This window comes from Sorex araneus, chromosome 3 (assembly GCF_027595985.1).
Source record: "Sorex araneus isolate mSorAra2 chromosome 3, mSorAra2.pri, whole genome shotgun sequence".
Taxonomy (NCBI): Eukaryota; Metazoa; Chordata; class Mammalia; order Eulipotyphla; family Soricidae; genus Sorex; species Sorex araneus.
The window spans coordinates 7,507,914-7,579,645 of NC_073304.1; the positions used below are offsets into that span (position 1 = coordinate 7,507,914).

At 47.0% G+C, this 71,732-nt stretch overlaps 2 protein-coding genes across 2 annotated transcripts in view; both read left to right on the forward strand.

Annotated features, from left to right (window-relative positions):
- Positions 1-28,270: 28,270 nt before the first annotated feature.
- SERPINA11 (serpin family A member 11) lies at positions 28,271-38,135 on the forward strand. Its single transcript, XM_012935771.2, has 4 exons — positions 28,271-28,913; positions 32,742-33,015; positions 36,574-36,721; positions 37,932-38,135. Exons 1-4 carry the CDS (start codon positions 28,271-28,273, stop codon positions 38,133-38,135), a joined length of 1,269 nt encoding a protein of 422 aa, XP_012791225.2.
- A 33,521-nt stretch (positions 38,136-71,656) lies between these two features.
- The window catches only part of SERPINA1 (serpin family A member 1), a 10,951-nt gene continuing 10,875 nt past the window's right edge, over positions 71,657-71,732 (forward strand). Inside the window, exon 1 of the mRNA XM_055131806.1 lies at positions 71,657-71,732. This exon is cut by the window's right edge and continues 14 nt beyond it. The gene's annotated coding sequence lies outside the window, so the exon portion shown is untranslated.

Genomic DNA, 71,732 nt, shown 5'->3' on the forward strand with positions numbered 1-71,732 from the left:
TCAACTCTTCAACTTTTTTCTTTTTTTTCTCCTTGTTTATTTTGTTTGTTTGTTTTGTTTGTTTTTCCCATTCTGTCGGGAATCAAAATCACATACACAAAACAAGTGCTCAATTCCTAATTGAAGAGATTCACTGGTGTGAAGACCCTGCTGGGCTCTCACCCTCCAGATGCCTCCAAGCCCATCCTGGATGGAGAGGGGCCCCTCTAGGCTGGGCTGGTGCTTCTTTTTTTATTTTTGTGCTATACCCAATGATGATCAGGGCTTACTTCTGGCTCTGCACTCAGGAATTGTTCTTGCCAGTGCCCGGGCGACCATATGGGGTGCAAGGGACTGAACCTGGATCAACTGGGTACAAGGCAAACAAACCCTCTTCCCGCTATACTATCTCTTGGGCTGGTACTTCCAATGCAGCCAACCTCTTGGCTTGCTTTTGCCTCTGTGGGAAGCTAACAAAGCCATCACAGATTCTGGGACTGGGCTGGGGAATGGGGTATTTTGGGAGAAGTGAGAGGGGCTATCCCTTCTGGAGCAAATTGAAATGACGTCCCCTTAGCAAAACTGGATCTCAAAGACCACTGGGGAGTCCTCAGGGCTAGGGGCCAGGGTGGGTCTGGATGCACCCTCTTCCATGCCCATCTGCAGCTTGACTCTGATGCCCAGGTCAGTGACCCGTTCCGGCAACCATGCGGTGAGCGACACTGTGGGCAGAGAGTGTGGGGCATTATGGGGAGCACTCACCCCTATGGTGCACACTTCTTCAGGTGTCCTGTTGGGGGTGCTGGGGGTGCTGGAGTTCTGGTTCTGGTTAAGAGGACCTTAATGTTGCTTCCCTGAGGCCCCACACAGACAGCAGGTTGGGTGAAATGAAAAGTCCAGATGCCCAGGGGAAAAGAGAAAGATGCAGCCCGACTGGTCTGCAGGGCCCAGAAGTGGGATGGAAGTGAAGACAAGCAGGCAGGCGAGAGAGCCTAGAGGGGGGAACAGAGGCATCTGGAGATGTCATGGGGGGAGTGACTGGGGAGCCTGGAGCTGGTGGGAACATCTTGCAACACGGCTTGGGGGTCCCTGGGATCTGGTAAATGTGGGGGGGGACACAGGCCTTGGCTTCTCAGGGGTCCCGGAGCTTCAGGAGCAAAGGAGCTCGGAGCTGGAGGTGGCCTCAGAGGGCTCTGACTGGGGGTGCCACTGGGTCCCTGTGGGGTGAGTGCAGGCCTTGGGGGAAGGAGGTCCAGTCTCACCACACACTGCAGGCTCAATGGTTCCTCAGGGGCAGGGAAGCTGCACTGACTAGTCAGGTGGAACCTACTTACATTGCTGAAGTTTGCTGTGTAGGCAGCATGTAACTGGGTTGTGTACTTCTAAATTCATGCTACCAACTTCTCTCTCTCTCTCTCTCTCTCTCTCTCTCTTTCTTTCTTTCTTTCTTTCTTTCTTTCTTTCTTTCTTTCTTTCTTTCTTTCTTTCTTTCTTTCTTTCTTTCTTTCTTTCTTTCTTTCTCTTCTCCCTTTCTCTCTTTCTCTCTCTCTCTTTCTTTCTTTCTCCCTTTCTCTCTTTCTCTCTCTCTCTTTCTCTCTCTCTTTCTTTCTTTCTTTCTTTCTTTCTTTCTTTCTTTCTTTCTTTCTTTCTTTCTTTCTTTCTTTCTTTCTTTCTCCCTTTCTCTTTCTTTCTTTCTTTCTTTCTTTCTTTCTTTCTTTCTTTCTTTCTTTCTTTCTTTCTTTCTTTCTTTCTTTCTTTCTTTCTTTCTTTCTTTCTTTCTTTCTTTCTTTCTCCCTTTCTCTCTTTCTCTTTATCTATCTATCTTTCTTTCTTTCTTTCTTTCTTTCTTTCTTTCTTTCTTTCTTTCTTTCTTTCTTTCTTTCTTTCTTTCTTTCTCCCTTTCTCTCTTTTATCTTTCTTTCTTTCTTTCTCCCTTTTTCTTTCTTTCTTTCTTTCTTTCTTTCTTTCTTTCTATCTTTCTTTCTTTCTTTCTTTCTCCCATTCTCTCTTTCTCTCTCTTTCTTTCTTTCTTTCTTTCTTTCTTTCTTTCTTTCTTTCTTTCTTTCTATCTTTCTTTCTTTCTTTCTTTCTTTCTTTCTTTCTTTCTCCCTTTCTCTCTTTCTCTCTCTTTCTCTCTTCTTTCTTTCTTTCTTTCTTTCTTTCTTTCTTTCTTTCTTTCTTTCTTTCTTTCTTTCTTTCTTTCTCCCTTTCTCTCTTTCTCTCTCTCTTTCTTTCTTTCTTTCTTTCTTTCTTTCTTTCTTTCTTTCTTTCTTTCTTTCTTTCTTTCTTTCTTTCTTTCTTTCTCCCTTTCTCTCTTTCTCTTTATCTATCTTTCTTTCTTTCTTTCCTTCTTTCTTTCTTTCTTTCCTTCTTTCTTTCTTTCTTTCTTTCCTTCTTTCTCTCTCTTTCTTTCTTTCTTTCTTTCTTTCTTTCTTTCTTTCTTTCTTTCTTTCTTTCTTTCTTTCTTTCTTTCTTTCTTTCTTTCTTTCTTTCTTTCTTCCTTCCTTCCTTCCTTCCTTCCTTCCTTCCTTCCTTCCTTCCTTCCTGGTTTGTGGGCACATCCAGCAGTGCTCAGGACTTATTCCTGATTCTGTGCTCAGGGAACACTCCTGGTGGGGCTTGGGGGACTATATGTGATACTGGGGATCAAACCTGAGTCAGCCACATGCAAGGCAATTGCCCGCCCCACTCTACTATCTCTCCAGCCTCATCAATATTTCCTTTTAATTAGAGTTTAATCTATTTACATGAGAGGTATAATTTATGTCTACCATTTTGTTATTTGTTTTCTCTGTGTCTTTTTTCTTCCTGAGTTCCTCCACCATGTGGGTCCTTTGCATTAAAAGAATATTTTTTTCTCATGTGTCATTTCAATTTCCCTGTCATTCTTTTCTACAATTTCCAAATTATTTCCTGAGTGGCTGATACCGGGGCTGTGACAAACTTCTGTACATATAACACTCTAGATTCACTGTAACACAATGCCACTAGTTTACAGAAATTTGGTGCTACTATACAGCTGTTATTTGTATCCTAGTTATGATACTCTTGCCACAAATTGTACCATTATCTGTTGTCTAGTTATCAGCACAAACCCATCATTATTGTCCTATGCCAGGAGTAGGGGGGACCTATTTGCTTAATGCGAAGACCCATTAGGATATTTATAGCGTTGGCGTTGTTCGCGAGTCTTACCATGGAGGCACATGAGCTGTGAGCCACCAGTGAGACCCAGATGTGGGGAGGCCAGGGTGCCAAAGGAGCTCATGTGTCCCGTGTTAATCACTGAGGGTGAGGGGGACTTTCCAAGGGCAGAGGAAAGTCCCCTCAACTTACACCTCTACTCAGTGTCTAGGTAGGAAAGGGAAGCGGTGGGTAGGGAAGCAAACCCTTCCCGGGGCACGACCTTGGAAAGTCCCTGAGCACAGTCGTCCCAACTAGGGTCCCCACGCGTGCCCTGCCTTGCAGAAACGTGGGATATGTGGGTGCCAGGATACCCACACTGGCCCTTCTGAAGACACGGTACGGGCATCCTTGCACAGGGCTCAGGGAGAGGCCCAGGGGCTACAACAGGCAGTGCTCGGAAATCCTGCTGCCCCATCCTGAAACCCGGCCAGGAGCTTCTGGGCTGGGCGCGCCTCCAAACCTCCCAGCTCCTGCGTCACTGGCTGCTGGGCAGGAACGTGTACACACAGCTCCCAGGGCGATGCCCTGCAAGTTGTGGGCGCTGGGTCCCAGCACTGTTATGAATCTACCAGAGGCTGGAAAACAAAGGCTGTTCCTTCTAGCTCATTTCCCAGCTGTGGGCTAAGGCAGGCAGCCATTCAAGGCGGATCTGCTCATCCTCAGTCCCCATGCCTCCTGCCTCCCCCAAAGTACAGCTCCATTCTCTGGAGGGGCTTCCCTGCTCCAACCCACCTGGAGGCGGCCCACCTCTGGCACCCGTGGCTCCTCCTGGCCAACTTACCCGATTCCCCATACACACACACACACACACAAAAAAAAAAAACATTGCAATGCATCTTGGTTCATTGAAATAAAAACTCACCAGGATAGAGAATGCAGAACGTAAAAGTTAAGAATGAAGGATTCAAGGGCTGGAGTGATAGCACAGTGGGTAGGGCGTTTGCCTTGCACGCAGCTGACCTGGGTTCGAATCCCAGCATCCCATATGGTCCCCTGAGCACCGCCAGGTGTAATTCCTGAGTGTAGAACCAGGAATAACCCCTGTGCATTGCCGGGTGTGACCCAAAAAGCTAAAAAAAAAAAAGAAGGATTCAAGATAAGAGGAGGCATTTAAAGATTTTCTATTTGTATAGCTTTGCATGCAGCTGACCCAGGCTCAATCCCAGCACCACTAATGGTCCCCCGGGTGGTTCTGCTTTGATGCCAGGAGTGATCCCCAAGCACAAAGCCAGAAGTAAGCCGTGAGCACACAGCAGGATAAAAAATGGAAAATTTTCTATCTTATTTATTTGGGGGACTGAATGCTCAGGTGGCCCTGGGGACCACTGCAGGGAATAATTGACCACCCGACTGGTTGGACTCCAGGGAGGGGGCGCTCAGGTTCAGCCTTGCTAGGGCCTTCAGGACTATGCCTGGTGGTGTGCAGGGGGCCAGACAGTGCCAGGGATGAAGCCACAGGGCCTGTGCATGCAACACACAAGCCCTGAGCTACTCCTGGCCCACAGCAGAACTTTTAGAGATGTCTTGATCCGTGAAAACATGCTCTTCTGGTTCAGGACCAGATCACCGAAGCTCTGGGTTAGGGGCTTAGTGTGGCATCAGGTCCATGGGGTAATCCCAGTTCTGCCCTCAGCCCACTGTGTGGCTGTGCACAATTTGCTGGCCCTCTCTGATGCTGGACTCACACAGCTGCAACTGAGACAGCCTTGAGACTCCCTACCACGTGTGGCTGTAGTGGGGGTGCAGAGGGGAGCAGAGGGGCATGCGCACACAGTGCCAGCATACAGGCACTCAGCATAGGGGCCACACATGCTGGCCAAGCGCATGAGGGGTTCAGGCAGACGGGGACAGTATTGTCCCCTTCTTCCCTCCTCTACTTGACCCTGGACCCCCACGCAAAGAAGAAATGCCCTAGAGGATGAGCTGGCCCAGTGGAAAGAGCCCCCAGAGGGAGGACATGTGGAGAAAGGGGTGGGTCCCTGTAAGGACCCCAGGTGCTTGTTTGTCGGTTTCTGGAATGCTTGAACTCCCAATGAGTGCCACCAGGGAGATCATCATGGGTGGGCATAGATGGTGCCCATGAAGGGGCACATGTGTGCTGGAGAGACTCTGATAACAGAGCAGTGGAGGACAGGGTGGTGGACGTGACAGACACTCATCACGGAGGCTGGGAAAGGGACTTTGAAGAGGCAAAGTGTCAGCTCTGCACCACCCTGACAGCCATTCTTGTGGATGCACAGCATCACCTCAGTTTCGGCACGACCCTGATGGCTGATGTGGCTAAGCACAATTCCGTGTATCTATCAGCTACACACGTCTTTTCTTTTCGGGGATGGAGGTCTTATCCTGAACAGTGTCCAGGGGTCCAAGTACCTGTCAACAAGCCAAGTTGGACAGCCAATACTCAGTCCCAGAGAGGTGATGCTGTTTGGGTGCTGTGGAGCTGAGGACCACCAAGGTCGGCCCAGCAGTGCTCAAGGCAGGTGATGCAGTGCAAGGGATTGACCTCCACACCCTGCAGCCCTGTGAGCTATCTTCCTGGTTTTGGTGACATGTCTACTAGAATCTTCTCTATGGTGCTGAAGATTGAACCCAGGGCCTAATACAGGCAAGGTATGAGTTCTTTCACAAGCCACATCGCCAGCAAAGTTGTTTTGTGTGTGTGTGTGTGTGTGTGTGTGTGTGTGTGTGTGTGGTAGGGGGTCTCCCTTGAGCAGTTCTCAGGGACTCAAGATTATGGGACCATGTGATGTTGAGGACTAAAGCCGCCATCTCAGGCATGGGGTCAAATGCTCCAGCCCTCTGAACTATCTCTCTAGTTCCTCTTTTTCCAATGATCAAATTCTCTTTTTTTTATTATTATTTATTTTATTGAATCACCATGTGGAAAGTTACAAAGTTCTCAGGCTTATGTCTCAGTTATACAATGCTTGAACACCCGTCCCTTCACCAGTGCCCATATTCCACCACCAAAAACCCCAGTATGCCTCCCACCCCCCCACCTCCCCACCCCCGCCTGCGTAGCTGATAAATTTCACTTCATTTTTCTCTTTACCTTGATTACACTCCATATTTCAACACAAAACTCACTATTGTTGTTGGAGTTCCCCCCCCCCAAGAAATAGCCCTAGTGACAAGGAAGCATTTGATAATTAGTTTTCCATTGCTGAGAATGATGAGATATGAAGTCAGGTGGCTGCGATTGTGGCCGCTCAGTTTAGGATTTCTGTATTTTAGTATTTTAGTAATTAAGTCCAGGGAGGTTTGTGTTAGAAATTGCATCATTTCCTGTCCTGGGGCAGCATGGGGCAATGGCTTAGTTCACAGTCTAGAGACATGGCTGTAAGCAGTTGCTGGGACCAAAAGTAGTCTAGCTGGCCTCCGGATTGTGGTCGATCAGCAGCAAAGCGGCTGCACAAAAGTGTGGCCACTCGGGTCGAATCTCGGTGGAGCGCCTCCAATTATTAAATTCTGTTGTTTGCCTTTGTATTATTGGATTATGAGTTATTGCTATATTCCGGTCATAAATGACTTCCCAGATACATGCTTTTTTATTTGAATGTAAGTACTTTCTCTTAGTTTGTGGTTTGGTGTTATATTTTCTTAATTATATTTTAGACCACTAAAGTTTTCATTTGGAGTGGGTTTGAGCCACATCCTGTAGTGCTCAGGAAGGCTTACTCCTGGCTCTGTTATGGGGTGACAGGGATTGAACCCAAGTCATCACATGCAAGGCAAAATACCTACCCACTGTACTAGTACTCTGGTCCCTAATATTTTAAATTTTAATAAAATCCAGTTTATCTCTTTTTTTTTTCCATATGATTCATGCTTTTGATGTCAGGTCTAAGAAGACCGCTGAAACCAAGGCCATGAGGATTTTTCCTCTTTGAAAGTGCTTTCATTTTCATACTTAACTTTCCATGGACAGTCCTTGAATTGAACTTGGTATCTATAGAGAGGTAAGGATATAACAGATTTGATTTTAGTTTTGCATAGTGGTATTCAATGCTCTCAGCATCATTTGTTTTGGCATTTTTAAACATTTTTATTTTTAAAAAGACTTTCCTCTTTTTACTTTACTTAAATACCATGGCTTACAAAATTTTTCACAATACCGTTGCGATGGTCTTTTGATGTTTTAGCCCCAATCCCACCACCTGAGTGACCTCCCCTCCACCGTTGTCCCCATTTTCCCAGCCACCCCCCACGCCTGTCCCCTTAGCAGGCACGTAGTAATTTGTTTTCATATTTCTCGTTGCAACCAAATGGCTGAAGAAATTATCAAAAATACTTCAGTAAAAGAAAATTTGTGAAAATTGTCATAGCTCACCTCGGGGTTTTAAGTCTTTGTCCGAGGATTTAATAAACTGTTCATAGCTGGCCGAGCCATCTGTGTTATTGTGTTTGTTTGCGTGTAGTTGGTTTCTGTGTTCCTTTCTAACCTAGTTTGGTGCGCTCTTACTGGAGTTTCAGTGCTCGGGATTTGGAGGTATGGGGTGGCTGCATATGTGGCCCCGCAGCCCACCTGTACAACTGGATGAGTCTGCAGAGATTCTTAGTGAAGCCAAGGAATTAGACTACTGGCATAGTGGCAGCTGTGGGCTGTGGACGCAGCTGCTGGGGCTTTGGCAAGGCGGGGACTCAGCCACCCACCTCCCTAGGGGGGTCCAGAGTTTTCAACTGGGAGACCCACATGTCCATGAATTTCAATAGCTTGACTTGCATCCTCTCGGAGATTTAGTTGGCGAATCTGAAGATCAGGCCCGGTGGGTGAGACGATATGGTAGCAGCTGTGGGAGGCGGGTGTGGCTGCCTCAGCACCATTTGTTAAGAAGACGAATCCTTAGACAAGTATCTTGTACCTTCCTTCTGACAGAGGTATGTACATCTTCAACAATTTCTTTAGCTGCTGCTTTAGATGGCTGCCCCGAGTTTTAATAGGCTGAATTTTATTTCTGTGTTTGCCCTGTGAGGTTCTGTGGAACTATTGAGAATACAATAACTCTGGATTATTCTAGCAACAGATGTCTCTTACAGATATCTTTCTGTACAGTAACTCTGGGTTATTGCAATGACAGCTGTGTCTCTTATAGTTGTCTTTCAGTTGCAGAAGTACAGTGAGACAACATGATTCTGATCATTCACATCTTCAAAGATTTATTTTAGGCTTGTTATGTGGAGCAGCATATGATCTACTCTGAATACTATTTTGCATGTGCTTCTGAAAAACACGTGTGCTCTGCCTAAAAGATGGGAGTCTTCTGCAAATGTCAGGACTGCATGGTGGAAGATGATGCTCAAGTCTTCTGTATCCCTGTGGATTTTATGATTTGTTCTATCAGCTGGTAAGAGGGAAGCATTGGTACCTCCACCTTCATTCCTCCCAACATACACAAAAATTATTTAAACACTGTGGTTTACAAAGTTGTTCATGATTATTTGTTAGAGGCGTTCAATATTCCAACACTAATCCCATCACCACTGTCACCTCCCAAGATAGGTTTCTTTACATCCTACAGTCCACCATCTGGTAAAAACTATCATAGACAAATCACTTCTGCTTTCCCAAAGGAGACACGGAGCAGCTTATTCATGAGAGTCTCTTTCACCATATCTCATCTTCATCCTGATGTCTAAGACATGGACATTGAAGCCGGGTCCAGGAGAGGTTCTCAGGTGCCATTCCTTAAGTTTAGCTCCTAAAACTGAGATCTTGTGCCCTGTGAAACGAAGAAGGGAGTGATTTTTCTATTGTCCCCTAAAAGTACAATAGTGCACAGGCAAAGGAGGGAAGGAACCAGGGGATACCAAGGATGCAGAATCCACAGTGAGTCTCAAATTCAATCAGCCAAGGCTGGCCTAGGGCATGAGGAAAATTCTCTGTGATTTGTTCTGTCACCTCCACATCCTGAATATATCCTTTCCATACCCCTTTCCTTTACACAAGAGGTAAAATGCATTTACGATTTCCCTAACTCAACTTCATTAAGATGGCCTCTATGTGTTTTTATTTGTTCGGGGAGGTGGGGAGAACATCCGCACATCCAGCTGTGCCCAGAGCTTATTCCTGGTTGTGTTCAAGGTCACTCCTGGTGATGATCAGGGTTCCGCATGTAATCCTGGAGATTGAATTAGAATCATGGCCAAGTAGCCACATGCAAAGCAAGAACCTGACGATAAAAAAATAATAGTTTTTTATCTCCCACTTTATTTATTTATCTATTTTTTGATTGACGCCTCTTTTACTCCTTTCAGTCCTGTGCCCTTTTGCTTCATGTATTGTGGGCGTCTGAGATTGACATTTACGCATCCCCTCTTCCTGACATGGTGATCTTGTTATTATCATGATACGCCCCTCTGTCTCTGTTAAGGGTCATGCTTAAAGTCTATTATGTTTTGTCTGCGTTCAGTGGAGCAGTGCCTGCTGTGGTGGTATGAACGTGTTTTCCCATCACTTTAGTTTTCACCTGATGTTGACTTGAACATAAGCCATGTGTTTTGAAGCCGCCTCTCAGGCAGCCCTTGCTGTTGTACGCAGCCTGACGACTCTTTCCTGTAAGTGCTACATGTTGTCTGTTCACTGTGGTTGTTTGGGAATCTGGAGTCACATCTCTCATTTCGCAAGCTGTGTGCCTTTTAAATGCCCTTTCTTCGTTTTATTTTTAATCTAGAGGTGGCCCGTGTCCTCACTATTCAATCACATATTGTTTTGAAATTGTTCTGAGTAGCAAAGCTTTCCTTTTCTGCTGATGTTCCCAATGAAACCCCTCAGGTGCTCCCCACGTTTTATTCCTCACTTTCCTCTTATGTCTCTGCCAGCCAGTTGGGCTGCAGGCTCAGACCCTCTCTGGTCTCGGCCTTCATTGAACTTGGAATGAGCAAAGACCCAATCACACCGGTTAGCAACCACACCTCCTGTTTAATCCCCTGCGTGCCCTCTGGTCCTTTACTTCCGTGCACACAGCTTCAGCTGAGCAGAATCCCTGCCCCCAGATACAAGCATGCACATGTGTGTTGGAATATAGCTCTAAATATGTTAGGCCTGACTTTGATTTGTCCTTTCTCCCCTTGCCACTAGGAGCTTAGGTATATCAGTCACGCCCATCAAAGTGCTCCCGAGTCACTCCCATTCCTTTGTTTATCTGTAACCATTTCTACCAGTTTATCTGCTCTTCCTTTAATCAGACTCTGTTAATTTGTAAGGTCAGACCTTGCTAAGACAGTGAACTTGTATTGTAAGTTAATATTGTCTTTCTCCTCTCTTATGTCTTTTGAATAGTGTACTTTAGAACGATATCCTTTTTGTATGGACAAAGAAAGACATTTATTAATATGCCTTTGCAATTGGGATTTAATTGGCTTTGAATATTATTAATTCCCGGGCATCTGCTTTCTTGACTGTAGTCTTGGTTGCCCTCAGTTCCTAGCCCTCTAAAAGGCAGGGTCCCGATGAGGGATGAGACGGACCCAGGGCAAGCAGTAAATTATGTGCTACCCTGGCATCGAGATGGGCCTGGCCAAAGTGCCTCATTCTTAACTATAAGTTAAGAGTTTGATCATGGACAAATGCTGTCATGATCTTAAAGTAATGACGAGACTAGGACCCTGCTAGGGATAGGAAAGACTAATCTGGCCTGAGCACTGTAGTCTGAGATTGAGATGGCCCCAGGAGAGCAATTCTAAAAGCTTAATGCATCTCTTATTGTGTCCATACAAAACGATTAATATTATGAATGCTTATATGTTTGTTGGACTAGGAGAGGAGAAACACAACCATGGGATTTCATCATTGGATGGGTCCTGCTGAAAGAGTATCTGTCCTAGAGAATAGGTGTTCTGCTATTGTTATTGAACTTTTTGTGCCTAGCATTTTATTTTAAGCTTGAATTGTTATGATGGTTAAAATCTGTCCTAAACAAAAAGGTGGGAGATGTTGGAGACACTGTACTGCAGACAGGAATATTTTCCCTTTTTCAGCTGCCTTCTGGAAATAATTTCAGAGGCAGTTTTCCTTTTCTCACAAGAAGCCTAGCTGGTCTTTGACACGCAGATCTTAGGTGCTAGCCAGGCCTGACTTGACATTGTAGATTCCAGGCTCTGGCCCAGCCTAGTCTTTGGGATATAGATTTCAGGTGCTGCCTAGTTTGTAATTGACATGTAGATTTCATGTGGCAGCCCAGCCCGGTCTTTGGGATGTAAATCCGAGTGCTTTCAGCCCAAGGAAGGCTTCGGTTTTGGTTTTGTATCTTCTTTCCGGAGGCCTAGATTACTGGCCTGCAGATACAAGAGAATAATGTTGCCTCAATGTTCTTCCTATAACATCTTTTGGTGCCTTTGGTGACGTCAATGTACTGCGCCCTTTGGAAGTGCCATGATGAATAAAAGGGGTTCCGAGAGAAGGAGAGGGGCTGGAGAGTGTATAGAGGGAAGATCGGAATAAACTGTGAGTGAGACCAACCATCTTGGCTCCGTTCCTTCCTTCACCTGCCTCGTCATCGCCATTCAACCTCCCTGGTGTGGCGCCCCTTTCCTTTTATTTTTGTGTTTTTTACACACATGTGCACATGCACACACACACTCTTCACTTCCTGTTACATCTTCATGCTCAACAGCAATGCTCCAAATTCAATGAATTGGCTCTGGTGGCCACAGCGCCCCGTGGGCAGAGCAGGAATGGGTGAGAGCAGTCCTGGCAAAGATGTCCTAGTCTCATTCCATGGTCAGCAAGTTCAAGACTTTTCAGGAATGAATGGCTCTGTCTTCATCTTAAGCCTCGGGTGTCGTCTGGAGGCTGAAATAGTTTATATTGTATACTTTTGTCTAGTACATCAGTTGGTATCGGGAGATCAATCAATTACTTTACACCATACGGCTGGAAGCAAATCCTTCTAGACCTGGAAAAACTCTGCACTCACATGGCCTTGGCCCTCCCCTAGAGCCCCTTACAGCACCCTGGTCACTCAAATCTCAGCCCAGACTTCCTTGGTGGGTGTGGACACCTTGGAGGAAAGGTGCTCACCTCCCCCAGTGGTCTGAGATTCCTAAGTCTTCACTTGCCCAGTCTGCTGGCCCTAATGGCACCCCCACACCCACCCCATCTTTTTGTAGCATAACTTTCCCTCTCAATGGAGAACCCTTTAGGTTCTGGGGCAACCTTAGAGTAGGGCACAGGCCTCACACATTCAATTTCCTTGAAACATGGCCCAGGCATGGCTCTTAGGAGGAACTGCGTGTGTGCTGAGATGAAGCTAGTGTGAGCCACCGGCCTCAGTTGGGGGTTGCTTGTTGTTTGGCTGGAGATGGAGGCGTAGGGGAAATAACGTAAGGAATGACTCGGCTGCTATTGGCTTGGGGCAATATTTGAGTGTGACTATTGGCCAAGTTAATATTAACCCATATTTGTCTGCCTCATGACTCTAGTGGGAGTATAAATAAGACCCCAGCAGAGGCACTGAACCAACGGCGGCAGCAGCTCCTTGGAAAGGTAAGTCACCTTTCTCCTCTGGAGGAGACCAGGGATCTTCTGAACTGCTGTATTCTTGCTTTTCTTGCAGTAGGGATTGCATCTGGAGATGCTCGGTGCTCAGGGGCTGCTATGGTCCCACCTGGCACTGCTAGGGAGTGGGGGCAGGTAGTGTCTGCTGGGCCAGGGACCCACCTCAGCCTTGCCTGCACGGTGCTCTGCAGAGCGGGCTGGCTTTCTAGCCCATACTTCACTGCTCTCTGACCTGCTTTCAGTCATATCTGTTGTAGGGAAGATGCTGGCCTCCCAGCCCCTACCCCTGACCCCCTCTCATACCTTGCCCCATTGCCCCTCCCACTGTCTACCCCATGCTCTTCCCATTCCACACCCAGTGCACTCCAATCCCTACTCCCTGCTCCCCTCCCATTTCCTGCCTCTCATGCCCATCCCATCAACCCCCCGTCCCTCCCATCAACTACCACATACCCCTCCCATCCACCACACTATGTTCCTCCCATCAACCCCCCCCCGTCCCTCCCATCAACTACCACATACCCCTCCCATCCACCACACTATGTTCCTCCCATCAACTACCACATACCCCTCCCATCCACCACCCATGGTTCTTCTTATTCCTATGGGCACCTTCCCTACCCTACCTCATTGGCTCACGTCCATCACTGACTCCTTAACCACAATGTCCTTCCACCCTCTTTCTGCCCATTTCTCCAGCTCAGGTGAGGTGGACAAATGTGGCAGTTATAGAATGAGGCTAGACGAACCTTTCAGAGAAGGAGAAGGAGGCAGGGGCCTGGGTGGAGGCGGTGGTCACCGTGAGGAAGGCCTGACTTCTCGGGACTAGGAGCCTAGTTGTCAGGAAGCAGGGATGATGGATTGTCCCAGCTCCCCCACACCTGGTATTCCCGGGATGCCAGGAAAGGTCATGTCTCCTTTCTGCTTAGGCACCCCTCCAACTGCCTCAGTACCACCATTCCCTATTGCTCACTTTCAAGAGCTGTACACAGGTGTTTCTGACCAGATCTCTGTAGGAATTTCCTCTTGGTTTTGTTTTGTGATCAAACCTGGTACTGCTCGGGGGCCACTCTTAGCTCTCTGCTCAAGGTGGTCCTCAGAAGAACATGCAGTGCTGTATATCAAACCCCAAACTCCCACCTGAGATTCACACGCTTCACTGAGCTATTGCGTCACCCCCGTGCTTCCTCTTGGTTCTTCCCTTTCCATACCGTCAGGACTTTTTCATAAGCCCCATATAAAAAGGGCGTGAAAGAAACAGAAGAGAAACCCCAGTGTAGAACTGAGGTTGAGGTCTGAGAAAGTCATGGGAGTAAGTACCCCATTTGCCCCACATGAATTGGTCCTCTCTCTTCCATCACATCCCAGATCCCTGTCTGAAGTTGATCTTGTGTTCATCAGGCTTGTTTGCACCCTCCAGCTCCCATGAAGGACCCATAGGTGTCCCTCTTGGCAGGTGATGGCACCCATACTCTAATGGTTTTATTTCAAGAGCTTCAGCTTCCAGAGCATGATTCCGTCATGTTCACGCATGCACCTCTCACCCAAATAATATGTCTCTGTGTTGCAGCAATGTCTTCCAGGAAAATGGCACCACTCTCTCTGGTCTTCATCCTCCTTGGCCTCTTCCATACCATGCCCTGTGAACAGCACCCAGGGCGGCCCAACTCCAGCAACTCCTCACTCTTGCCCATGAGTGCTGCCCTGACCCATTTCCATGAGGTATTTTCAAATGAAATGTTGAATATCCTGTTAGAAGAGAACCCGGAAAGTAATTTTGTCTTCTCCCCCATAAGCATCTCCACCGCTCTGATCTTGGTTGCCCAGGGGACCAGATCCAATACATTCTTCAACCTGCTGGATGCCCTTGGCTATGATATCAGAGTTGTAGATCCTGACATTGTAGAGAAGTTCCTCCTGAGTGTCCTCCAAAAGCTGAATGGGCTGCAGAAAAATAAATTTCTGAGGCACAGGAACTTCCTCTTTATCAATAGCCAAAGGACAATCGAACCAGTGTTTATGAAGGACATGCAAACCTATAATGCAAAGGTCCACAAAATTGACTTCCAAGACACAGGAAAGGCCACAACGGATATGAAGCAGGTTGTGCCTGAAAAAATCAAGGAGAGAATCCAAGACATAATCACCCCTGTGGAACCTAGAACATTCATGTTGCTTGTAAATTACATTTTCTTCAGAAACAAGGATATGTGCAATAGTTCCCATTTCGGATCTTCTTCGGAGTTTCAGGAAAAAGGTATGCATTTGTAATTACCTATAGATCAATGTATCCTAGATTTTGCTATTTTCTTTAGATCCATTGTGAGGTGTAGCTTGTTTTCTTCATTCCAGGAAAAAAAATTTTTCAAAGCATGTCTTTTTTATACATTTAAGATAATCTTTTAAACTTAAGTAAAATGAAGTGACTCACAGTTTGAAAAATATTAAGAAAAAGTAAATCCTTTGGCAGAGGTATGCACTTCAGCAAATCTGTTGATTTTCTAAGGTCAAGTCAGTGCTTTCAGCTTCAGAATGCTGGGATGTTGCTGATACTAGAGAAAAACTAGGTTTGGGATGAAAAAATGGAGGGCATCCAATCATGGTTTACCCAGTGTTCTGCAGGGATATAAAGGTTGGCTGTTCTTTGCAGGATACGTAGGAAAAGTTTCCAGAAAGCAATGCTCCCTACACTTTCTGAGGCTACAGGAGGTCTCTCTCCCATCGCTCTTTGGAACCATGGTTCCAAAACAGACATTACTGCATGATGCATATCAGAAGAACGGCTTCTCTGATGCTCCAGAGGAATCTGCCTTGAGTTTTGTTCACATCACTCCTTGGGTGGCTGTGGGAAAGAGCAGGGAACAGAGAAGCCTTGAGTTTAAGAAGCAACACCCGGGGCTGGAGCAATAGCACAGCGGGTAGGGCGTTTGCCTTGCACGCGGCCGACCCAGGTTCGATTCCCAGCATCCCATGTGGTCCCCTGAGCACCGCCAGGAGTGATTCCTGAGTGCAGAGCCAGGAGTAACCCCTGTGCATCGCCAGGTGTGACCCAAAAAAGCAAAAAAAAAGAAGCAACACCCTAAAACACTTACAGAAATTCTTACAGAAATCTATACCACACAGCTTTTACACTGGGTGATAGAGAAGATTTGAACTGCGATGTACTGCAAAACTACTTTTGTACCCATTTCTAGAGTACACTTTGTTCACTTAGGTTTAATGAAAATTTTGTAAGCCATGTTGCAAAAAGAAATTAGCAACATCAATTTTTGTGCTTCTTAAAATTTCGTTGGGCAGATTCTACAACTTTTTTTTTTTTTGCTATTTGGGTCACACCCGGCAATGCACAGGAGTTACTCTTGGCTCTGCGCTCAGGAATTATTCCTGGAAGTGCTCAGGGGACCATATGGGATGCTGGGAATGGAGCCCGGGTTGGCCGCATGCAAGGCAAATGCCCTACTGTGTTATCACTCTAGCCCCAGATTCTACAACTTTAAAAACTAGGTCAAAAGGAATATTTATGTAAAGTTTTGGTAGACATTGTCTAATTTGTGACTTTTTAAAAACGAACTAATTTACATTTCACTGGTGGGTTATCTGAAGTTTCACTCACTTAAAAAATTTGTTTTTGTGTTGGGACCATACCTGGAGATGTTCAGGGATTATAACTGGCTCTGTTCTCAGGAACCTCCCCTGAAGGTACTCAGGGCACCACATGTGGAACTGGGGATCAAATCTGAATTAGATGCTTGCAAGGCAAGCACCCTTGCCCATACACTGTCTATACAGCCCCACTTTTATTTTAATCTTACACTTCTGAGAGTAAACCAGGTATATCGTTTTCCTTAGGTAAGTTAAATACTATCCAGTGGATTTCCTGGCCTTGGAATTTTTTTGAACTCTCAAAACTAGGTACTTCAGGGAGATTTTTCAAACAAATATTATAATAATCTTCTCTTTCCCACACCCAAGTTTCCAAACTGTATGATACCAAAATATTTTCTTGACCTTGTAACTCTAAAGGCAAATATTTTGGTAAACATTTTGAGAAATAAAGATTTAAAAGAAGCAGATGTGAATGTCTTTGAAAAGTCTGAGCTTTTCTTGGCTTTCTTTTCGTGGATCTTGCATTTTTAGATACGCTAGACTGCAAGGTCAGGGTCTTATTGTATAGTAACTACTATAACTACTATAGCAGTTATAGTAACTACTTATAGGCATGGGCAGAACATTTTCCCAGATCCTACTTGCAATTTCTCCTTACTGATCCCCCCAGGCAATTGTAATGAAACTTTCTGCACTGGCGTCACAGTCACACAGAAGGAGACCTTCTTTGTGAATCAGTTCAAGAGTGTGCATGTGGAGATGATGACGAAGACAGATCGAATGATTTACAGCCGATGGGATGAGCTGTTGGCCACGATGGTTGAGTTGCCATATAATGAGCATCTTTCTATAGCTCTGGTGCTCCCAGATGAAGGGGAGTTCTTCTCTACTCAGAGTAGGATGGATTTTAAGCGAGATAGACTTTCCCACTACAGAGACACAAGGTATGTGATCTGGAGGGACAGTCACTGAAGTTTTGCGCAGATCTCACTGTTGTGTGTTTTATTTGTGGGGGACCTGAACATCTGGATATTTCCAATTATTTTTGTGGGAAGCAAATGGAATGGCGGGCATGGGTGGCCTACAATGGATCACCAACCAGAAGTCCCTTACCCTCTCCTAATGATGGTTCTTGGGTTAGAGGTATGGAATCAGAGAGCTATTGAGCGCAAACTCCAGAGAGTAAAGAGAGGAATGTACTGGAAATAGAGGGTGGTGCTTCATGAACCCCAGGGAAATAAAGCCAGTTGAGCCCTAGGAGAAATCAGAAAACGACCAACACCACCCCAGGGACTCATGCCACTCTCTCGCTGTCATTTGTCCTTCCTTCTAATCTATTAGAAAAAGATTCATCCTTCCTTCTATTTCTCCAGTGGAACAAATTAGATTTGGCCACCTTGACACGTGAACCACCCACCCCCTTGCACAAATATTTCCTGAGCACTTGCCCTAGGTCAGAAACTGCCTGGTTAGCCAAGCTCACCTCTTAGATTATAGAATTTTCACAACGGAGGGAGAAGCATAAGGCCAAATGACAAACATCTCATTCCAAATTACAACAAACGCTATGGAGAAAATAAGTAGGTGAGAAGATAGAGAATCCGGTGGTAGAGTAATAATTGTGGACCTCACTTCCAGCACCAGAAGAATTGATAGCAGGAAGAGGAGCTGTCCGTGCAGCCCCTCTTCTGGACTGGTGCTCCTCTCTCCATAGAGAGAAAGGACATTAACTCCTTCTACATCTCCTCAAGGCTGATGACCTCACATTTCAGTCTCCCTCACCACTTTTAGGGTCATTGCCCAGATAAACTTTCCTCTTGTAAAGGGTGGGTCAGTTGGAATCGGGGATGACTTCCCAGTTCTCATCCTTATCTTCCTTTGGGTAACAAGACCAAAACTAAAGAATAATGTGAGTATATAATGCATTGTGAGCCAGTGGTTTGTTTAGAAATTCAAAAATTGCAGCTCATACTGCACCACCTTTCCTTCCTTTCCGAGCAAGTTCTAAATATCAGCTTCTGTCCTTTGTCTTTCTCTTGGAGAAAGAACGTTAGTCCTGAGCAAGGTATCCTCGGCCCAAGAAGAAGGGCCTGTCTCACAGCTTCCTTGTGGTTTTCACTCTTCACAGACTGGTGAGCTTAACTATTCCCAAGTTCAAGATCTCCTACAAGATCAATCTTAGAAGTCTGCTTCCCAAGCTGGGCGTCAAAGAGATGTTTTCTACAACAGCAAACTTCTCCTACATCACAAAAGATGTTTTCCCAGTGTATTTTGAGGTGAGTGTTTAACCTACAGAAGTCCTGATTGAAAGTCACTATAAAAAAACAGCACTTATAATTCCCATGTGCCCTGGTCCATTGACTTTTGGGGGTTCTTTCGTCTTGCATTACTTTTAATGTAATTGCAACAAATTCCTTTGAAGGTGCTGGAAACATGGGTTGTTATTGTTGTTTTGGAGTTATATCCAGCCCTCCTCAGGGTTTACTCCTGGCTCTGTGCTCAGGGATCATTCCTGGTGCCCTCAAGGGACTATATGGGATGCTCTAGACCAAATCAGGCCCACTTGCAAGGCAAGCACCCTACCCGCTATATTATTGCCCCGCTAGGAAGATGTCTATGAGCAAGCTAAAGTCTCAGAAATTCCTTAAATTTGACAGGGGCAGGTAAAGAACATGACAACAAGGACAGTTCTTATCAACCTGGCTTAGGTTCTGGAAAGAAAGCAAAGCAGAGGAACATGAACAGTGACCAGGGTGGTGTGGGATATCTCAGGCCAGGCAAGGCCTTGGGGTGAACTGCCCTTATGCAGAGTCTGTGTGAAGAGAAAGGGCTGGGGAGCACATTTCTGGGGATACACACTCCAAGAGAGCATCTCTGGGGAAAGAATGGTCAGGCCAAGGGGAGCTATGAGTGCATCATGAGGTGGGAGAGAACATGACGTTTTGGAGGAAGCCTAAGAAGGTGCGAGACAGAAGGTGTCTGTGGGAGAGAGAAGGTGAGGGGAGAGAATACAGGCAGAGGAAGAGGGCCTGGGTGCACAGATCTTGCTCAGAGTTCCAGCATCCTGGAGTACAGATGAGGTTCCTCTCCTGAGGGTGCCTGGGGCTGCCTGCTAATTAATCCTCTCTCATCTCCTGGGGCTGTTCTGAAACCCGGAGCCCAGGACCTGCATAGCCATCGTTTACCACCTTTCTCACCCCTCACTTCTGAGTTTCTCCCCCAACTCAGCCATGGACCTGGGTAGAAGGGACCGAGAGGGGAGGGAGCTGGCTCAGGGGCAGGGGTGGGAGTTCCCAAGGATGGAGGGCTCCCAGCCTGCCACCACCCAGGTGAGGGGTTGTAAACCCTCTGTCCTTTAGGCTGAACAGAGGCCTCAGGCCAGGGCATGTGTATTGAGTGTGGGAGCTGCCTCCCTCCCCAGCTTGCTTCCTGCAGACCCAAGGGATGGACATACAGACTCAGGCAGGACCACGGTATTTAGAGGGAAAGTGGCCTGTGGGGAAGACTGAGCACCCCCTCCCCCCTTACCATTTTTTCACTACATCCATCCGAAAAAGTGTCTCAAAGGGCCTCCCCAGTAATTGCATGGCCTTCTATCCCTGAGCTGGCGGACCCTGCATTTCTGTGTGTGCTATGAACCTTTCCTCTCTTGCCAATGCCCAAACTCCTGCAGCTGCCAGCAGCCGGCCGAGCACCGGGAGAGTCTGATCCAACCATGAGTCACACCTTCCAGGAGAGTGACCTTTAGAGGCAGCCATTGAAGGGACTCTGATAGTTTTTTTTTTCTCCTTCTTTGGTGGGCCTGGGATTAAGGCCACACCCAGCAGTGCTCAGGGCTTACCCCTGGCTCTGCATTCAGGGATCACTTCTGGTGGGACTCAGGGGCCAGAGAGAGAGAATGCTGGGGATTAAATCCAGCTGGGCCACATGCCAGGCAGGTTCCCCACCCTCCGCACCCTTGCTCTGGGCCTGGAGGATTTTCTGAATTGGGAAGCAGCTTCCCCTCCCCCTACTCTCGGCCATGGAGGGGACTGCTTCTCCAGCCTTGGCCACGTGGGGTCAGCTGGGCCTAACACAAAGGCTTGCTGGGGAGTGTTTGGACAGAACTGAGAGATTCTTGCTTCTACCCCAGGGCACACATGCAGCTGCGATAGAAATGAGCCATCAGAACATGACAACCCCCAGGGACTCGGCCAGGGACAGGAAGAAGAGAGACATCCAGGAGAGAGACTCCACTGAAGCTACAGTTGTGAAATTCAACAGACCCTTCCTTCTGTTTGTGATGGATTGTAAGAACGAAACAGAGATCATGGTGGCCAGGGTCTTCAACCCAACTGATGAGTAGAGGCCTGGCCAGGTGACCTACCATTGGCCCTTAACATCCCCTGAATGAAGGAAATAAAATCCATGTAGTGAAGCATCAAATGAGGAGTATGAGAATTGTGTCTTGCATTTAGAAATGGAGGGGAGCGTGAACAAGAAGAGGGTTGGGGGTGCAATGGTAAGGACCTGGGTGGATAAGTTTTCTAACCTGGGACATGGTTGACAGTCACAACGAGCCAATTATGAGCATGTCTGTGCGATGGGGTACAGAGGGCCTTTCAGTCTGTGATGGTCCCAGGTCTTCTTCCTGCCCAGCCAGAAGCCAGTCCCCTTCCCTGGACATAGATCACAGGCTGGGATAGAGGCAAGGCCCCTTCCATAGAAAGGAGAATGGGAAATTGTGAAAAATACATACACACACACACACACACACACGGGAGAGGGTGATGTGTGTGTTGTGTTCACGGGCTCTCGGGGCGGCACTCTCCCTCTCTCACCGCTTGAGTTTGGTGCTCTCGAGCCGCTCTGTATGGACCGGATGGGGATGGCTCCTCTTTGTGCTCTGCTTCTGTGTGTGCTGCTGTGCTCTCTTCTGTCTGTCTCTCTATCTCTGTCTCTATCTCTGTAGTCTCTCCTCCGGCCTCTTTGGGCCTCTCTGTCTGTCGTCTCTCCTCTGGTCTCTTCCGATCTCTCTTCTTCCGATCTCTCTCTCAGAGGCCCTTCTGCTTCTCTCTCCGGAGCCCTTCTCACTCTCACTTCTGACTCTGACTCTTACTTCTGACATGCTTTATGCTCTTTCTTTCCCCTGCTTTTGGCTCCAATGACTCCCCGATTCTCTTTCGCTCTGTGCTCTGCTTCTGTGTCTTCTCCCCCTACTTCTATTACAGTCTTAGTTTATATAGCAATCATATAGGGTGGTGACACAAAGGTGGGTTGAACATTAACAAATCAACAAAGAGGGGTAAGACCACTCCTCCAGGAGATTAACAAAATCTCATCTGAGGAATTACTCCAGATTACTAGGAGATCCGCTTAAGGGCGAGATCCCATCCAGGGTGTGTTGCTTTCTTCTTTCCTCAGCTAGTGAATCACTTAAATAGTTGTAGTAAATCTACTTCTAATATTTATAGCAATGTCGTTCTGTATGAGGACAGTAAGAGATATGTCAAACTCAGAATTTGGTTCTTCTTAAGGACATCTCACTATATATTCCAGACCACAGTCCTCAGGTCAGGTTAGTCTTCCTAACCCCAGCAGGGTCCTAGTCTCATCATTACTTTTGGATCATGACAGCATTTGTCTATGACCATACTTTCAACTTATAGTTGAGTATTGTGGCGCTTTGGATTGGCCCATTTTGATACCAGAGTAGCTCACAGCTTGCCCTGGGTCCATTTGGTACCTCGTCGGGACCCTGCTTTTGGGGTGCTAGGAACTAAGGGCAACTGAGTTGAGAAAGAAGATGCCCAGGAGTAAATATTACTGAGTCAATAACCTCCCAAGTTACAAAGCATAATATTAACTGTCTTCCTGTGTCATACAGAAAGGACATTGCTTTAAGTAAACTAAGTTCTCTACGGCAAGGCTAAAAGGACAAACCCAATGTTATCCTACATCTCCCCCTTTTCATTTTACAAAAATACAAAAATTTGAATTAAATACACAATTACAAATCACAATACAGTCTTATGAGTTGCACTAAGATTTCAGTCCAACCCTAGACCCGGAGTAGTGCTTGTAATAAAGCGTCCATTGTCCATTGTCCTGCACTGTCCAGGAATGACAAGAGTCACTTTTCTGTTTTGACGACATGTATCTCAATGAGATTTGAAGAGCTGTTCCAGCAACAGCAACGGTAGTGCTCACATCATTGAGTCTCCGGAGAACTTCAATCAGAAATCTGACAAATTGTCAGGCAGTCTTGTAAAGAAGCTAGAAAACCTCTGATGCTGACTCCTCCGATTTCCTTGCAACTTCCAGCTGAAATTGGATTGGCAGACTGGAGTTTAGAGGGTTAAGTAGTTTCTGATGGTTTGAGGGTTGAATTATTGGATCAACCAATTCGACTTCTAACGAGATGTAGCAGAACCCAAATTTTCTCCATGGGGTTATCATCTGTTGAAACAAAAGCATAGCCTTTTGGGTGCGCCATTTCCCTTCATCTATTAACATCTCATAAGTCAATTTAATCCCTGAAAATTTTTGTCTAGCATGGCCTAGCCCCTGACGCTTTGCCTATCAACACATAGTTTTGATGCCTGCAAACACTGCTCTGGACTCCTGTGTGTCTCCCAGCAATAAGGGGGAAAAAAAAGAATCTGGGAAGACAACCTCAATGTGGGGGTTCTGATTGCCCCATGTGAATGGAAGTAGGACTGAAAAGAGAAGCGACAGGAGCAAAGTCTTGCATGATGTGTGTGTGTCAGAGAGCCTGGGGCTCAGACACCTCCCACTGAAGCTCATGCAGCACTGTGAAGTGGACTCTCGCTGTGCCAGATCTTGAATAGATTCCAAAATGTGTGTCCTGAGAGTTGCTCATTTTCCCAGGTGTGGAATATGTCAATTGCAAGAGGGGAACCTTTGATTTGTACAAGCCAAAAGTGATCTGGACTTCTTTTGGGTGAAAAGGAGTATCTTGTCATATACTTCAATCCTATTGCTTATGTGTCTTTGTAAACGTCCAAAAGGTTCTAGCAATTCTAGCTCCAGGTTTGATGGGTACTCAGAGCCCAGCAGAGCCTGACACCAAAGTCCCTGACCTTGGCCTTTTCCAGCTCACTCTGATTGAGTTCCATGGAGAGCATCTCCCCAGATCCCCCCCGCAGAGAGCTTTACTCCAGCCTCACAGACCCCACAGTCATCTTGTATTATCTGACCGCACCTCAGTAGCACTATGTTGCTGAATCAGATCTAGTCCTGGGGGGGGGGGTCTTTAAAATGTCTTAGATATTCCCAGGAAAGCTTCGACTCTTTTATGCATGTGATTAAATAATTCTGCCAACATTGCTTAATTGCTACTTTTATACAGAAGGCACACACTCTTTGCAACCAATTAGGAGAATGCAGCGCCCACAGAGCAGCATTTACAAGCCATCTGAACTCTCTGCCCTAGAGATTTGCTCACAAATAAATGCTTATTTAACCCCATGCTTCATTCTTTGGTAAAACATGTAGGAACTGGAGTGAATGATGCCGGGGAAGGACCGTTCTTATGGCAGGGGGGATTGTGCACTCCTTCCTGAATTTCCTCTCAGTATTTTTTTTCCTTTGCATGTACTAAATAACTTTAAAGTAGCAGTGAAGAGGCTGAAGAGAAAGTACAGAGGTTAAGGTGCTTGCCTTGTGTGTGGCCACCCCAGATTGATACCTAACACCATAGGGGGTCCTAAAACATTGCCAGGAATGACCCCTGAGGACAGAACTAGGAGTAAGTCCTGAGCACATTTGGATAGCCCAAAACACACATACAAATAAAAATAAAGGAGTGGTATAGCTATTATATAAAATATATAATACTTACCCAAACCACAGAGTCAACAACACTGGAAACATGAGATGCAGATTTTAACAACCAAATGGACCCATCAGGGAGGCAATCTGAGGAGTGTTGGGGGAAGAAACTTGGGGACACTGGTGGAGGGAAGGGGACACTGGTGGTGGGATTGGGGCTGGAACACTGTGTGTCTATGAACAATCTTGTAAGCCACGGTACACTGATAAAAATATTAAAAATAATAAAGATAAATAAAAATAATGTGGCAATGAAATGCTGAAATAGTGTGGCAGTGACAGCCTGACTGGGGAGGGAGAGTCATTTATTTAGCCACACCAATCACTAAGCAAGCCACAGTTCCGAGCCTGCATTCAGTAGGATGAACTATGCCTCTGCCATGCTTCCTGGGAGCAGGATCCAGGGAGAAAATCTCCTGCAACACACAAGAACTCCGATGATGGACAGGCATGGAGAGGAAGCCCCCACAGCTCAAGGACCACCACCCACCCGCAGTATCAGAACATCCCCCAATCCAGCTGGAGATGGAATCATGATTCAACTCATTTGTTTGCTCAAAGACAGACACCTGGACGATACTTAAAAATAAACAAAAATGTCCCTTCCTGCTTTTGGTGCACTGTCCAAATACCAGTTCCGGCGACTGCGCTGAAAAATATTGACTAGGAGGAGGAGAGCTGTCAACACCACATTCCTGTGGGCAGAAAACCAGCAGCCGGAGCCCAGGACCTGTGGTGAGTACCTGCACGCCCCAGAGGGAAGGTTGGGAGCCGGCCATCACCCACCCCCAGTTCTGATGGAAAAGGTGGGACAGAAAATGCCCTCAAAAAAAAAAAAAAGATGCACTGATATCCTGCTCCTAAGACTTGACCTTGGAACTTCAGGTTTTCAATAGTCTCTTGTGGAGAACTGACCCCACCCCCACCCCCACCCCCCACCCCCAACCACTGGAAAAGAAAACTCCCATGTTCCTGGCAAGTAGAGAAGAAAACAGGGAGGAGAAACTCCCTCCCAGAAAACTGACACTGTGGTGTCCGGAACTTTACCAGCAACTGGGCCATGACTTTTGACCTGCAATTTGAACCTTGCTCCTACTGCCTCTCAGCCCTGGGTCCTGGCCCTGAGCCTCAGTTTCCCTGGATGTATAACTCATACCGATGTTTTAGGATTCCCCAAAGAATCCAGTTAGGTGACAGTTAGTGCTCCTCAATCTGGGTGCTGCCGGGCACCACGAACCTTCACTGCCCATCACTGTCCCTGTATGTCTGAAGTTTTCTCCATGCCAGACCCCCATCCCATGAACTCAGCAGTGCCCCTCGCCTCTAGTTCATGGAAAGAATACAGAATACAGATCGACCTTTGTTCCCCTCCCCCCCACGGCACTGGCAAGCATTGCTCGTGTGAGAATGGGAAATAATGGGGCTCTCAATTTCCTCTGGAGCTTTTCTGGCAAAGGAGCAGAGAAGTGCATGGGGTCTAATGATGCCCAGCTTCCGTGGGGAGGTGGAACTGCTAACCAACCCTGCCTCTTTCTGTCCTTGCAGTGTCTCGTGCGTTATGGGCCTTTTAATCCTTATAAACTCGCCCACCCACTAGGATTCAGATGTGCCCATTGATTTTGGGGAGCAGTGGGGCTCAGAGAGGTTATTTTGCACAGACCTCACAACGAGATCATTTAGAATTTTGATGCAAACCCGAGACCCTCAGTTCTCTTGAGATAAATAGACCCTTCTGGACATCTGGGGCCTCTAGGGGTGCAGTAGGGTAGACAAGGTGGTGAGTTCCACTGGATGAAAAAGGCAAACTGGAGGGAGCGGTCTGTTGCCTGGCATCTATTATTTCTCCCAGAGTCGTACCAAATTTGAAATTCTGCGTCTGCAATTCTCCCCTTAAACAGAGAGTTGCAGATTCTGTAATCTGCAAAACCCAACATGTATGAAAGGCAAAAAGTGAGCCCTTTGGAGCTTTGTGGAGGAGGAGGAGGAGGAGGAGGAGGAGGTGGTAGCCTTGGGAAGCTGTCCACAGTACTTTGATCAGCAAACAAGTTTCAACATAGCCCAGACCAAGTTACATTCTTTCCCCTGGACAACTGTCCCGTGGGGTTTGGTGGGAGAGACGGGGTTAGGGATAACCTGTGTGATAGACCATCTGCTAAAATGTGATCTTGCCACATCCATCATTGACCACATCCATTGACTACATCCATCATGGACCACATTCATTGGCTATACTCATCGTTGACCACATCCATTGGCCTCATCCATAATGAACCACATCCATCATTAACCGCATTCATTGGCTACACTCCTCGTTGACCACATCCACTGGCCACATCCATCACTGACCTCATCCATCATTTACCCAGAGGATACTGGTTGTGTCCTAAGTATAGCAGCTTCTGAGGAAGACAATGGTATCGGGATGGGAGATAGAGGGTGAGTTCGGGTGGCTGGAAGGGGCAGGTTGGAAGGGAAATGGAGCTGCTCTCCCCACCAAGGACAATGTGGGGTGTTCTCTGTGAGGTCAGCTGGTGTGTGTGTATGCATGCATGTATGTGAGTATATGTGTGTGTGTGCACGTGCACATGTGTGTGTATAGCATCTGGAAGGGGAATGAGACCACCAGGCTGGGCGGAGTGTGCAGGGGGCATGGTCTACACAGTGCCTCAGGCTGGGGCTGGAGCTGTGTCTGTGTTCCCTGCCCACAGCAAGAGCTTTCCTGCCTCCCAACCACCCCAAGCCCCCTAGAGGCGATCAGCACATTTCAAACTTAACACAGGATACATCGTGTTCGTTTCCTAGCCTACCACCAGACAAAAACATATTCTGGGCTGCTTAATTGACAGTTGAGTCCTGACCTAGTGCTCAGGAGGCAGGAAGTTCAAGCTGAAGGTGCAGGCAGGGAGGATCCTGCTTAGAACTAGTGGGGACCATCTGCCCCCTCCTCTCTCCCACAGCTGGCAGGTAGTGTTGGGCTCCCCTGGACTGGCTAGTCCCCTGCTCTCATCTCTGTCTTCACCTCCACCTTTGTTCTCCCTGTATACTTGTCTGCGTCCAAACAAGCCCTTTCTCTAAGGACACTTTCAAATTATGGCCAATCTAGTGACATTGTTTAATTCAGCACGTCAGCAGTGTCCCATTTCCAGGTAAGATCACACCCCCTGGTACGAAGAGGGCTAGGACTTAAGCACCTGGATTGGGGAGGGAACTTAACTCATCCCATTGCAGATACTTCCTGCCAGTCTCTGCAATGACCATGATGGAGGGTCAGCACTGGTGTAACTAGAGAAACCTGAGGGGGCAAGGGTATGACAGATGGGCCACTCTTTTTGGCTTCACCACCAGGCTCCAGTTATGTGGTGGCTTTGTCATCTGCACAAGAAGTGTCACCCTAATTCTTGAAAGGTATTAAATGAAGGATTGGTCAGAAACAAGAATAAAGAGAACTGGAAAGAAGGAAGGGAAGGAGGTAAGGAGAAAGGAAAGAGGGAGAGAGGGAAGGAAGGAAGGAGGTAAGGAGAAAGGAAAGAGGGAGAGAGGGAAAAAAGCAAGGAAGGAAGGAAGGAAGGGGGAAGGAAGGAAGGAAGGAAGGAAGGAAGGAAGGAAGGAAGGAAGGAAGGAAGGAAGGAAGGAAGGAAGGAAGGAAGGGAGGAAGGAAGGAAGGAAGGAAGGAAGGGAGGAAGGAAGGAAGGAAGGAAGGAAGGAGGAAGGAGGAAGGAAGGAAGGAAGGAAGGAAGGAAGGAAGGAAGGAAGGAAGGAAGGAAGGAAGGAAGGAAGGAAGGAAGGAAGGGAGGAAGAGGGAAGGAGGAAGGGAAGGAGGAATAAGAGAAAAGGGAAAGAGGATAGGAAGGAAAGAGAAGGAAAAGAGATAGAGGTAGGGAGGGAGGAAAAGGAAGTGCAGCGATGAGAGCAAAGGGTTCTTTACTCAACCAAACTTTTTAGACCTGTCCAAACAAAAGTGGGTGAACATGGGCTGATTTCTGATTAAAGTCTTGAGTGGGGGTGTCTGGGGTCACTGCTTGCTCACCTACAACCTGCCCTTTGCAGCAGCCCCCTGCAAACCTCCAGGGATGCGGTTGGGACCCAGGGTTGCCAGTGGGGGATAGAGAGGGGCCTGAAGATCACTTAGGAAGAGGTGTAGTATGTCCAACATCTTGTCTGCAGAAGATGGGAGCCATGTGGCTGTGGCTGCTGGGAGCAGGGGTCTTGGCTTCTCTCCATGGCCAGCCCCATCCCGCGTTCGGGGACAAGCATGTGGAAGTGGCCCCAGCCCCGAACAATCAGCTGTCCGCGGCCATCCCTGCCTACCACAAGATCACACCCACCATCACCAGCTTTGCCCTGCGCTTGTACAAGCACCTGGCCTCAGAGAGCCCCGGAAACATCGTCTTCTCCCCCGTGAGCATCTCCTGCACCTTGGCCCTGATGGCTCTGGGCGCCCCGGCCAACATCTCCGCTCAGATCCTGGAGGGCCTCGGCTTCAACCTCACAGAGATCCCGGAAGCCGACATCCACTGGGGCTTCCAGAGCCTCCTGCACACCCTTGTCCTGCCCAGCCCCAAACTGGAGCTCAAGGTGGGCACCACCCTGTTCCTGGACAAGCAGCTGCAGCCCCAGAAGCACGCTATGGACCGCGTCAGGGAGCTGTACGGGGCGTTCGCCTTTGCTGCCAACTTCACAGACACCGCCGCCACCAGGTGGCAGATCAACCACTATGTGACGAAGCAGACATACGGGCAGGTGGTGGACTGCCTCCAGGAGCTCAGCCCGGACACCCGCCTGCTCCTCCTGAATTACGTCTTCTTCAAAGGTGAGGACCACCTGGGGTTCCTACACCCACCTCTGCAGGTGAACGTGCCCATCCACTCCTGACCCTGGTTCAAAAGGAGTTTGGGTTCTTTTATTTATTATTGTTTTAATAATAATAAATAATATTTATTATTTTAAAAGATTTTATTATTGAATCACTGTGAAATAGACCCTTACAAAGCTGTTCATGATTAGGTTTCAGTCCTACGGTGTTCTAACACTCATCCCTCCACCAGTGTGCATTTTTCAGCACCAGTCCCAGGATCCCTCCCATCAACCCCCACCCCCAACCCCTGCCTGCCTCTATGGCAGGAGCTTGCTTGCTTGTTGCTTGCTTGCTTGCTTGCTTGCTTGCTTGCTTGCTTGATTGATTGCTTTCTCTCCTTTCACTTTCTCCTTTCTCTCCCCACCCCCTCTCTCTTTTTTTGGGCATAGTAGTTTGCAATACAGATACTGAAAGGTTATCCAGTACATCTCTTTGCCTACTTTTAACACTCAGTTCTTGTCCAGCATGATCATCCCCAGCTATTATTGTCATCCTGGTTCCTTCTCTCTTACCTACCCTCCACCCCACACATGCTTGTGTTTGATTCCAACTATTGACCAGTGCTTGGGTTCCTTTATTGCTTCTCATTTTCCTTCCTTCCTTCCTTCCTCCCTTCCTTCCTTCCTTCCTTCCTTCCTTCCTTCCTTCCTTCCTTCCTTCCTTCCTTCCTTCCTTCCTTCCTTCCTTCTTTCCTTCCTTCCTTCCTTCCTTCCTTCCTTCCTTCCTTCCTTCCTTCCTTCCTTCCTTCCTTCCTTCTTTTCCTTTCTCCTCCCTCTTCAGTATTTTCTCCTTCCTCCTTTCCTTCCTTTATTTCTTTCTTTCATCTTTCTTTCTTTCCTTCCTCCCTTCCTTCCTCCTTCATTTCCTTTCTTCCAGAACCATTGGAGTACCAGAACCACAGGGAAGTAACCCCAATGAAAAAAACACAGTCAAAGACATCATTTCCTTTCTTCCTTCCCTCCTCCCCATTCCCCTCATTTCTCTTTTATTAGCATTATTATGTTTTCATAAAACAGAAATCAGAAGAAGGTTTTTTATCTCTCCTTTGGGCCACCCTCAGCCCTGTCCCTAACATCGCCTGCCTAGAAGTGGCATTCTTCCTCCTGGTAGTTACCACCACAGAGTTAAATATTGTTGATTTTTGGTGATTTTTTGGTTTAAATATTTCTTTCCATGTTTTCTTATGCATCTTTTATTCGTTGATACTTCTGTTGGTAATTATTTTCACTTTTTAGTAATTTATTTTTAGAAAAGTTGTACTTTATGTTATCCTAAACATAAAAATAAGTAAATAATATTATTTTAAGAAATAATGAAATAAGAAAATAATGTCAAAAGTACCAGACACTAATAGACTAAGAGGTAACATATTAACATTTTACCACTTCTTCATTTTTTTTTAACCTAAGGAGGTAATATTGCAGGGGCCAGAGAGATAGTACAAAGGTGAAGACATTTACCTAGCAAGTGGCTGTAGCCATGATTTTGGTTCGAATCCTAGCACCACTTATGGGTGTGGGCCCTAACCACTACCAAGGGTGGACCAACAGCAAAACACATGTAGATGGTCATGTTGTAGGTACAGCTCAATCCCTCTGGAATTCTTCCCTTCCCTAGTCCTGCTTGCCTTCTTCCAGCCCTCCCTAGAGGCTGCTACTACCCTGGGATTGGCATGTGTCCTTGTGCCCGACTCATCCCACTACTGAATGACGTCATAATCGAAACAGCTCAGGTGTTTTACATTTTTGCATCAAGAGGATCATGCTATCTATATTATTTTCCAATTAGGACTCACTATCACCCCGTGTCTTTACTGCTCTAGAGAGCTCATTTGGACTGCTTAACATTGACTGGGATCTATTTTTATTTGACTGCTTAACATTGACTAGGATCAAGGATCCATTTCTTTTTACTTCAGTTATTTCAAATTTGTAGACCACACACACACACACACACACACACACACATGTCTGCTATTAAGAATACAATCTCCTCCAGCATTCAAAGGAAAAACAGGGGCTAGAGACATAGCACAGGGGGTAGGGCGTTTGCCTTGCACGTGGCCAACCCGGGTTTGATTCCCAGCATCCCATATGATCTCCTGACCACCGCCAGGGGTAATCCCTGTGCATCACCGGGTGTGATCCAAAAAGAAAAAAAAAAGAAAAACAAACCTCAAGTACATTCCAATTTTATTTTTATCTACTTTTCAAATCTATTTTCTTTTTTGATTCTATCCAAAACATCATCCTACATTTAGTCATTGTGTTCATTTGCTTTTAGTGTCCTCAATAGTTTTCGGGGTACTGGCCAGATATTTGTAGACTGTCAGGGTTGGTGTGAGATCTCTCCCTGGGGGATACTTAGTTTCTGAAACTTCCAAAGCACACACTGAGGTAAAGTGTATTCTGATTTTGCTGGGTGAAAACTACCCCTGGTTGGCATGACTAGTGTTTCTAGGGGACAGTTTTCTACTTACCTCTGTGCTCATTCTCTGGAGCTCCCTGATTAGGGAGCTTCTAGGTTGGGAGTTTCTGAACCAATGAGCAATAATCACAAAGTACATAGTGGAGGGGAGTCTTTCCAGTGGCCTTGGAGATGTGAGATGTCCTGTTTCATCTCTTGGCTGCTGGGGAAAAATTTTTCCATCCAGACTTCCAAACATGGATGGGATTGCCTTTCCTGGTTCTCTCCACGGTGCAGAGGTCCAGTACTCAGGACTGGCCTGAGAGTCATTTGTTTTTCTGAGAAGACATAAAACCCCACCTTCTTGGGACAGAACCTGATTCTGCCAACCCATGTGCCTGATGAAATCAATTCCAAGTTTGAAAAAGGCATTTCTGGTTTCTTTCCAGAAGACTTGATTCTTGTCTTGAAACTTAGCTGTTAGCTATTTGTTCAGCCATCTTCTCATTATTTTATTCATTTGAATGAAATTTTTAAGCAGAAAAAAATATTTTCTCTTATGACTTAGTAGAAATCTAAATGGTCTACATCTTAACTATCATGTGCTCTCCAGAGTTGAACACTAAATTACATGTTTTGTTTTATTTTTTGAGTCCTGGTTTATGATACTGTTCATATAAATGTTTACAGCAAATAGCATTGCTATGCCACACCACTCATCAGCATATCATCATTTCTCCACTGCCTCTAGGCTCCCTCTCAAGTATATTCCTCCCAAGTCAAGCATATTTTAAATATTTGTTGAATGATCTCAAGTTAAATGTAGGTTTTGGCAAACTCCTCAATGATTGCTACTTGATTATTCATTTATTCTAAAATGCATATTAAGAGCTGGGCTGGAGCCATAGCACAGCAGTAGGGCGTTCGCCTTGCATGTGGCCGACCTGGGTTTGATTCCTCCGCCCCTCTCAGAGAGCCCAGCAAGCTACGGAGAGTATCTCGCCCACACGAGATACAATCTTACTGTAAGAGCCTGGCAAGATACCCGTGGTGTATTCGATATGCCAAAACAGTAACAATAAGTCTCAAAATGGAGACAATTACTAGTGCCCGCTCTAGCAAATCCATGAGGAACAGGATGACAGTGATACAGTGATACATATTAAGAGCTAATTACAAGTCAAAGATATTGCTAGCCTCTTGAGAAATGCATAAATATCCCTCCCCATAGAGCCCAAAGTCCCACATAAGTGGAAAATAAGTCAATAAATAAATATCAAAGCAGAAGACACCAAGCTCTGACTTCATGACCATCTATCTGCCCAGGGTTCACTCTCAGAGTATATTCTCATAGTTTTGTGGGTCTCATGTTCTCAGCCAAGTGGAAGCAACCTTTCCACCGCTACCAGACCCAGAAGCAAGGCAGATTGTCAGTGGATGAGAAGACGTCTACTCATATCCCCATGATGCACCAAAAAGTGATGCACCGGTTTCTCTATGACCAGGAGTTGGCTTGCACAGTTCTCCAGATAGAATACAGTGGCAATGCGCTGGCCCTGCTCATCCTCCCTGACCCTGGGAAGATGAGCCAAGTGGAGGCAGCTTTGCATCCAGAGATCCTGAAAAAGTGGAACAAGTTACTCCTGCCCAGGTAAATGTTACAACAGGAAGACTTTCCTAAACTTTATTCAAGAACCTGAGTAGGCTTTGGTCTATACCAACCACAAGAGCCTCGTCCCTTGGTTATGTTCACTGTCCTATATTTTCTTATCATATGAACCCTGAGAATTCGAGATTCAGATGCAAACATGGCCATAGTAATTGACATGCTGGGCTGTTTAGAGGATGCACCTGGTTAATACTTGCAGCTTTAAAAAAAATTTATTTAAATTTATTTTTATTTTGTGAATTAGTTCACAATATTTGATTACATTTAATATTCAAACACCAATCCCAAAAAACAAAAGAAAAAAAAGAAAAAAATCAAACACCAATCCCACGACCATTACACCTTTCCACCACTATATTTCGGGTGTGTCCATCCCGAACCCCATCCCAAAGCAGAACCAAAATAATATAATATTTCCCTCTAAGGTTGGTTGCCTCCTACTTTGAATCCCATCAAATGTGGTGCTGTACTGTTGGACTATGGTAGAGTGTGTCCTATGAAGTGTCCAGAGAAAGGTTCACTCGTGGGTGAGGCTCAGCCAGAAGATGTGGAGAGTGGCCATGAGCAGGACGGTGGTTGGATTCTGGAGGTTTTCGGCCACTGGGACTGGATCCCTTGGGGATGAGGAGTCTCACCCATGCCCCTCTGGGGTATCCTCGCACCTTCAGCTTTTTAAGTTGCCACAAGACTAGCTGACTGGTTGTTAAAAATTCTACTCCTTTCCAAGTCTCTTTCTGCCTCAAACATTATCTTTTGTCTTGGGTGTGTGTGAGCGAGGGGACACATTCAACTGTTCTCAGGATTTGTTTTTGGCTCTGCACTCAAGAATTACTCCTGGTGGTTCTCAGGGATCATATGGGATGCTGGAATCAAACCTGGGTCAGCTGCATACAAAGCAAGTGCTTTACCTGCTGTACTATCTCTCTAGCCTCTCTGCCTCAAACTTTTCTTCAATCTTTTCCCTTCTTCAAGATTATCATTTATTTCCAGTAGGCAGCCACACGTATGCAAAAATTTCAGATCAAGGACAATGATTAAGAATAATTATGGAGCCAGAGACATAATACAATGCTTAAGGCACTTGCCCTACATGTGACCAACCCTATTGCAATCCCCAGCACTCCGAATCCTCATGATCACAGAACCAGATAACCCCCACCTCCACTCTCTGTGAATGCAAACTCCCACCACTGCCAAATATTTTTTTAAAGGAGAGTAAGCTTGGGGCCATTGAGATAGAACAGGTAAGGAACTTTCCTTGCATGTGACCACTTCTACTGACTCTGTTCGAACTCCATCACTGCATATGGTCTCCTGAGCATTACCAGGTGTCACTATTAAGTCAGAAATGGTATCTGAGCACTGCCAGGTATGACTCAACAGCCTTCCTCCCAAAAGAGTAATTATGATTCCTACAGTACAATGTATGTTTCTTAAATGTGTCCTCTTTTCTGTTAAATGAACTACTAGAGCCCTGTCATAAACTTAAGGTCCATTGAAAGTGCTCTCCCTCTCTTACTTGGGGGCTTGTGGTTTCCTCACAACGGTCTCCACCTTTTCTTATTATTTGGTACATACTGTCCAAGGTGCGATTGGAGCTGCTTTGGCATGACACCTAGCTTTGGCTATGAGTGACCTCTTTCTTGGTGGAAGGCTCTCTACCATAGGATGGTTTGAAACAGAGGACATGCAATAATGTGTCTCTTGATTCTGAGGGTAGACTGGGCTAACTGGGAAGTTCACACTTCAGAATCTCTGGTCTTGGAGTCTCTGATGTGGGTCAAATGGAACTGGGGAAGTGAAGATGCCTCCATTTACATGTCTGGTGGCCTAGTGGGCTGACGGGCTGGTTCAGGGATCAGCAGTACTCTCTCTGTTTTTCTGTCTTTGTCTATTTTTCTCTTTCTCTTTCTGTGTCTGTGTCTGTGTCTCTGTCTGTCTGACTTTCTATCTGTCTCTCTCTCCACATTACATTGGCACAAGGCTAGCTGGCTGGGATTTCCACAGAGTAGCTCAGTAGAGCTGATGGAGTTACATGTCAGCTGAGGGATCCAAGAGAGAAGAGCTCCAAAAGGAAAGAAGAGTAGAAGAGGAGAGGGTAGGAGAGAAGGGAGAAGATGAGAGGGGAGGGTGAGGGGAAGGAGAAGGAGAAGGAGAGGGGAGGAGGCAGGAGGGGAGGAGAGGGGAGGGATGCAGACCAAGGACAGAGGCTTGGAGTTGTCTCCCTGTTGACCATGAAACAGTTGACAATTCATAGATGCATTGAATTGCTAATTCCATGGGAAGAAGTACCAGAGAATCTTCTGGACTATTAAATTTTCCCTGAGGAATGTTTTACTTTGACTTTTCATTTTGACCTTCAGAAAGCAAACCCCACCCACTATCTTTCCCTGTATCTCATGCATTCCCCCTTACCATTTCTCATATGAAAGTTATAATAACGTAGCACTATTTTTAAAAATTGTGCTAGCTTATTTATTCAAGAATTCATGGACTTATTGAGGTATAATTGCCATACAACATAACAGCCCATAAATGGGCTTTCAAACATGAATACTTGAGCTGAGGAAGGATTAGCTTGTATGGGGACTTCCTACCTGGCCATTAGCCTTCAGTTGCATTGGTGAATCACACTGTGCATTGAACTCTCCACCCACACCCCACTGGGACTGGGACCTGCCCTCCAAGTGCTGCTTGTGGAAACTTGCCAAGCACACTGAGATTGGCTTACTTCTGTTCTTTACACCCTATGTCTCCCTTTCATTGTCCAACTACCATCTTAGGGAGGGGAGGAGTCTCACATCATACTCAGAGCAAAACTAGTAATGCTCCTACACCCTAGTTCCCCCAGCACCCCCAGTTTCCCTAGCTACCCTAGTTCTCTAAAGCATCACCAGGGATGAACCTTTCTCAGCCACCCCTTTGCCAGCCATGCCAGCCATGCTTTGACAATGGTCAGACCACCATGGAGGAGGAGAATCCCATCAAGGAGAAACCCAGGAAGGAAAAAGAAGCCTGGGGGGTTATTCCAGGGCGTGTGATGATTGAACGGTAGACACAGAGGCCAGAAGCAAGGGGAGGGGTATCCTATGGACCCCATACTTCATACACCCCACCTTTCACTGGGTTCTCACAGTCTGAAAGCTCAGACCACTGGGAGCGGACAGAGGCTGGCTTTGGGGGCTGCCAGGAGGAAATTTCAGGGGTCAGATCAGAAGTTGAGTCAGCAGAATTTTCCAACAAAATAAATACAGAGGTGGGAGATTTGGGCATTTGCCCACTGAGCCAGTGCATAGCGTCTTTCAATGAAGGCTAGAGAGTCTCTATAATTGTGACAAAGCATGGTCACACCAGGAGTCTCTTCAGACCCACATATCTGGGAGATCTCAAGACAAGAAAGTTCTAAATCATAGAATGTGTTGACATGTGGGGTGATATTGTGGAAGCATCGGTCCCCACACTCTGGGAACACCTGTCCCTCCCAAAGTTCCCTCATGGGATCAGATGGCACAGCTCACCCCCGTATGCTTGTCTCTGCAGCCTTCTAGACTTGCACCTGCCAAGGTTTGCCATCTCCGGAGCATATAACCTGGAAGAGATACTGCCACACGTTGGTCTCACCAACATATTCAATGCAGAAACTGACTTATCGGGAATCACTGGGCAGCTCAACAAAACCATCTCCGGGGTAAGGGGTGGAGTTGGGATTTTTAGGGGGGTGTCTTTCCTCCTTTGATCTGTCGTGAATTTTCAAGTCAAGTTTCCCTTTCTTTGTTTTGTGGGGCAGCTCCCTTTCAAACACATTACATCCCCGCTACATTCTTTGAGGCAGAAACACAGTCCTGAATTAAGTAGATATGCATTCAAGGACACCCAGCGGAAATCCTACAGCCTTGAGAACAGCTTTGCTTTTATTCCTCATCCTTGATCCCAGGTGTATTTCATCTGTCTTCCCCATAGCTGTCAGAGTTGGGGCAGGAGGAAGCAGGGCATGTGTGTGCCAGTTCTGCTGCCATAACAAGCAGCCCCCATCCAGTTCCTTATGTTAATGACAGTCAATTTCCTGTGGTTCCCTTGACATCTCAGAGATCTCTCTTTGTCGTCTGGCTACAGCTCAGCCCTCTTACTTCCAGAGTGTCAGTAAAGAAAGCCTCCTTTGGGGACATGTCATTCTTAGAGCACTGTGGAAAGGAAAGAGCAAAAAATGTGTCCTGGCCTGAAGCACAGGAGCGTAGTTATGTTCTGCAGATCACTGGGCAGGTCCCCAGGATAGGATGGAGGGAAGAGCCTGGAGGAGGACAGGAAGTAAGTCAAGATTTCCTGTTCCATCACATGAGGCTGACACCCAAGGACGGTAGATACGAGGGCCAGGGGGACTGCCCCATAGCTGGAAGCCTGCTTCATGAGCGGAGGGGAGAAGGCAGGTGGAATAGAGAAGGGATCGCTAAGAAAATGATGGCTGGAGGAACCAGTTGGGATGGGAGATACGTGCCAAAAGTAGATAATGGACCAAGCATGATGACCTCTCAGTGTCTGTGTTGCAAACTATAATGCCCAAAAATAGAGAGTATGGGAAATATTGTCTGCCATGGAGGCAGGGGGAGGGTGGGAAAGGGGAGGTATACCGAGTATATTGGTGGTGGGGAATGTGCACTGGTGGAGGGATGGCTGTTTGATCATTGTGAGATTGTGACCCAAACATGAAAGCTTGTAACTATCTCACGGTGATTCAATAAAATTTAAAAAAATTTAAATAAAGATTTCCTGTTCCTCAGAAGACAGGACCCAGGGGGATTGAATGAGGCCTCTGCCCTCACACCCCCAGAGCCACACAAAGCAACAATCCCCTTCAAGACCCCTGAAATCATCTAACTTCTGTTCCCCTTCTCTCCTCTTAGGTGCTGCACAAGGCAACTGTGGACATGAGTGAGCGGGGAACTGAGGCAGGAGCAGCCTCGGCGCTCCTCTCCCAGCCCCAGTCTCAGAACACAACATGGACCCCCCGTGCCCATTTCAACAGGCCTTTCCTGCTGCTCCTCTGGGAGGTGACCACCCAGAGCTTGCTCTTCATGGGAAAGGTGGTCGACCCAGCCTCAGGGTGATGGTGGCGGGACACAGGGCTGATCCCTGCTCCAGGGACAGACAGGAGGTTGCACCAGCCTGCGTGGCCAGCTGGAAGCTCGGGGTGGGTGGGGCGGGGTTCTAATAAAACTGCAGTGGAGCTGCAGGCTCACTCTATCTACTCTCACCTTGATTCTGGTGTCAGTGGTGGTTCCAATGTGGACCAGGAAGAGTTTCATGCTATGTCCTCTTGGGTGATGACCACCATCCCCTGCCACCCTGTAAGCTCTCTCAAGAGTCCTCCTAGGACTCAAGGAATTGGGAGGATAAAGGCAGTCTTTCACTTTAGAAGCCTACCTCAGCCGTGCAGCAAAACAAGGTGACACTAAAATGTCATGCCCAGGCCTCGGAGATTAGGTCACCTTGGAGTCAGAGCAGTGCCATGAAAAGAACAGGGCACAGGATGGTTCACTCCAGCAGGGCGAGTAAAATGCCCAAGGGCTAACTCAAAGTGAAAGAAAATGAGGAGGTCCACGTGGCCAGGTGGGACACGGGGTCCAGAGCAGAAACAGGCCAGAGAGAGATTTGGGGTCAGCATACACTTGAAGTGAAATACCCTCTAGAGCTTGGAAGCCCCCCTCCCATAAGTGTGTCCCTAGAGTCTTCAAGGGCCCCCTGTCAAAAACTGGTGGGGACATAGAAGATGCTGGCATGGCCACCTGAATGTGGCATGGAAGGACATTCCCTATTCTTGAGTTTACTTTGCGTGGGCAATAAACACTAAATGTAACATGTGTATCACCCATCCCCTGAGTGTACCACGCTTGTAACAAGCATCCCCTTAGTGTGCCATGCATGTAACAAGCATCCCCTTAGTGTACAATGCATGTAACAATTATCCTTTGAGTGTACCAAGTGTGTAATAACAATCTCCTGAATGTATCAGGTGTGTAACAACCATCCCCCGTGTGTGTCACATGTGACAACCATCCTCTTTGTGTACCATGGGCCTAACACCCATTCTTGAATGTACCATGTATAAATAAGCCCCTGTATGGGCGTGTGTGGGACACCCATCCCACACCCATGATGACACCCAGAGGGTGACAATAAAGCATGCAGGTGTAGGAAGAAGCAACCCCCAAAGCACCCCACCCCAACCCAAGCAGATAAGAGTTGAACTGGGTCTGGAAAAGCAGGTAAGCCTTAGCTAAAAGAAAGGAAGTAAGAACCTGGGGGGACAGGGAGTGTCTGGTAAGGAACTTGGAGGTGCAAGGAAAGATGGGAGAGAGGAGGGAAAAATTGTCTGAGAAACAAGAGAAAACGAATTCTAGAGCAGAATCAAGTTCCCAGAGGAACATGGTAGAAGAGAGGGTGTGGGGTACAGGAAGGGAAAGATGGAGGCTACTGGGTGAACTTTATCCTGTCAGCAGGAGGAGGAGCTAGTCTGTGTGTAGGTGTATAAGTGGACAAAGCGGAGAGAAGGGAAATCACTGACAGTGAACGCCAATCAGACCAGTGGGGGTGAAGACTGGGTGAAGGGCTGGCATCTATGTACCCTCTAGCCTCACCCTATGCACAGGTCTTATCCTGACTCACCCCACCTCCCTCCTACCAACCACCTGCACACAGGATCCCTGCCAGCCCCTGGGTCCCTTCTCACCCTGCCTGTCTACCTATTGGCTCTGTGGGCACCATTCTTGGTGGCAAGGAAGGGGCCCAGAAGACTCACGCACATCCTGGGCAATCGGCCCTGCAATCCCTTCCTGGAACTTAAAGGGAAGAATTGAGTAATAACTGCTCAGGCAGTTAAAGACAGTCCCACCAATCAACTGGGAAAGACCAGACTGGTTTTCTTGAGACCCTGACTTGAGGAGGAGTTCCTGAGTCTAACATCATTCATGGGTCCAGCATTCTGGAAGATTCAGAGGGTGCAGGAGGAAAGCTGACAGCAAAGGTCCCATCTTCCAGGGCATCCCCCGTTGACCTAAGGACATGGGCATAGACCGCTGTTCTCATTCACCTGGACTGGGCAAAGGAGGGAACCCAGCTGGCTGTGGACTGTGCATGCACTCAAAGGCTTCTCCCTCCTGCTCCGAGTTTGCAGATCCTTAAAATCACTCCACCCCTGGGAGCTCTGCTGGGAACAAGCTGCTTTAACTCTTCCAGGTCGCCTGGCAGGCGAGTATCAGCAGCAAAGTCTGGGAGTGGATGGAGGCACAGGACTTTTCAAAAACTTTTTTATTCAGGGTATGGTGCCACCATCAGGTCAACCTGTCCTGCAGGGCGAGTGCATCAGCAGCCTGATCCCTGTACTTTCGGAAGCCTGGGCAGTCACATCCACACCCCAAAGTGGCCACCCAGTGGAAAAGCTAATCCAGCCTTACTGTCCTGATAAAAATACCACATACCCTGAACAAACACCATGACCTCTTAGCACCTGTATTGCAAACCATAATGCACAAAGGGAAAAGGGGAGAGAGAGCAAAAAGGGAAGTGTCTCCCGTGGAGGGAGGCTGGGGGTGCAGTTTGGGGGGTTGGGGGATGGTGGTAGGGAAATGGGGAACATTGGTGGTGGGAAATGTACACAGGTGGAAGGACGGGTGCTGGATCATTGTATGACTGAAGCCCAATTATGAACAGCTTTATAATGGTCTATCTCATGGATATCCAATTAAAACAATTTTTTAAAGTAATGTGGAGTTCATGCCAAAGTCATTCCGCTTAATCAATGGATGAATAAAAAGCAGTTCTCCTACATTTAAAAAAAAACAACTTTTTTATTGAATCACTGTGAGGTAGACCATTACAAAGCTGTTCATGATTGGACTTCAGTTATACAATATTCCAACACCCATCCCTCCACCAGAATTTTTAAAATCCCGATGCTTTCTCGGGTCAGTAAAGCTTGACTTTGCTTGATTCCCAGAGGGGTCTTTGTCACTGGTTTATCCTCTTCCTGGTTTCCCTTCACACCTGGATCGTCACCTGCTTTTCACAAGCCCCGAAGACGAGCTTCGCCCTGCTCCTCCCAACCCTCCCTATGAACTTTCTGTTCTAATAAAAACTTATCAGGATGGACATATTTGCTCCAATGATCAAGAGGCAATACAAGTAGTAGAGGAAGAAAAAACTCATAGGTATATGCTCCATGATACGCTCTGTGTGACCGTACTAACTTTAGTTCTAGATGCGCGCAGATGCTCCAATCCCAGTTCCATTCTTTCTGATGTGACTTTGGAAAGCGTATGTAGAAATAGAAATGTCTCCATGTTGTTAATTGTCTAAATAGCAAATGCCTCTGAATGCCCAGTGCACACCCCGCACTTGGCTTAAAATCTGTCTGCATAATCTCACTTAATCCACACATGGAGGTGATTATTGTCACCTTTACAGGTGACAGAACAGAAGGGCAAAGCAGTTAAGTAACTTAATGCTCCAATTCCATTTCCTGGAAACACACCAGGAGAGGTTTGCAGGCAGAGTGCTCTTAGGAGCACTCCCTGAGAAGGACAAGAAAAGCAGGTCCCAGTAGCAGGGGAATCGCTCCATCACGGCAGCCACGGGAGAGCTTGGGGACTCTGAGAGGGGCCGACGAGGTAGGGCCCACCCAGGTCTGTCTTCCCCTCTCCTCCCCCAGACAGCATGTGGATTTCTCCTCAAACAGGTACCACCCTGGGCCTGGTCACTTCCTTCCATAGAAAATAATTTCAAAGTCACGCAGGCCTGGGCCAGTCGGGTCAACCCTGCTGCTGGCAGGATGGTTGGGCAGCTCAGTACTGCGGATACATCTGGGATCACAGCCCCCTGGACCCGAGACTCACTGGGATGCCTGTTGGTGCCACCAGGGATGGCACAAGGCTTAGGGGCTGCTGCCCCCAAACTGCCTGTCTGCCACGTCCATGGAGCTCTCCATCCCCCCCCCCCCGCCCCCCTGCGCACACACACACATACACACACACACACACACACATCTTTGCGTGAAGGAAGCAAGTTTGGGAACTTCACCCATCTAGAAAGGGTGACTCCAACATGGACTGCCACATCACCCTGAGTGCAATCAGGTGACAGAAGCCCTGTGACAGGTTACATGGAGGAGGGGCAAGAAGAATGAAGCAGAGGCCGGAGCCATGGTACAGTGGGTAGGCGCTTGCTTTGCACACCGCTGACTGCGGTTTGACCCCTGGCATCTCATAGGACCCCATGAGTGATTCCTACGTGCCAAGCCAGGAGTAACCCCTGAGCTTCTTGAGTGTAGCCCAAACACCCCTTCCCACCTGCTAACAAAGAAGAGTGAAGCTATGATCAAAGAAGAACTTTCTAGAAGCTGTGAGTGAGTTCTCAAAGGACTCTGCAGAGAAGGAAGAAGGACTTGTTTCCCCCCACCTCCAAGGGGGCCCAGCTCATTGCAGAAGAGGCTGCTCTAACCTTCGGGGTGTCGGCGAAATTCCCTAGGGGGCCCAGGCACAGTTGATCCACGGACCCATTGGGTGCAGCTTTCTGAGGTCGGGTGAGTGGTAGTTTGGGCCGGTCAGCAATGAGTGGAGGCTCTGGAGTCCATGTGGGAAGGTCCAGAGCATCAGCAGAAGGAGAATTCCACAAGGGGAGGCCACAGAGCGTGGGGCCCCCCTGTGTGGGTAGCCTGAGGCTCCCGGGATGAGCATGGAGGGAGGGAGGAGCGGGCAGGGGCCAGCACGCAGAGCAGTGCAGGGCAGTGAGGGCGCGGGGCCCGCAGCTCCCTGTGTGCTCGGGAACCAGAGCATCACTGACACTCTCGCAACATACACTCCTGCTACCCCGCACCGCCGCTCTGCCGCCCCCTACTGAGAGAGCCAAGCAAGCTCACTGTCCTGGGAACTTGGGGCCACGGAGCACCTGCTGGGGGACGCCACACACAGACCACGGGGACAAGACATAAGGAAACGCGCGCCTGGAGCATCTGCTAGCGAATCAGAAGCACGCTGCATGGGCCCCACCCCCAACGACTCCCGGGGCCTCCGAATGCAACTGTATTTGGTGCTAGAGCCTTTAAAACGGGAATTACGTGAAAATGAGGAGTGGGCACATAGGATTTTTTCCCCCCAGATTGGGCGAGAGGAAACTTGGACATGTGCAGAGACCCCAGCATGGAGCATGCACAGAGGGGCAACCACGAAGGTGCCTTGGGAAGACGGCTATTTGCACACCAAGGAGAAGAGGCTGGGGCATCCTGGTTCCGCTGTCACCTGGCCCCGAACTTGGAGCCTCCAGAGCTGTGAGGAGTAAACGGCCACTGATGAAGCCTCCAGACTGTGGTGTTGTGTTGTGGGCAGCCCAGGCCAGTGAACACACCTGGGGAAATTCACTTGTTATATGAACGTCTGTGTGCAACGGAGCATGAAAATTCTCCATGTGCAAACGATGGCTAAAGCCAAAGCATAACCTGCCAATCGGGCAAAATGAGGTCACTTTTATCATGTTTCAGTGATTTACAGCTGGTCCTCCAGCTACTGGTCACTCACCCACTTGCCTATTTGCCCTGGGAGTGAAATCTGAGATGCCATTGAATGTTGCCTTTAAAATAAATTAAATAAAATAAAAACCTGTCTGGCTTGTCTTTCTGGAGCCAAGCTCCAGAAAGTAGTGAGAGAAGGGAAGTCCCCAGGGAGCCAGTGAGTCAGGGAAAACACAAAAGCCAAGGTTGTCCGAAGGGCCTGGTGGGGGTGGCAGGCAGAAATGCCCGGTAATTGCTTGAAGTTCTCTGGGAATTTAGAGCAAGGCCTGAGCTGCTGCTGCTGCTCCTGGCTTTCTCCCTCCTGCTGCCAAGGAAGCGGCAGGACCCCTGTCAAACCGGAGAGAAAGGGGAAATGGACCTCAAGCTCTCAGCCTGCGCTGATGGCGCTCCACTTCCTGGCCCAGCATAGACAGACACTAGGACATTTCTCTTTACGTTCAGTGTTTCACTCTAAGATATTTAGCCTTCCGCTAAATTAGAGTCCTGCAGGTGCTAAGTGCAGTGTGCTTCAGAGAATACTGAAAAATACCGGGAGCCTTTGCACCCCCAAATAATAGTTGGGGTCCTACTGAGCCAAGTCTGAGAATGGTTTTTCCTGAGGGGTTCAACTCCTACCTCTACACCTCCCCCTATTTTTGTGCCACACCCGGCGATGCTCAGGGCTCACTCCTGGCGGGGCTACAGGGTACTAGGAATCAAACCTGGGCTGTCCATGCGCAAGACAAGCACCCTACCCACTGTGCTATCTATCTGGCCCTCACCCACCTCTCCCTTTAATACCGCCTTGATCCTAAGCCTCTTGGTTGCCATGGTCGAGTGTCTGGCCTGGACCTGAATGTCCTTAGTGTCCGCAGTGCCAACCCTTGCTCAGAACCTCACCTGTAAGTAGGATGCTTCCCTACTAATGTGGGCCTATCCTAGTCTGCCAGTCCCTCGCTGTCACTACAAGTGACACCAGACCTTTGGCCTCGTTCCACAGCCCTGGCCCTCAACTCTGTACTGCGAATGGCAAAACGTCTCCTACCTGCTCCACTTTGCTCTTGGAGGAGTTGGCATCACCCTGGACCGTCCCTCCAATCTCTCTCTCTCTGACTCAGCGTGCCCATAGAGGAGTGAATCATGCAGCTAATGTGCCAGGCATGCACTAAGTGTCTGGCTAGTGTTTAAATAAAACCGAGTCTCCTCGGTGCTGGGGCGTTGTGGCGTCTCCAAGGCTGGGAAGGTGCCAAGAGCCCTGGCGTGCCAGCACCCCCATGGCGGCACACTCACTCCCTCTCCGTGACGCTTAGTTTGTTTTCACTGCCGGCCTCCAGACTGGGTTTGTCACTTTTGTTCAATCTGAAAATAAATATCAGCTAGAATGAAACTTGAAACTGGCTGGAAAGCTGAAGGGGAAACTCCAGATGCTATTTGGCGAGGCATTCGAGGGGAACACAGCAGCTCTACCCCGTGCCCGAAGTGATTCCAAACACTGAGGGATCCCCCATATCTCTCTCCAGATGGCTGAAGGGTTTGCCCTTGAGAGCTTGTTCCTTTGAGTCTTTCAGAAATAAAGTGGTACCCCCAAATTACAAAGGAAGCTGTCATATCATCCAGTCACTCCACCCCTAGATACCTATTCTAAGAACCCAAAAACACCAATTCAGAAACAAACAATTACGTCTATGTTCATTGCAGCATTGTTTACAATAGCCAATCTCTGGAAATCCTCCAAGGTCCCACAACAGAAGAGTCAATAAATAAGTTATGGTATAAGGTCAGTAATCTAATTCAAGTGACAGAGCACGTGCCTACTATGTGCAAGAGGTCCTGAAATTTGAATTTCCACTGGCTTGGAATGACCTCTCCCGCCCAACCACTGAGTACATTAGGAATAGTCTTGGTGGTCTCCAGAATCTCTGGATGTGACATTGATGGTCTCTGAACACTACGAGGTGTGGTCTCGATAAAAACAAAGAAATAGTGGCATATATAAGCAATAAATCACTAACTCAGCTATAACAAAAGATGAAATCAGGGCTGGAGTTATAGTACCAGAGGTAGGTGCTTGCTTTACATGTGGCCGACCCCAGTTTGATTCCTAGGACCACATACAGTCCCCTAAATACTGCCACAAGTAACTCCTCCCTTCCCATTAAAAGCAACAGCAACAAAATGCAAGATAAAAGGTTAAGAGAAGTAAGTCAGGAGAAAGGCAAATACTAGGTGATTTCACTAGCGTAAAGTATGTGAAGAAACAAAGCAAGAGAACAATGAGGGCTAAGCAAACCCTTAGACACTGAGAAGAACGGGTTAAAGAAGGTGTATAGAAGTGGATAGGAAGTGATGATATGTGGATACTTGAGGCTGGGTATGCTGTAAGCAACAAGATAAAGAAGGCAGGGCGCCGCCCTGGTGGTGATGGTGTAGAGGGCAGGTGGAAGGGAAACCAAATGAAGAGATCACATTTTGAATAATTTTGTGCTTTCCGACTATTTCTCTCTCTTTTCTGTAATTAGAGTTTTTTTAATTATGAAATTAGTATGCAAATAGCATAAAATACTCTCTCCTGTAATGCTATCGACTAGGAACAATCAGTATTAATAGTTACTGAATGAAGCCCCAAACCAACCAACCAACCAACCAACCACATAAACATATTTTTTTCTTTTTAACCATGACAGGGTAAATAATTTGCATGACTCCTCCCACTAAAAACAATGAAAAGTAACTAGATTAAATAGTTTTGAAAAATATTCCTTGTCAACAAGTTCTTGTTTTAAGCATGAGGACAGTGAATATTTTTGAGCCAAGTTTCTGGAAAGATAAAAATGCCAGAGGTAGACTTGGGAGTGGGGGAGGTCACTGGCTTACCTAGCAGAGAATGCTGACTTAGTGGAGGTTGTTGAAAGGCTGAGCAGCCGTTTGGACAACCTCAGCACGTGGATAGAGGGATGGCGATAGGGGAAGTTTCAGCTCAGACTCTGCTAAGATTGGAGAGGGTTGGTAGACCAGAGGACCTGATGTGGAACTGCTGAGTGATCCACCTGGGATGTGGGGAAAGCCAGATGTCATGTCAAGACCTACGTTGCATCAAGATGACCCCAGAGTCCTGGTTTTCCTGGACACCTGGTAGAACAAACAAATCCTATCTAGAAGGAAACTCTATTCACCAAGAACTGACCCTACACTTCCCAGTGTTTTTTTCAAAGGCAGTGTCTGGCACATGATAAAAGAGAACTACCCTGGGATTTCCTGGGATTTCCTGGGTCAAAAGTAATATTATACAGTGTCTGGCACACAATGAAAGAACTATCCTCAGATTTTCTGGGTCAGAAGTAATATTAATCACAGACAAAAAAAAGTGGATCTGTTATGAGTAAAAAAATGATAGACCAATTTTATTTATTACAATAAAATTATCCTTTCCAACTTCACCAAGAGATTAACAAATATATAGGTGATATTGCAAATTTGGGGAAAACAGACTCTAGAACGGAAACTAATTGAAGAAATAAATGGGTGAGTTTAATAGCAGAAGCATGGCCTATAATCACCCAATATTTCTCTTACTAGCTAGGAGAAATCCTTTCTGGACACTTGATGCATTCCAGGCACACAGTGGATAAACCCATAACAAAATCAAGCTTCCTCCAGCCTCAAATTACAACATAACAAGAGAAAGATAACTAGGAGATAGCACGATGAAAGCATTTATGGTCCTTGAAACTGTTTCAGGCAGGACCCCAAGATTTTGTGTCACTGAGAGCCTTTGCCATCTTTAGGGGAATATTTGTGTTCTCTCAAAATTCGTACGTGGAAATCCTAACCCTCAAGAGAGAGAATATACAATGCTGGGCCTTGGGGATGGTAGTAGGTCTTCAGGGTGGAGCCCCCAAGAGTGGAATTAGTGTCTTAATTAAGGGGACCTCAGGGAGCTCTCTCCAACTTTCTGCCAAGCAAGGAACTAGGGAGAAATTGACAGTATGGAGAAGAATCCTCCCCAGAATGCAATAATACATTATTCCCATCTTGCTATGCATTGGGATATACTAAAAATAATTTTATGGCATGGCGGGGGGAGAGGGAAAGAGACAGAATAAAGATAACTGGAAATAGGCCAGAAGAAACATGGTGAGATGGAAGGGAGCAAATCTCACGGAGAGTGCTTGAGATTGGGAGAAAGTCAAAGACACGCACAGCTGGGGTCTCAGGAAAGGCGGACAGCAGTGGCTTGTTGAATAATGACTAATGTTTTCCAGAAATGATGAAAGGCTTCGCTTTCCTAATGCAAGCGCTTCACAAACTTCTTTTGGAAAAGAAACGCAGAGGCACTGCTTAGTTCTAACTGCAGGGAATACAAGGGCTGAGTTTCATTTTCCCAGGTGGTGAAGATAGGAACACCCTGAAAGGGTTAGACTCCGACCTCTGATTTTTCTTTTTTTGTTGTTGTTTTTATTTTTTATTTTATTTTTTTTTAAATTTTTTATTGAGTCACCATGTGGAAAGTTACAAAGTTTTCAGGTTTAAATCTCAGTTATACAATGCTCGAATACCCATCCCTTCACCAGTGCTCATATTCCACCACCAAGAATCCCAGTATAGCTCCACCCCGCCCCCCCACACCCCTAACCCCCCCACGCCCCTAGCCCCCCCACCTTTAGCCCCCGCCCCCGCCTGTGTAACTAATAAATTTCACTTTACTTTCACTTTGATTGCATACAATATTTCAACAAAACTCACTATTATTGTTTGGAGAGTCTCTCCCCTAAAGTCAGACCTGCTGAAAAGGAAGCATTAGATAATTTGTTTTCCATTGCTGAGGATGAAGAGGTATGAGGTCGAGTGACCACACTTAGCGGCCTCTCAGTTTTGGGTTTCTGTAATTTAGTATTTTAGTAACTAAGTCCAGAGAGATATCTGCCAGAAGTTGCATCGTTGCCAACTTGTACTTCTCAGTTACATTATATTCCACATATGAGTGCAATCTTTCTATGTCTGTCTCTTTCTTTCTGACTCATTTCACTCAACATGATACTTTCCATGTTGATCCATTTCTGATTTTTCTAGAAGAGCAGTGCCAAGCCAAAGGCACTGACAAAAAATACAAGTAAGAAATGAAAACAACTCTTAAGAGTTCTCTATTGCCAGTACAAAATACTGAAGGGGAAATCCACTGATTTTATTTTTATTTATTTATGCTTTTGGCTTTTGGGGTCATATCCAGCGATGCTCAAGGGTAACTCTTGGCTCTGCACTCAGGAATTACTCCCGGCATTGCTCAGGGGATCATATAGGATTCTGGGGCTCAAACCTGGGTTGGCTGCATGCAAGACAAATGACCTATCCACTGTACTATTCCTCTGACCCCATGAAACTCAATGATTTTAGACCAGGAAAACTCAAAGAGTTTACCACAGCAGGAAAGAAAAAATGAAGGTGAAAGATCGGTGACATAGGATGCAGTGAAAACTGCAAAACGGTTGACATTTCTTCCTTCTGTCAGAGTTAGAGTAACCCATGGCCACCCCATGCCATCGAAACTCGGGAGCCTCTTCCTGAGATTTTCTTGCCAAAGACCTCAGCACCTCAGAGTATCAAGTTCTAGGTGTTAAATCTGACCAGGGGGGAGATAAAACTCGGGGTCACCCCAAAGCCCCAGCAACTTTCCAAGCATTCGTTTAACTCTCAGAACCCTTGCCACTCCAGGGGGCGTCTCCAGAGCCTGGCTGGTCATTACGGTGGATGTACTGGTAGACAGTCCACAAGAGACCCCGTCCTTTCTCTCCACCTGTTTGCTTTGACTCTGCCCTTGCCTGTGTTTCTCCTCATGATGGAGCTTTTCATCCCAAGAGCCAAGGGTATCACCCAGTTGTGTGGCAACGGCTGTGGACGGAAGGGCTGAGCCCCGGAGTGGCGTTTCTTCTTGGACCCCATGGTGACTTGTCACCCTCCTCAAGTTGCTCCATAACCTGTGACATGTGCCTGAGCCTGCACACCCCTCCCCATTCTTGGTACAGTTTCTAATCTTTCCAGACCCTTCCCATATTGTGCTTTCCCTTCTCATATCTCTTCTTCCAGACAACCCAACCAGGAACAAACAAATATCTAAGTAGTCAACATTCTTTTTGTTTTGTTTCAGGGGGGCACAACTGGCTGTGCTCAGTCCTTAGGCCTGGCCCAGTCACTTAGCATCGCATCATTAATAGTGGTGCTTGGTACCATCTGTGGTTCTGAGCATTGAATGGGGTCAACCACTTGAAAGGGAAGCACCTTAACCAAAAGATTTTAATGCTGCTTTTTTTTTTTTTTTTTTGCAGGTGGAGGGATACCCAGCTAGGCTCAGAGCTTACTCCTGGCTTGTACCCAGAGGTCATTCCTGGAAATGGACAGGGGATCAGAGGTGATGCTGGAAATATAACTGGGGTTGGTTCCATGCAAGGCAAGAAACTTCACCCCTTGCTTTTCAGGCCTCGTCAACATTGTTAACACAAGAGGACCCTAAAGCTGACAACCTCAAAGAGCTCATGTCCTCACAGCTCTACTTTGAGAGGTACCAAAAAGAAGCCTTAAACACACAAGGCAGAAGCGAACAGCCATCTGAGAGACTGCGTCTGACACCCACGCTGATAACAGAGACTTGACAGCAGGCACTCGGGGGCCTCTCTGGGGAGGGCGAGATAATTTGCTGGTCACAGGAAATAGTCAAGATTATTTGTCACCCCACAGAAAAGTCAGGAATGAATGTCCCCAGGAATCAACTACTTGTTATAAAGTTCACTTTATAACAAGGAACATGGCCCGAAAGAAAGGTTGAAATTCAGAGGCAGCACTTGTCACAACTAACTTCAGTCCTGGAGACCATCAGGACACTGAGGTGACAACACAGGGTTTGAACAGAACCACATCCTGCCCACAGGGAGACACACACACATTTGCAAAATGAATTCCCAGGACAGGAGAATAGGAGAGCAAAATAGTTAAGGTCAAGCCTGTGGGAAGACAGCAATAGTTCTGAGGTGTGTGCTCAGTACTCAATTCTAGAACCTTCCACTGGACTGCTGCCCCTGGCTCTCAAGAGGCAGGAATATGCCCATAAGCCCCTGCAGCTCCTCCTCCCCATTTGTGTGGAAAAGTGAGTGGAAAGGTTATGTGTGTGGTGGAAGGTAGGTAAGATAGAAAAGGACCAAGATGACAATAATAGCTGGAAATGATCACACTGGATAAGATCTGAGTGTTAAAATTAGGTAAAGGTATATATTGGATAAGCTTTCAGTATCTGTACTGAAAACCACAATGATTAAAGGGGGGAGAGATAGGTAGGTAGGTAGATAGATAGATAGATAGATAGATAGATAGATAGATAGATAGATAGATAGATAGAGGGGGCAGGGAAAAAGTGCCTGCCATAGAGAAAGGCTGGCAGGGGGTGGCAGGGGTGGGGGGTGGATGGGCAGTGATGGGAGGGAAACTGGGACACTGCTGCTGAGATGGGTGTTGGATCACTGTATGCCTGAAAACTAATTATGAACAGCTCTGTAAAGGTTTATCTCACAGTGATTCAATAATAAAATCTTTTTGAAAAGCAAGTGGAAAGGACCCAGTTCATCTTTTTGTGGCTGAAAATTAAGGAAGCTTGGGAAGAAACTTCTCTGATTTGTCACTCTAGCCTAAATGACACTCCATCTTCCAGGGAAGCCTGGGCCCTGGGGTAGAAGGGAGAATTGCCATCTCTGGACCTTCCATCTCAGATGGGGTTCCATCCTCAAAAGGAGAGAATCCTGCATGCAGAGGCTTGGGGCAAAGGAATGGAATGGCCCTTCTCCTTTCAGTTTATATATATATATATATATATATATATATATATATATATATATATATACACACATCTACGTAAATATATATACACACATATATATGTATGTGTGTAGTGTGTGTATTATGATGGCAAGAGAAGATAAGCACCAATTCTTATTCTATTAGCAATGCCTTTCTACATTAAGTTTTTGAGAACACTTTCAACTCTTTTCCATAAAGTTAAATGTACAATATTTTGTATTCCTACCAAGAAAACAGTCCTATTCTTGTCACATCCTTTCTCACACTTATTTGCTTAGTTTTCCCCATTTAGATAATAGTCATTCTCGGAGGCATATGGTAGTATCTCATTTTGATTTTGATTTGTACTTTATTGAACATTAGTAAACATTATTTACTATTGAACACATCATCCTATGCCCATGACTGTTGGAATGTATTCTTTAACATTTTTTTCTTTGGGGTCATTGAGTTCTATATATGTTTTGAATATTAACTCTTATGCTGCAGGGATAGCTCAGTGGAGCAAGCATGTGACTTGAAAGGTGGGGAGTCCAGGCTCCATCCCCGACAAATGGTCTCTTGACAGCTCAGGAGGAAACCCAGAGCCTAATGCTGGGAGTGGAGGGCTTTAGTCTCACTGGGACTGAAATTAGTCCATTTGAAACCTAAAAAAATTCTATTATCTTCATACTGATGGAATACTGTGAGCTTGCCTTCTGTAGAAAGTTAGTACAAGTGTTAATTGTGTCAAAGAACTGGTCTTTGGATCCTAGTGATAGCGCAGTGGGCAAAGGGCACTTGCTTTGTATGAAGTGGAAACCTGGGCTCCATCCCCAACACCCCGTATGATCCCTGGTGCCCCACTAGGACTCATCCCCGAGCACTGCTTGGTGTGCCCCCTCCCAAAATAAATACAAATAAGAAAACAAAAAGAACAAAAAAACCCTCACTGATCCTGCGAGTAATGCGCTTGTGCTGAGATATTTTAAATGACCCCTGTGGTCCATCTCGACATGGCCTGATCAGGGCAGTAGCGCTGCGTCCAGCCTTCCACACAGTCCTGGACAGTGACTTACAGGCCCAGAGAGAAAATCATCAGTGACTCCCCAGTGAGGAACAGAGGACTCCTGAGAGCCTAATCTAAGAGATTTGGGGGCATCAGTTCAGCTGACACCCTGGGCAACTGGGCAAAGGTTTGAACAAAGCAAAGGCAAAGTGGTCCTTTGAAGAATCTCTGCAGCTGTCCCAGGGACCCGTTGTGCTGGGGTCCACCATCAAATCCCATGTTTTTGGGGTCATGATCAAAGGAGACATGGAGACATCAAATAAAGCTTGGAGGGGTGTATTCACACCAGCTGGCGGGCTGCCTGCTAGGCAAGAGCAGCAGCCTCAGCAGAAGCATGGGATTTTTTAAAAATTATTTTTTTATTGAATCACCATGTGGAAAGTTACAAAGCTTTCAGGCTTAAGTCTCAGTTACACAATGTATATATATATACATTATATACATACATACATATATGTATAGTGTGTGTATTATGATGGTAAGAGAAGATAAGCACAGGATTTTGATTAGGAAAAAACACATCCTGCCATACCTGTCATTTTCATAAACACCCACAAAATTAGTTAAACTCACTGGGCTCATGTCCTGGCACCACCCAGTAAATTTATGTAGCATAGTGAAAAAAGCATTGATATAGAAGAGAGAGAAAGTGATTACACAAAGGAATCAAGTATTGTTCATCAACCAAGTCACTCTTGTGGACCCTAAGCCATTGTTCCTATTTTACTCTGTGACTGGCAGGCATCCTTGTGAAGGGGCTACAAGAAATTACGTATACAGTTATCAAATAATTCCACTAAGTAAAATGTAAACTTCTAAACTAAGTGTCATATTTTACTGTCACAAACAGAAAATCATAGCCTAACAGTAGCTCAACATATTTGAAAAAGAGACTTTCTCCTGCACCTACTATACAATTCTTCTTGACCACTGGTTCAAGTTTTGAAGAATTTTAATTTTTGCTTCCACACGCTCAGGCCAAACCTCATGCATGAGCGGTCATGTGACAAATCACATAAAGGGAAATATATATATGCCTCTCGGAGATACCGGCAAGCTACCGAGAGTATCCCACCTGCAGAGAAGAGTTTGGCAAGCTCCCCGTGGTGTATTCAATATTCCAAATACAGTAACAATAACAGGTCTCATCCCCTGACCCTGAAAAGAGCCTCCGATCGTTGGGAAAAACAAGAAAGGAGTGGCTGCTAAAATCTCAGGGCTGGGACAAATGGAGATGTTACTGGCGCCTGCTCGAATAAATCGATGAAGGATGGGATGACAGTGATACAGTGATACAGTCTGGCCCAGCAGGGGCTAATTTTTTTTTAATTTATTTATTTTTTAATTAGTGAGTCACAGTGAGAGTACAGTTACAGATTCACACTTTTTCGTGCTTGTTTTTCCCTCATGCAATGTTTAAGAGCCCATCCCTCGGCCAGTGTCCATTCTCCACCACCCATGAACCCAGTATCCCTCCCACCCCCCAGTCCCATCCCCCCCACCCCACTCCGCCTCCAGCAGGGGCTAATTTTAACTTCCTGTTCCCCTCACCTCTCCAGCAGAGGGCGCCCTTCCGTGAAGACTGACTTGGAGGGAAAAGGCAAAGACATCTGGTTTCCCAGCTGCAGTTCTGCATGGGAAAGCATTCTGCTGCAGAGAAGGTTGCCTGTCTTGTGTCTTCACCACGGGGACACAGAGTGAGAAGCATGGCATTGGGCAACTTCCTCATGCAAGTGCAGAATGCGCAGTGGATTTTGTAAGGCCAGACTGAGACAAACAACAGATTACACAAAGTATGGAGCATTCAGAGGTGTAGTAAACACTAGATGTTACATCACTGGGCTATAGGAACCTTGGGACCTCTGTCATATGTGACCTACCACTGACCCAAAGGCCACACTAGACACATTATTGCAGCAGGTTTAACTTCAGATTCTTGGGGACAGCCAGTGAGAATAGCAAACGGAACACCAGATGTCTTCACCAAACCGGCCGCTGGTTTAGGGGGCACATAAGGACATCTCTGAGGTCTGATCCAAGTGAAACAGCAGCAACAGCAGCCCCCATTAGTACCTGAGCTTATATGGATCACTGTCCCCAACCTTTAGCTGTTTCTGCTCTCTGATTAGTTACACCCTACGGAAGTGTGGATTGGTGGCGCCAATATCATGGAATATTACTTGGCTTTAAGAAAAGATGAAATCATGCAATGTGTCACTATCTGGATGAAACTGGTGGGTGTCATACTGAGCGATGTCAGTCTAAAAGAGAGAAACAGATACATGATGACCTCTTTCATATGTGGGATATAAAGAAGTTTGTTATGGAAGTAACAAAGGGCTGGAGGCAACATAACCCAAGGACTTGTCTATAGTCCTGAGCTCACCATGACAGGAAGGCGATGTAGGTAGCGAGTGAGGAGGCTTTCATGGGGAATATCCTGATAATGTTGAGAAAAAAGTAGGCACTCTGAAGGATGTGGGGTCGGAAGACTGAATGCATGGAACTGTATTGTTAGCAGTATTATAAATCACAGTGACTAAAATTTTTAATTTGTTTAAAAAATTAAGAATAAATATCTCTGGGGGAAAAATAAATAAAATTTCCCATTATTTGGTTTTGGGGCCACATCCAGTAGTGCTCAGGGCCTTCTTCTGAATATGCACTCAGAGATCACTCCTGGAAGTACTTTGGAGACCATTGGGGTGCCAGCCCTTTTCTCTCTAGGTTGGTTGATTGTAAGGTAAGCTCCCTATCTGATGGACTCTTGCTCCAGTCACAAAATCTTCCGATTTATTTTTTCTTTTTCTTTTTTATTAAATCACTGTGAGATATAGTTACAAAGCTTTTATGTTTGAGCTTCAGCCATACAGTGATCGAACACTCAACCCTCCACCAGTGTACATTTTCCACCACCAATGTCCCCAGTATTCCCCCATCCGAGCCCTCCCCCTGCTTCTATGATAGACAATTTCCCCCATACTTTCTCTCAACTTTTGGGCATTATAGTTTGTTTGAATTCTCCCACCACCGTTCAAGTCTGCCTGCCAGGGGTAGATACTAGATCATTTATTTTTTTTTTTATAGCTCACTTTGAATATCATGAGAGGTCATGCGGCCGCAAAGGCAGTTGCACTTGCTTCTGGAATTCTAAAATTGTTAATGGTTGGGGTCCAGAGACATCTCTGTAGGATGCTAATCCATTTTGGGATTCATTTGGGAGTCACCGCTGCTTCTCTGGATCAGGGCCGTTGGTGCACTGAATTGGCACCCAAAGGCAGATTGTGAGCATGAGAGCCACAATCTGGCTTGGGTTTCCACTTCACCCAAGCGGGTGAAGAGATGGGGAGGGATGGCCCAACTCCTCTGCCACCGCCAAGAGCCTGGAGTCTTAGTCCTGGAACCCACATACCTGGCCCTTGCTTCTCAGAGCTCTTGGTCACCAGGGTTTCATCTGGAGTAGGCAGAGAGGGCACCCCTGCTTCATCTGAGGTGCCCTGGTGAAACTGGCTGGGTACCAGGTCCGGAGAGATCTCTGGTACTCTGCTGTCTTCCGAGACTCACTGCTGCTTCTCTGGACCAGGGCTGTTGGTGCGCTGAGAGGGCGCCAGGAGGCAAAATCTTCCAGTTTTTATCCTTTGCTGATTAATCCATTTTTGATGCTCTGAAAGGAAATTGGAAAGAATCAAAAGAAGTTTCTACAAGATGCTCTAAATGTTCTTTTACTTTCCTGTCCATAATGCCGTTTTCCTCTTCCTTCTCTTTTGTACTATGATACAAGTGTCCACTTTTCCAGCCAAGGTCAACACCTCCCCTTGTGTTGAGGTCAACTCTTTCACCCACACAAGTATGAGGCACCCGCAATGCTCTCCTCTCCCTCCTGCACAGCCATTGTTTTCCTTTCCCTGAGATCATTTCCCTCTGCTAGCAAGTATGTTCCCACCAAGCTGTGTGTCAACTGCTCTCAGAGGCACAGAGATGAACCAACTCTTGCCAGAAGTTTCCATCTCCCCATGCGCACTGAGAATGAGATGGGAGATAGGAGACAAAGAAAATACCTGCTCTTTCTGTGGGGTGACATTGTCCTCTTGGGAATGAGAAGATTCTCACAGGGAGAGGACACTCATTCATCTAAAGGGGGCACCAATCTCATCCATAGGGAGGGACTTGAGCATCTAAGGATCCTGAGTGCAAACACACACACACACACACACACACACACACACACACACCACACAGACCCAAGCCACTGGAAGAGGGGGCTGCTAAAGCAGATCGTCTTCCAGGGAACTGAAGCCCCATCTTCTCCCTAAACTCAGATTCATAAGCATGACTGAAAGGGAATTGTTAAGATTTGAGAGTTTGGTACAAGGACATGTGGAGGAGTTATCACTAGACCTGGGCATGAGAGGGCCTCAAGGATGACCTCTGTGTTTGGAGGCCATAGGGAGAGGCACTGAATTGCATGGAAGGGGTCAAATGGTTCCCATGACAATATGCCTGCCTCTGGGAGCACTGCATGGGATGAAGGAGCAGAGAAGGCCAGCTAATGGCATTGAGTGACTGAGCGGTCCATCCATTTCTCAGGGCTGGTCTTGGAGTTAAATACTGCTTGCATTTACTTCCACGGCAATTGCTTCCCAGAATCATCGTGTGAGTCTTCTGTGGCACACAGTAAGCTTTACAATGTTCCTCACACCTCAGACATCATTTGCTGATGGTCATTGAGGAACTGATGTTGGTTCCTTACCTGTCAGTTAACTCGGATCTCAATATGAAATATTTTCTGGACCGGGCTAAGATCAGAGTCCCTGGGGCCCTGCTAGGCAGACAGAAAACCAGATAGCAACTCACTGAGGGAAGAATCACAAGAACTCAAGGGTGAGCAGATGACTGTTGGGGTCATTGTGACATTGTCTTTCCTTGGCCAAAGAAGACATTGTCCAAAGAAGACAGAAAGAGATAGTCGTCAAGGAAGGGATGGAAGAGCAACCCCTCTTGGGATGTTAATCAGAAGTCAGAACCTTGATTTTTTTTTTTAGTCAGCCCTATGCTCACTCACATTCTTATACTATCCCCAAACATCTCATCATAATTAAGGTGCATTGCATCTAGACTCAACTGGGGAGTTGTTCAAATAACACCTACATGATTCATGAAAGCCACCTAATCCCAAATGTAATATGCCTCTGATTTTCTCTGGGAAAGCATCCATTGCCTTGTAACTCACAAAGTCTCACATGATCACTAGTAAATATGTTTCAATCCATTCTCTGTACCAGTTATTATTCCAGGACCCAAAGACACCATGCTGGGAACAACTGATGCTCCTTGGAGGACTTAGAGGGGAGAAACAGATATAGACAAATGTGTATATAACACATTAAACAAGTAATCAGTACCCAAAGGCAATATGAAAGAGCAGGAAAACTGGCCCTTGGTAAGAAACTTAGAGTTGGGGTCGAGGGAGGAGGAATAGGTCAGGGAAGGGACCATGATGGCAAGAGAGGGGGGTGTGGTCACTCTGGACCAGGACTACTTGTTGAAAGGAAGGAAAGGGATACACATGACACACTACCAATATTACTATTGTAAAGCATGGTTCCTAAAAAGCAGGGAGAAATGTCTAAAGAAAGAAGTGCCTTCCATGGAGGCAGTCTGGGATGGGGGGTGTGGAAGGGACCCTGCGGTGGGAATGTGTTGGTGAAGGGGAGTGGACACTGGTGAAGGAGCTGCTCTTGAAACAATGTACACCTGAAACTAAATCATAAATAACTTTGTAGTTCACAGTGATTCAATAAAAAGCAAACAATTAAAAAAACAATACACAGTAAATAGAGCTCTGCAGTACAATGCCTGGCTGTGTAGGAAGGAAAACAAGGCAGGTCAAGGCAATTGCAGTGCCCTGGTATTTCAGCTGGATGGCCATGCCTACTGGGGCTCCACCCAACTGCCAGGGAGGACCATCCATGGGGACACAGAGGAAGAAGGGGCCTGTCAAAGGTACCAAAGGAAAATACTGATGCCGGAAGGTGGGTCTCTGATCTTGAACTCTGGGAGATGGCTAGATCCACCCTTAATAAGGAAATCGATGAGGCTGGGATATTTCTGGAAACTCATATTTCTGGAAAATAATCTCCTCTGGATTTGGTTAAGATATGGAATGACTCTGAGCTGTGCCTATCCATTTTTTATGAAATCAAGTTTATTGACCTCCTCTTTCTCCTTGCCCACCTTCATATCTGCATGAGTCTTCTGTAATTGTCTGGACTCTCACAAATTCAGGTAGATTTCCCTGTCCAATCCCAGGTGGCCAGAATGATCAGGGATGAATCTTCCCTGTATTTCAATGGGAAGATACAAATTTAGGTTAATATTTTGATCTGTTCCTTTTTCAAAAACAATTTTTGTTTTATTAAGTCAAACAATGCCTGAGGATAGTGGCACACTATATCTAAAGTATAAAGTATAAATAAGAGAAGAAAAATATATCAGAGGAACAGTTTGTTTTTATTTTATGAGTCACATCCTAAAGTAGTCAGGGTTTACTCGTGGCTCTGTGCTCAGATTGCTCCTGGCAGGCTCAGGGGACCCGAGAGGGAAATGCTCATGGAGACCATGATCCAGAGGGAGGAAGACTTCTTGAAGCTTCTATGTGCTCAGACCAGACATTGTATCCCTCGGCACTTTAGACGTGGAACTCCTGGATGTTTTGCTTGGGGGCCATCGTTAAGAGCCAGATAGAATGCCGGAAGGAAGGAGAACTTCAGGAAGTTACCTTTTCCAAAGACCCTACCAAATGGTCCCATCTGACTGTGGAGTCTCCTGAATCACTGTTAAGTTAAAGATGTGCTTTTCATAGCAAGAAGAATGTAATTAACACTCCAGCTAGGAAGAGATGCCTTCTTTGCCTCTTCCAGATCTCCTGTTTGCCTTTTACTTTCTAGTCAGAGACTCCTACCCTGTACAGTGGATTGCGGAAGGCATTGTTCTCTTACCAACCAAAAGACCAGGAGAGAGGAGGGAAAGAGACAGGCAGGAAATCAATTTTTACTCTGTGTCAGCTCTAAGCGAGTCTCCTGATTGTGTCCGTTTAACTTCCCCCACAACTCATGCTGCTAGCACTATCATCTCCATACATAAAAAAAAAAAATGACAGTGGCGCCATGAGAGTTCAAAGCTCATCCACAGTGACTGAAGGTCAGTGGCCACTGCCCCCACATCTCAAGTTCTGGCCAAAGTTCACATGGCTTGGCAATGTCAGGCCCATCCCTGTTCCAGGGACTTCATACAAGACAGGAGAGCCCCAGAGTCTGCCGCAAGGCTAATGCGCTGCATCTCAGCACAGGTCTCTACGTGTGGAAGCAACAGATGTGCATGCAAAGTGCCAACCCCGCCTTCCCAGAGAAACCAGAGGCAGCAGCCCCATAGGGGACGGTTGTTTTCTTCAAACGTCATTCCCACACCTTCCAGAACCTTCGCTCCCTGTTGTCAATCAATCAGACCACTGGAGGCCAGCAGGGGAGGAAAGTTGGGGGGTGGGGGGGGCTCATCCACAAGCCCTCCTGTTTGCTCTGCACACTTTCCCAGAAGGCACTGTGGACCTTGTTGTGTTTACCTGGCTTACCCAATGCCCCACAGGGTGGAAAATTGAAAACAGGCCATGGGCCTGTGTAGAGAGAAAGGAAATCATTGATTTTTTTCACCAGTGTCCTGAGGGCATGTTTATTGCTTGCTGCCATTTCACTGAATTAATTCATTTCCATCTGCCCAGTGTTAAAATAGTAATGCCCCCCTCCTCCACCCCCCGGTGAAAAGAAGAGGAAGTGTTAGTCACTAGACAAGGCGTTTCCTCACAGGCCTCTCCTGTGACCCTTCTGGGAGTCTTCAGTGATCTTCAACACTGAGTGGCACACGTCTGTACTTGAATTGCTACCCCAGCTCCAGTTCTGGAAGCTTCCATAGCATCAGGAAAGAGGAGGGGGAAAGAGAGGGCACATTCTTAGGAAGGTTGGCATGTACTATCCCTTAAAGAACCAGGCCACCCAGGAGAAACAAAAACACAATCACGCAGAAACTTGCAGGTGAATGCCAAGAAGCTTCCCTTGTAGCAGTCAAAACAGAAGCACATACTTATTAAGCTTCTAAATGACCATGATCCAGAGACACAAACGAACCTCAGAACTGAGCAGCTTGATGCAGAGATCTGTCAGAACCTACCTATTAAAAGTTTAGAATTCCAGGAGAGAAGCTGCATGACATTATATGCTATTCATAATAAGCAATACAAAACAAATTGGCTAGCATTGCCTTTTCAGCAGGTTTGAGTGGTGTTGGGAAAATTCCAAATAATAATGGTGGGACTGGTGTCTAAATATTCAATGTAATCAAAGTAGAGAGAGAAATTGTCTGTCACGCAGGCAGGGAAAGCACTGGGCTGGGGCAAGAGGAGAATACTGGGGGTTTTGGTTGTGGAAAATGTGTAATGGTGGAGGGATGGGTATTTCATCATTGTATGACCGAATCTCAAACACATAAGCTTTGTAATGGTATCTCATGGTGATTCAATAAATAACATAAATAAACAACAGAACAAAACAAAACAATCCCCCCCCCCCAAAAAAAACAGAAGCACAACATCTCTCAACAGATCTGCTACAGTTGTGGGAACTGTGCTTGGCCATAAGAAGGAGCCAATTGCTGGGACAGTCATCATGGTTTAGTTGAATCTCATGATGCTGAGTCAAAGAAGCCAGACTCATAAGAGCCTTCCAGAAGAGGAAAAGGAATCATCAAGAAGAGGAAAAAGAATCATCAGAAGTCATGATGGACCTGAAGAAAGAGTACAGGCATTAAGGCACATGCCTTGCATGCAACCAAGCCTAGTTCAGTCCCTGGCACCATGCAGTTGCCCAAACATCACCAGGTACAGCCCTAGAGGCCTTCAGTTCATTGAAAATCATCAGGAGTTTCCTCTACAGAGCAACTCTGGAAGCCCCCAAATCTACAAATACATTTAAAAAAAAAGTCTAGGCAGAATTTTCCTTTGGTGGGACACTGGGAGGTTGACTTTGAAAAGGAACTTTCTAGAATGGTGCATTTGCTCTACCAGGATGAGAGCAGAGGTTCGTGGATGTACATACACATGAGCCGTTAGGAGTTACTGCTTTACGTAGCCGTTAGGAGTTACTGTTTTACTGCTTTGCGTAGCACCTGGGAGCAATAAAAATGTAAGAAGGAAGATACTGGTGGCGTGGGCAGGAAGCCTTCACTCAGGGGCCCCTGGGTTCTTGGAAAAAGCACCTTTAAGCAATGACATCTGCCAGGAAAGCAGGTCCTCCCTCAGAGAACGTCACTTTGCCCAGTCATCACCTGACTGGTCTTTGTTCACAGCTTTGTAATCACCTGACACTCAATGAGCAGATGTGATGCACGGCTGCTGGCCGTAGAGGTGTCAGGAAGGCCCCAGATGGGGTTCACAGGGCTGTCCCCTTTGGAGCCTCACCTTTATCTCACCTGCCAGCTGAACAGAATTAGCCCAACTTTGGGGAGCAGATTTGGGAGTCATCAGGTTCAGGAGTCACTGGTGCCAGGCATCCAGGCACCCAGTAGCAAGCCATGAAGATACAGGGGATAGCTCTGGGCACAGGGAGGCACAAGTCAGTTCTGAGCAGGATGACTGAGGAGGTAAGACCCTGCTCTGACTAGGCAGAGCCCCAGGTGTGGAGAGGGGGGCGCAGCCTCCCACAGCTCAGCACTGTGGTCTGCACCCGCACGTCAACAGTTCTCCTTCCAAGTTCCCCTTTTCTGCTGGGAACCACAGAGGAAGCAGTTGCAGGCAACCCCAAAGAGCAAGAAAATGGGAATTGAGGGTTTGGCTAATGGAGTCACCCTGAACCTCTTCTTCCTCTCCACTGGGGAGGAGATCCCAGATCAAGATCACAAAACAAGGGTTTGTTTTCTAACCCTACGAGTTGCATTTACACACTTCCACCCCAGCCACACCACCCCCCTGGATCCAAGAAACGCCCCTTTGCTCCTCTTTCCTTTCCTCAGCAGGGGCAGAGAGAAAGAAAACTAGACCCTGCCCTACAGCCGAAATCAGAGTCAAGAAGCAGATCTGAGGTCTGGGGAGATGTGACTGGCCGTATGGGCACGGCACTGGAGTGCCACTCCCCAGCTCCTGACTCGACACTAGCCACTATTTCTCTGCGCCTCAGTTTTCTCGTCATGAGATGAGACTGACAAAAACACAACCTTCAAGGGGCTGGAGAGAGACAGAGAGACAGAGAGAGGAGAGAGAGTCCATGCCTGGAACCAGGAGCCAGCTATGCAGAGCTGGGCAGCTGGGCAGCCATGGCACAGAGGAACAAGGGAGCTTAAATGTGACCGTGGCCCTGGTGGGATCAGCAAACCCACAAATCTGTTATAGGAAGGCCGGATCGTGCATATTATAAGATTTTTGGCACGCACGTGTAGTTCTGCCTCTGCAGCCCAGCCCCACCCCAAGAAAGCATGATGTGACCCTGACAGGTGAATCTCCTAGATGCCCTAGTGGGGCTCAAAGCACACACTTGGGGTGCCCTGTGTCTCCCCCTTTGTAAGTGCTTGCACGGACACCAGCGCTGGCAGGAGGGGCCACAGCTCTCCCAGCTCCGGGCTTCAACCAAGGGGGCAGGTCTGCTTTTAGCTATGGGGTCCCACATCAGTTTTCCACAGGGTTCCCCTACTATCTGGGAAGGTGGGATCAGAGCAGGGTGAGATTGACAGAGAGGATGTTGTCAGTAGACTCAGGGGGGAAACCTTGGGTCTGTGGGTGCTGTTACTGCAGAAATACATCCCCACTCAGTCACCTCCAGCACAGATGGACAGCCCGCCAGATGGACACAGAGACAGCATCAGATATTGAGGTGATTGTCATAAGGCCTTTCAATAGCTCTCAGGAGTCTTCTCCTGTGCTTTCCCCAAATACCAGAGCCCCCACATGCCTAAGCCATAGGCCCTCCTTTCTCTCACCCTGATCTTTCTGTGCCCCTTTAGAAGGACCCCAGGAATCCAGGGACATACCAAGAAGCAGGGATTGGGCCAGCCAAGGACATTCTGGGGGCACTGTGCCGTTGACCACAAAGGAAGAGTGGCCATGCCATCTCCCTCTGACCACATTGACAGCACCATGAGGACCCAGGCACAGAGGGGCGGGGAAGGACCACTATAGAGAAGCTCAGGCCTAACATCAGGGTCCTGCATGGACAATGTCACTGTGGAGAAGGGTGAAAGAGACAGTTCCCGGAGAAGAAGCGGGTAGGAGTAGAAGGGGAGGGCTAGGGTCTCAGAAAGTGGCCCCATATGCATGTGAGCGCCACAAATGTCTGGACGAGGACCAGAGGTTGCTTTTCTTGGACGTAAGATGTTCCCTGCACTTGCTGACCTTCGGATGCCAGGAGGCAGAAGGTGGAACCATCTAGGGAGGTGGTGGCTGCACACCAGCTGGAGGAGTGGCTGTAGACAGTGTGTGTGTGTGTGTGTGTGTGTGTGTGTGTGTGTGTGTGTGTGTGTGTGTGTGTGGTACAGTCAGGAGAACCCCACACTCTCCTGGTGCTCAGACTTAGTGACATTGTGTCAGTACCCCCTTTCTCCCCCCCACACACACACCCACATGTGAAAGACTTTAGCAAGATCTCTGAGGAAGTTTCTCTCAGCTTTCTGATGCAGGGGAGAGGAAGAAGAGAGTGTTTGGGGAGGGATAGAGACCTGAGTCCCCGAGATAAGAAGGGGTGGGTGAGTGAGAATCGGAGAACTGTGCCCTGCACCTCAGGGCTACAAGCCTGCCTTTGGGTCTCTGATGGGAGAGCTGGAGGGGAAGGGAAGTGAGCAACAAGTCCGATGGAGGAGTCTAGTATCACTTCTGGGAGCCAGGTTCAGTCCTGTGGCTTCCTGGCACCCCTGTTCCTACCACTTCTGCTCAGCTCTTCCACCAGCCCTCCTCCCCACCCCTCTGCCCCACTTTCCAGGGCCTCTGAAAGGACCTCTGTGACCCCCAGGCTTGACCTCCAACCTTTTCAATTTGCAAATTGCGTCCCTGGTGATCAGATATGTCATGTTTGGTGAGGGAATGAACAAACAACAGATACATTCAAAGATTGATTGTGGAGCTTAGGGAAGAGGAACCTCACCTCCTCAAGCTGATTAAAGTTAGAGGAAGAAGGGAAGGAGGAGAGTTAGGAAGGAGAGAATAAGAAAGGAGAAGAGAAAGAAATATGGAGGAAGGAAGGAAAGAGGAGTGGAAGGGAGGAGGAGAGGAAGGGAGGCGGAGAGGAATGAAGGAGGAGAGGAAGGAAGGAGGAGAGGAAGGAAGGAGGAAAAGACGGAAGGAGGGGAGAAAGGGAGGAGGGAAGGAAGGAAGGGGGAGGGAGGAGGGGACAGGGATGGGAGGAGAGAAAGAAGAAGGGGAGAGGGGTGGAAGAAAAGGAGAGAGGTGGGAGGAGGGGAGGGAGGAAGGAAGGAGGGAGCAGAAAAGGGGGAAACTTGCTCCTGCATTTTCAGCCCTCTGGTAATGTGCCTCTGGTTCTTCACCTGACCAAGGTGCTATCAGAGCTACCCACATGGGACTGTGGCAGCCTGGCAGTTAGCACGTGCTGAAGCAAAACCGGCTTGAAGGCCTCCCAGAACAGGCGGCCAATGTAAATGCCAACCGTCAGCAGGAAAGAAGGAGCGGAGGTGCGGGGAACCATTTCAACACCGAGCCCCATTAGGCAAGTGCAAAGAGTCTCCTGCTTTCTGTTAGCTGAACCGCCCACACAGTGATTCTGAACACCAAGTCCCAAAGTCCTGCGGGGGTGGGGAGGGTCCTGCACATCAGCCCTCCTCGTGGTCTCAGGGACCCTTGCCGTCCCCGCTGGTGACACAGGACAGGAACAGAAGGTAAGGGTGCCTGGATCTGGTGCAGTTGTTCTGAACCCTTAGCCTCCAGGGGACTCTTTTGCACCCAAATGTTACAATCTAATCATATCAAAGAAAATAGAAATTAGAGTTGGATTTACAGGTCAATTTGCATCACCTAAAAGATGAAGTGCAATGGCCACAATGAGCCATGAACTTGAAAGGTCAATTTGAAATAGTATAGAAATGGCTAGTTACAAGGAAAAGAAGTCATTTCATTAAGTTTAACAAAGAGGTTTCATTCTGCTTATTAACTCAACAGTTCCGTTCAAAGCGCAGCTTTGCTTTATTTTTAACTTCTGAGTAAGAATGAAGAGTTAAAAGCAAGGAACTGTATATTGAATAATTCTAGAAAAATCCAAATTAATGGGAATTTTGTGATTTAAAAAAAAACCCTCAACAAAACAGGGACAGAAGGAACATACTTCACATAGTAAATCAAGTATAACAAACCCACACCTAACATCACACTCAATGGTGAAAATCTGACAGCTTTCCCTCTGAGACCATGAAAAGGGCAAAGATGACCACTTTCTCTACTATAATTCAATATAGTTTTGGAAGGCTTCACCACAGATTAGGCAATAAATAAATAAAATTTAAAAATCAATGTTAAACAAGTTGGAAAAGATACGAAACTATATCCATAGACATCATAGTAATATACATGGAAAATCCTAAAGATTCCACTAAAAACTCTTACAAACAATAAAAAATAGCAAAGTAGCAGACTACAAAATCAATACATTAAAATCTGCTAAATATGCAAACAATGAACTAGAAAGAAAAGAAATAAAATAGATAATCTCATTTAAAATTGTGTCCTTCAGTAGCCAGAATCTGGAAACAATCCGAGTACCCGAGAACAGACAACTGCTTAAAGAAACTTTGGTACATCTACACAATGGAATACTATGCAGCTGTTAGGAGAGATGATGTCATGATATTTTCTTATAAGTGTATGGACATGGAGAGTATCATGCTAAGGGAAATGAGTGAGAAAAAAAGGGGACAAACATAGAAGGACTGCACTCATTTGTCAAATATAAAATAACAGAATATGAGTCTGACAACCAAGGACAGTAGATACAGGGCCAGGAATATTGCCACATAGTTGGAAGTCTGTCTCAAGAGCTAGGGGAGAAGGCAGCTGGAATAGAGAAGGGATCACTAAGACAATGATGATTGGAGGAATTGTTAGGGGTGGGAGATGTGTGCTGAAAGTAGATAAAGGACCAAACATGATAAACTCTCGGTATCTGTATTATAAACCATAACACCCAAAAGTAGAGAGAGAGAGTGTATGAGGAAAATTGTCTGCCATGGGGGAAGCTGAGGGCTGAAAAGGGGGTGTATACTGGGGACATTAGTGGTGGAGAATGTGCACTGGTGGAGGGATAGGTGTTTGATCATTGTATGATTGAAACTCAAATATGAAAGCTTGTAAGTGTATCTCACGGTGATTCAATAAAAAAATTAATAAATAAATAAAAATAAAATACAACAAAAATCGTGTCCTAAGACAGCAAGTATAAAGGAATCAACAAAGGATGTGAAAGACTTATACCTAAAAAACTATTTAAATAAATAGAAGAAACAGGAAATAAAAAATATTCCTTGTTCACTGGTTAGAATAATCAATATGGTAAAAATGTCAATCCCATTCAAAACTTATAGATTCATTGTAATCATCATTGAAATACCAATGATATTCTTTAACAACATAACAAGGCTGCTAAAATTGAAATGGAATCATAAAACTTCCTGAATAGCCCAAAGCACTTCTGATGAAAAGAAAAGAAAATGCATTCCCCCATTTCAAATAATACTATAGAGTTATAGTAATCGAAACTGTGTGGTACAGGAATAAAGACAGAATGAAGAAGCTCATTGGACTAATGGATCAGAATTCAGAGCCCAGAAATAAGCTCTCAGAAATGTGGAAAGTTAATTTATGACAAAGTATCTGAAGACACGAAGTGGAGCAAGGAAAACCTCTTCATTACATGGTGTTGGGGGAAACTGGATAGCCACATGCAAAAAATTTGAAATTAGAACCATTATGTCACACTATTCACAAAAGTTCTTTCAAAGTTCATTAAAACCTCAATATTATACCAGGATTCATAGAGTGCATTGAGGACAATACCTAGACATAACTCTTTAAGATATGGACCTATAGGTGTAATTCATGATTCGACTCCATTGATAAAGATTTAAAATATAAGCAAATAGAAGTCCATTGTTCTAAAAAGGTTTTGCATAGCAAACTAAACTCCTGTTAAGGTTTAAAAATACCTTACTGAATGGGAGCAGATATGCATACATGATACATCAGACCCAGGGCTATTAGCCAAAATATACATCACAAAGTTCAACAGAAAATTCACCAATAACCCCTCCAAAAAAAGTGTGGGAAAGTTGAAAAGATGCTTCCTTGAAAAGGACATAAAGGTGCCCAGTAGGCATATAAAAAGAAAAACTCCACAATATTAATCATCATTTGTTATGAGTTGTCATCACTTGTAAATCAAAATGACAAGAGATTATCTAACATCAATTAGAATTGACATGCATCAAAGAGACTGGAAACCACCTGTGCTGGTGAAGATGTGGTGAAAAAGGAACCTTCATTCACTGTTGGTGGGACTGTTGTCTTGTTCAGCCTCTATGGAAAACAATGTGGGAACCCTCAAAAAGTAAGAATATGATTTCCATAGGACTCAGATGACTCAGTGATTCCACTTCTAGACCTCGACTGAAGAGCACAAAAACAGTGACTAAAAAGATATACACATACCTATGTTCATTGCAGTGCTCAGTACAATAGCTAGGATATGGAAGCAGTCCAAATGTCAAACAACAGATGAGTGGATGGAGAAGTTGTGGTATGTATACACAATGCGTAACAGCTATAAGAAAAGATGAAAGCTTGTGGTTTGCTGCAACTGGGATGAAGCTGGAGGATGTTAGGTTAAGATAAATAAGTTGTAGGGAAAACAAATAACAGATTACCTCACCCATATATGGTACATAGAAAAACAAAACAAAGATGTAGGTAGCGTCATATGATGTCAGACCACTGGTGTTAGATCACAGAACTGAGATCACTAAGTGATCAGGAGGGAGGGACTAGAAGTGATACAAGGACAGTGACAGAGGGTCCGGGGCACTTTGGTGGTTGTAAAGTTGCAGTGAACGTGTACATCAAAAGCCTAAGTGTTAATACTACTGTAACCATGTGAATTAAACCACAATTAAGAAAAATAAAAGAAGTAAAGGTAATCTCACACAGGAAGCAGTCTGGGAGTGCTATAGAACTTAACCACCACCAGGTAGGGTCACAGGAGGAGAGATCAGGTGGACTTGGGGTGCAAACTCAGCCCCTCTGGAAGACAAAGTCTGCAACATCTGACTCCCCAATCAACGTGATGGAGTCACGAGAACCAGGGTCCCCCATGCTCACAGTTCCCCTCCCCCGCAAACCACCCTCACAAGTCCAAGAGAAGGCCTTGTTGTTCCCATTTCACAGGTAAGTAAACTGAGCCTCAGGAAGAGAGAACACAATCCCACGCTGAGTCCATGTGGGTTCTGCTCCCACCCTCTGCTCACAGTGATCCCGGAGATGCCCAGAATGAGCATGGTCTCTGGGAGGGGTTTGTATCTGACAGGAATCTATAGGCAGAAAACACTGCTCCCCACATCTGAAAGGTTTCCGAGGCCCAGGGCATTCCCCGAAAGTCACAAGGACACGAGGCCCAAGTGTACCCCCAGACTGTCTAATTTCTTAGAGGTCATCTCCTTCCTCCTCACAGGCCTCCTCAACAGGCAAGGAAACTGAGGCACAGAGGTGTTTGTGGCGGTCACAGCAGATTGAAGGCTTAATGCTCAGTCCCCAAATCCACTCACAATGCCACTAAAGCAGGGGCCTGTGACAAAGCATGGGTGTGAGCACAGGACAGTGAGACTAGGCTGGTTTCCACCCTGGGCACTCTGCCAGTGAGGGCCTGACTGGTCTGTGCCTCCTAGCTCAGGGATCTCCTCCCTTCGTGTCTTCCAGTGCTGACCAAGCCTCCATCCCATTTCTAGCTCTAGTCCTTAGGTAAGGCTGGTAGAATGTGGGGAGCCCCCAGAAAAGCCCCTAATTTGACAACCACCTCACAGCATCTTTTCCCAAGGTGCATTCCCTTCTAGGTAGCAGCCGGGGGCTTTAACAGATCATTCCAGAACAAGCTGCATGGACAAGACTCCCCCTCATGCTTAGTGACCCCTGGGATGGGACCTAGAAGGGACACAGACATTGCCTTTGCTGGGATTCCCAAGTTACCCCTTTCTCCCAGGGGGTTTTCCGGAGGAACTTTCTGTCGGGCTGGACTTCCAAGAGAGTAGGGGGAGAGAGATGAGCCCCGGCGATGTGGAAGGGCAGAGTAGAGAACTGGGTTTTTAATCCTAAAGTACACAGGTTGGAACAAGTAGGAATGGCAGGAGACACACAGAGCCACAGGGCTATCTGGTCTACCTGTTAAGTGCCACTCCTGCCAAAGCCACTTCCTGTCCTGAGGCCTGCCCCTCCCCCAGTCAGCTGACTACGGGGGAACCTTTTGCTAGGAAGTCAGCGGTGCAAAGCTGAAGCTTGGGAGCCCCTAAAAACCAGCAGAGAAACCTCCAGTGACCCCGCAAGAGGTGAGGAGGCACGGTAGCCAGCCCTGGACTGCGTAAGGCAGGTGCTGTCCTTCCACCAATGCCCCAGCCCACGCACAGAGAGGGAAGAACTTGGCTTCAAACCCAGAGGGAACGGTAGGAGGGGCAGCACGAGGGGGAGGAGGAGGCTGAAATGGTGCAGCTGGAAAAACTAGGAGGGTGGCCTCCGCCCCGGCATAACTGGGGTCATGGTGTGAGGACAGTTTGCCCCCCTCGCCAAGGCTTCAGGGAGGGTGGCAGCTGGGTTTGGGCTCTGAGCAGACCTGAATTGTTGCAGCTTTCTGCACCCCAGGCCCCTGTTACACAGAGAGGGAAGTTGAGCTCCCTGGTCTAAACCTCTGTTCAGGGGAACCCACAGGCCATTCCGCTGGCAGCATCCTTGGAACAAAAAACAACAAAAATGCCGTCACTCAGATACCAGCCAGAGCCAGGAAGTCTGGGTGCATCAGAGGAGGAGGAGGAGGAGACGAGCCTTAAGGCTTAACGTAACAGGAGCCAGAGACAGTACAGGGGGGGAGGGCATTTCCTTGCCCATGACCGAGCCGGGTTGATCCCTGGCTCTGCTGAGGGTCTTTTAAACATGATCCCTGAGTGCAGAGCTGGGAGTGAGTCCTGAGCACTGCTTGGGTGTGGCCCCAAACCCAAAATAATCATAATAAAAAAGATCAAAGACAATAGGCACGTGGGACTGTACGGGTTCCCACCCACTCTACCGCGACCAGATACCACAATGCCCCTGTCCTGTCAGAACCCCACGTCAGTGCGTTCCTGGGAAGATCCTGGCCAGGGCGGATGGCGTCGTCCCGACAGGGAGTCCAGTGGAAACAGAAACTGGCCAGGCAGGCCAGGAGCCGCCGACACTCAGGTTGCAGAGCCGGCCGGGCCGCACTGGCCGGGCTCCCCAGAGGGCGCAGTGTGGGCACCGTGCCCGCATCCCGCAGTGCTCTGCTGCCCTGCCAGGCAGGGCCCCTCTACTCCCAACTTCATTTGAGTGAAGATAAACTTCCTCCCTGCCCCCGGCCCCTGCCTACCCCGGCCCAGGCCCACCCATTGCAGCCAGATTGGTTACAGGAGCCTGGACGGCACCTCTTTTCTCCTCCAGGAGGTCAAGGGGGTGGGGGCCGGGGTTTCTAGCTCAGGCTGGCCAGCCAGCTGACTAGGGTGAGACTTCCTATGAGGCTGGTCATGAGCCTCAGTTTCCCCAATTGCCCGGTGTCTCCTGGCCCCAACACCGGCCACAGCGCATCTTCCCAGGGAACCCAGGGAGGGACTGGCCACTCTTGATGCCAGCTGGGCGTCCTGGCGAGCTCCCCCGCGGAGCGGGGCCCTCCGAGACGCATGAGTCAGACACCCCACCTTGGAGGCATAGCAGACGGAGATGAGCCTGACAATGACTCCCTGTGGATACGGGACAGGCTGGCGTGTGCCCACGGAGCACATCCGGGCTGCGTGGGCAGGAGGCTCGGGGTCCCGGCCAATGGACTTAGTCCCTGTTTGCTCCTCTGATAACTGGGGTGACCGTGGTTAATATTTACCGGCAGCCTCTCCTGCCCCCCTTCCAGGCCCGCTGCTTAAATACAGGACGTGAACGGGGCTCTGTCTCCGCAACCTCAGTGGCCAGCCCAGCCCGGGACAGAG

Excerpts from the sequence above, each read along its gene's own strand:
- SERPINA11 (XM_012935771.2), top strand. The coding sequence starts at position 28,271 with ATGGGAGCCATGTGGCTGTGGCTGCTGGGAGCAGGGGTCTTGGCTTCT. Across the intron at positions 28,914-32,741 it reads GAATTACGTCTTCTTCAAAG|CCAAGTGGAAGCAACCTTTC; the intron begins GTGAGGACCACC and ends TCATGTTCTCAG. Across the intron at positions 36,722-37,931 it reads TCAACAAAACCATCTCCGGG|GTGCTGCACAAGGCAACTGT; the intron begins GTAAGGGGTGGA and ends CTCTCCTCTTAG.